At 34.0% G+C, this 72,089-nt stretch overlaps 1 protein-coding gene and 1 non-coding gene across 3 annotated transcripts; both read left to right on the top strand.

Annotated features, from left to right (window-relative positions):
- Nucleotides 1-35,607: 35,607 nt before the first annotated feature.
- LOC112696458 (protein ALUMINUM SENSITIVE 3) lies at nucleotides 35,608-38,964 on the top strand. Its single transcript, XM_025749240.3, has 3 exons — nucleotides 35,608-36,506; nucleotides 36,664-36,909; nucleotides 38,423-38,964. The coding sequence occupies exons 1-3, from the start codon at nucleotides 36,216-36,218 to the stop codon at nucleotides 38,732-38,734; spliced, it is 849 nt and encodes a 282-aa protein (XP_025605025.1). The 5' UTR covers nucleotides 35,608-36,215; the 3' UTR covers nucleotides 38,735-38,964.
- Nucleotides 38,965-50,217: 11,253 nt separating this feature from the next.
- LOC112696457 (uncharacterized) lies at nucleotides 50,218-53,201 on the top strand. 2 transcript variants are annotated; one of them, XR_003150719.3, is made up of 3 exons: nucleotides 50,218-50,625; nucleotides 51,251-51,511; nucleotides 52,960-53,201. It is a non-coding gene; the product is annotated as an uncharacterized protein (transcript). The 2 variants fall into 2 exon arrangements; XR_003150718.3 differs by having other exon boundaries at nucleotides 50,221-50,625; nucleotides 52,963-53,201.
- The last annotated feature ends 18,888 nt before the right edge of the window (nucleotides 53,202-72,089 follow it).

Below are 72,089 nucleotides of genomic sequence, written 5' to 3'. Positions count from 1 at the left end.
GCAAAATGAAGAGTTGCTTAAAGAGGTTAAAAGACTTAAGGAAGACTTAGCCAAGTTCACCCAAAGTTCTGAAAATTTGAATCAAATCTTGGCTAGTCAAAAACCTCTTTATGATAAAGCTGGGTTGGGTTTTTATAAATCTGAAAAATCACATTTTGAAAACATTGCTTCATCTTCGAATGATGTTAAGTATCAAGACCCAACTTCCTTTAACAAAATAGCAACTCCAAGATTTTGTAGACTATGTAACCGAAGTGGTCATTTTCCAGTTCAATGTTTCTTTGGAGAAAAAATGATAGGTGATAAAGTTTACAAAGTTGTTTTTGATTATAATGATCTGGGACACAAGAGATGGTTTAACGTGAAAGGATCCAAGAAAATTTGGATACCTAAGGTCACTTGAGTTTATTTTGTAGGTCTGCCTAGCATCCAAGAAAAAAGAAAATATGTGGTACATGGATAGCAGATGCTCTAGGCATATGACCGGAAAGACAACCTTCTTCATAACACTTAATGAATATGATGGAGGACTTGTTACCTTTGGTGATGATGCAAAAGGAAAAATAGTGGCTGTTGGGAAAGTTGGTAAAAACTTTTCTTCTTGTATAAATGATGTGCTTCTTGTAAATGGTTTGAAACATAACTTACTTAGTGTTAGTCAATTGTGTGATTTAGGTTTTGATGTTATCTTTAAGAAGTTTGTTTGTTTGGTTGTTTGTGAGAAAACTGGGGATATTTTATTTGAAGCTAAAAGATGCAATAATGTATATGGATTAACTCTTGAGGATTTAAAGGAACAAAATGTAACATGCTTTACCTCTCTTGAATCTGAAAAATGGCTTTGGCATAGAAAGTTGGGTCATGCTAGCATGTACCAAATTTCTAAGCTAGTCAAAAAGAATTTGGTTAGAGGAATTCCAAACATCAAGTTTGATAAGGATCTTACTTGTAATGCTTGCCAATTGGGCAAACAAGTAAAATCCTCTTTTAAATTAAAAGATGGAATCTCAACCAAAAGGCCATTGGAAATGTTACATATTGATCTTTTTGGTCCTACTAGAACTCAAAGTTTGGGAGGTAAATATTATGGTCTTGTTGTGGTAGATGATTACTCTAGATTCGGTTGGGTACTTTTTCTTGCTCATAAGAATGATGCGTTTTATGCTTTTTCCACCTTTTGCAAGAAAATTCAAAATGAAAAGGATTTGAAAATTGCCCATTTGAGAAGTGATCATGGAAGAGAATTTGAAAATCAAGACTTTGAAAAATTCTGTGATGACTTAGGGATTTCTCATAATTTTTCATGCCCTAGAACGCCCCAACAAAATGGGGTGGTTGAAAGAAGGAATCGAAGCCTTCAAGAAATGACTAGGGCCATGCTATGTGAGAATGAAATTCCTAAATTTTTATGGGCTGAAGCTGTGAACACAGCATGTTATATTTTGAATAGAACAATCATTAGAAAAGGATTAAAGAAAACTCCTTATGAGCTATGGAAAGGAACCCCTCCAAATCTTAAGTACTTTCATGTTTTTGGATGCAAATGCTTTGTACTTAATAATAAAGAAAATCTTGGAAAATTTGATCCAAAATCCTATGAAGGAATGTTTGTTGGATATTCCACCACAAGCAAGGCTTATAGAGTTTATCTCAAGGAACATAGGACAATAGAGGAATCCATACACGTTACTTTTTGTGATTCTAACTTGATTCCCAGTATTGTGAAGGATAATGATTCAGATTGTGAAGAGGCTGGAACAAGTAAAGAAAATCCCAAATCTGTGCTAAATGAAGAATCTGTCAGCCCGGTTTTGTCTCGTCAGATTGAAGGAAAAACTTCCATTTTATCTCCTGAGCAGACACGAGAAACTGAAACAGTGAGACCACCAGAAATTCATCAAAGCTCAACACCTGTTCGAAAGCCTAGAGAATGGAAGTCCATGAGGGGTTATCCTCATGACTTCATCATTGGTGATCCCTCTCAAGGAGTAACCACAAGATCATCCACCAAAAGGCAAACCGAACCTAGCAATCTTGCTCTCTTGTCACAAATAGAGCCCAACAATGTCAAACAAGCTCTTGAGGATCCATCATGGGTCAAAGCAATGCAAGAGGAGCTTGCTCAATTTGATAAGAATAAGGTTTGGACACTAGTACCTCATCCGGATGGTAAGAAGGTAACGGGTACTAAGTGGGTTTTTAAGAATAAACTTGGTGAGGATGGACAAGTTATTCGTAACAAGGCTAGATTAGTGGCCCAAGGTTACGATCAAGAAGAAGGTATTGATTTTGATGAGTCTTTTGCTCCGGTAGCTAGAATGGAAGCAATTAGGTTGCTTCTTGCCTATGCTGCCCATAAAGGTTTCAAAATGTTTCAAATGGATGTTAAATGTGCTTTCCTTAATGGCTTTATTGATAGGGAAGTGTATGTGGCTCAACCCCCCGGTTTTGAACATAAAGAGTTTCCAAATCATGTTTTTAAATTAACTAAGGCTCTTTATGGTCTTAGACAAGCTCCAAGAGCTTGGTATGAAAGGCTTAGTGCCTTCTTGTTGAAAAATCATTTTCAAAGGGGTACCACCGACACTACTTTATTTATTAAAGCATCTAATGATGATATCCTTCTTGTTCAAGTTTATGTTGATGACATTGTATTTGGTTCGGCCAATGTCTCCTTATGTGAAAAGTTTGGAAAACTCATGACTAGTGAGTTTGAGATGAGTTTAATGGGAGAGCTTACTTTCTTTCTTGGCCTCCAAATTAAACAAACTCCTAGTGAAACTTTTATTCACCAAGGAAAGTATGCAAAAGAACTTATCAAAAAGTTTGGTCTAGAAAATTCCAAATCAATGGGCACTCCTATGCATCCCAATACTAAACTTGAAAAGGATGATGATGGTCAAGATGTGGATGAAACAAGGTATAGAGGAATGATAGGTTCACTTATGTACCTTACTTCCTCTAGACCGGATATAGTCCAAAGTGTGGGTGTATGTTCAAGGTTTCAATCTCATCCAAAAGAATCCCACCTCACGGCTGTTAAGCGCATCATTAGATACATTAAGGGAACTTGTAATTATGGATTATGGTATCCTAAATCTGATAATTTTTGTGCAGTAGGGTTTTGTGATGCAGATTATGCGGGAGATAGAGTGGATAGGAGGAGCACCTTCGGCATGTGTTGCTTCCTTGGAAGCTCACTCAACATGTGGTCAAGCAAGAAACAAGCCACAGTGGCTCTATCCATAGCTGAAGCTGAATATGTTTCCGCATCTGCATGTTGCTCACAATTAATTTGGTTAAAAACACAGCTGGAAGATTACAAATTAAAAATCAATAGTATCCCTTTATTTTGTGACCATATGAGTGCCATAAACATTTCAAAGAATCCTGTTTTGCACTCAAGAACAAAGCACATTGAGATAAAATATCATTTCATTAGGGAACATGTGCAAAAGGGTACTATTGATATTCAATTTGTAAAATCTGAGGACCAAATTGCTGATATTTTCACAAAACCTCTCTGTGAAGACAGATTCTGCACCTTAAGAAAGAGTTTGGGAATGTTTGATTTAAGCTTCATTAAAAATTTGTGAATATGTGACTCTGTTCAGTTTTTGCTCGTAGGTTTGGACGAGATAAAAAATAATGGCATGTTGGAAGAGCTATGATTAAGGGGGAGGCAACGCAGAATTTAATTCCTATGGGCCCCACTGAATCTCTTTGACCCCACTCTGACCGTTTTGTTAGTTCATCATTTTTTTGAAAATCAAAATATTTTTGTGGTCTTATCACATCATATCTTAAGAGGGGAGGATAGTAGAAATAGGGAGTGACTGATCTAATGATACTCTGAATTTTTTGATGTTTATTGCCTGCCAATTTTATTTGATCTGATATGTTGGTTGAACTTTATGTTGCTGGATATTTTTGCTTGATTGAATTGTTTGGCAGGAAATATTTTTTGAACATGTTGAGTTTTGGTTACCTGTTGCTGCTGCTGAATGCTCTGTTATTTTGCTCTATGTGTATTTGACTCAAGGAAACTATTTTCATGACTGTACCAAACTTAACTCGATGCTGTTTTGTTTTATGCTTGAATTATTATGGATTGCATTGCTTTGCAGGGTCCCTCCTTGATGACAAAAGGGGGAGGAGAAGAGAAAAAAGACTGAATTGAAACTGTTATGTTTCATTGATTTGTTGCACTATTTTGCAGACCTGCTTCGCTCTGTTTTATGCTCTGATCTGGCTCTGTTTTGAGCACTTTATGGATTAATTTTGACTTGAGCTTTGATTATCATTGATAAATTTATTTGCTCAAATGCATGTGTGATATGGAATTTTATTAAGGTGTTTGAAAAACATTTTCTTATGAAAATATGATTCAGTCTTAAAGGATCCAAATCCTTGAAATTTTCATCTTTTAGGAATCATTTAGAGTTTGTACACAGTTTTTTCTGTCTTGTTTTAGGTATTGTACTTGGATACTCTGGACCATTGTGTTTTGGTGAAAAACAAATATTCTGCTGTTTGGTATGTTGTTTTCATTTATTTTGCAGTGCCCCTTGATGCCAAAAGGGGGAGAAAATAGCTGAAAATTGAAAATGGAAAATAGGAGATGAAACTCTTTTGAGAGTTCATGATCACTCTTGTTTATGCTTGCTTGATAATGCACTTGTTTTATCATTATTGCTGCTGATTGTGTAATGTTTATCTTGGTAAAATGCTTGGTTGATTGTTGATTGTAATTATGAAGCATTTGTTGTACCTTGATATAATGATTACTGTTTTGACTTTATTTTTGGCAGTTCCTTTAAAATTGTGCAAAGTATAAAAACTGCCTTGTTTTGATAATATGTACTTCAAATAATTTTCCATCATTTTGTTTTGCTCTGATATCCGAACAGGAAATGTTTGAAAAATACTTGGACAGTTTTTTTGATAGTTTGAGCAGTAAATCAGTTTATGATATCAAATGAGTTTTGATTATCAATTAAAAATGCTCATAAATCAAGCATTTAGCATCATGTATAAATATGCTAAATAACATTGTTACTTGAAGCTTGATTTAAATGTTACAGGTTAGTGCTTCCCTTGGTAAAATAGCATACATTAAGGGGGAGCCATGTGACATTTAGAAAGGGGGAGAAATTCAAATTCAAAGGGAGTATTCTTTACTCAATCTCTAAATTTCTTTCCATTTCAATTTTAATAATGTTTGTCATCAAGGGGGAGATTGATGAGTTTGGAAAACTCTTATTTAATTTTGATGATGAACAAACATTATTAAAATGTTTAATTACAAAATTATTAATTTGATCTTAATTTATATTTGCCTAATTAATAATTTCGTTGTGCAGATTTTGTGCTGGGCTGAAACAAATGAAAATTAACAAAGCCCAACTGTTGCATTATTGGTTCAGCTTTATGTTTGTAATTAAAGCTAGTTATAATTGGGCCAGAATAAATTGTTGCAAGCCCAAACAAATGCTTTCCATGCTTGATCCGAAATCAATTTTATCAGGAAAGCAAATGTTAACCAAATGGGCCAGCTTTGATCATAATGTCACAAGCCCAAATTATATTAAGAGAATAAGTTCCATTCTTGGTCCGAAACAAAGGAAAAATGAAAGCATAGTGCTTCCAACGGAACCAAGCCTCTAACAAAGTGATGGATTTCAAAATCTATTACATTGTTGAATAATGCATGGGGAACATGAGAGAGAAAATTCAGCTGAATTGATTGATGGCTATTATGTCAAACACGCCACTCTATGTTAGGGAAGTAAAAGCAAGCTATTCCCAATTAATTTGCTTAACCACTTTGCTTTGCTTTTCCTCAGATTCTTTTCATTCTCTCTCATCTCTTTCTTCTTCTTTCTTCGGTCCTTGTCCAGGAAACAATGGAAGAAATTTTCTTCAACACCGAAAGGAAGATGTTGCATGCGTCTAAGACCATCAAGCTAATGATGGCAAGAAAACACACTAAAATAAAAGTGAGCTGTGGCTAAGATATTCACCAAATGTGGTTAGATTTGGTGAGGCTATCTTGAGCCTTTCATGCTCAAAAATGGAAGAAGAAGATTTGGCCAGCTAGAGGAGATTCTTGAAGCATGGCTTGTCTTTGATTCTGCTCAACCACCACAGGGAGTAGCTAGAGTGGCGAAGTGATGGTTGAAGGCAGAGATTGAAGCAGATGAAGTCATTATCATCATGAGGCATCAAGGGCCAGAAATCCATCTTGGAGAGGAAGCCAAGGATGGAGAGCCCGGATTGATGAAGGGTGATGATCAAGAAAGGTCTAGAGGTAATTGCATGTTGGTTAATGCATGGTTATCTCTTCTCTCTCTATGTGGCCGAACCGGTTCTATGTTTGTTGAAGGAGGAAGAAGTTGGTTCGGTTTTGGCTTCAAGTGTGGAGGCTTTCCTCTTCTTTAAAAAGGGGGAACAACCACTGGTTGAAGTAAGGAGAAAATTTGAGAGTGCAAGGCACAGAGTTCTCAGAGCTACCTGAGCTAACAGTTTTCTCTTCTCCTTCAATGTATTCTGTTTTGTAGTTTTTCTGTTTAATTTTGTCATGTCTAGAGTCTCATGGAAAAAGGCAAACAGTGAGGTTTGTATGAAAAAGCCATAGAGCGGAAAAAGGCAGAGAGTGCAAAATTAAAAGAAAAAGCCATAGATGTCTTAGAGTTCCTTTGTTCATCTATGTTGTGTATCATGATTCTGTGGAAATCCCCTTGTAAGTTGGGTTAGCACTTTACAAGTTGTAATCAGATTGATTATAGTGAAATTCCATCATGTTTGTGATGGAGACTGGATGTAGGCTGCACTGCACTTAGCAGCCGAACCAGGATATATCTGGGTGCAATCTTCTTCTCTTTCTACTCCATTTCTGTTTTCTACTACACAGGAGCAAAAGCCAGAATTATCTCGTGCCAAGTGACGAGACAAAACAAAAAGTCTCGTGGCAAGGGACGAGACAAAACAAAGTTGCTCGTGTCCAGTGACGAGCAAAAACAGAAAAGTCTTCTCTGAAGGTCAGCAAGTGTTAGCATCAGAAAAAGGGGGCTAAGATTCAACCCCCCCTTCTCTTAGCCACTGAAACCATCAAACTTTTTTACCTCACGTGAATGTTTCCAAATTTTCTTTTCTTGGATGTTTATCTTAATCTTAATATAATTGTCACGGTAATAGTAAAATCTGGTAAACTAATAAATAATTATCTGATAAATTAATTATGAATAAAAGAAGTTAGAAAATTAAATTTTTAAATTTAAAGAAGTAAAAATATTTAAAATATGAATTAAAATACTAATTTTAAGGATTTTAACTCAAAATTGGACCAACAGGCCGAACCGAACCCGTATTGGTCCAAGGCACACACACATAAAAAAGTTCAGCCTTCTTCCCTTTCCTTTCATCAAACCACACTAAAGAGAATAAGCAAAACGCAAAACCCTAACTTCCATTCCAACTCAAACTTCAATTCCTTTTAACTTTCAATTCGGAGCCCCGATTGTCGCACTGTTTGCGGCTATGCGACCGCTTGCCGAGCTCTTTAAATCCATCCGAGTAAAGTGGTAAGAAACTCGAAATTTCTCACCCATCCTTTCTCCTCTTCAATTTCGTGATTTTTGGGTATTGAATATTGAGGAATTATGTAATTTTAATGGTTTAGGGGGACTTTAGCATGAGATATACCTGGGTTTCATCTAATTACTCAGTGGGTAAAAGTGAATAACTTTTATTTCCTTTGAATTCTTCAATTTTATAAAGTCTAGGTATTGAAATTGTGGTTATGTATGAAATAGTATGTAATTAGATTGAATCCATGAGAGTTGAAGTCAAACCGGTAAAGTGGAGTGCACAGAATAAAATTTTGGTGGCCGAAAACTTGATTGAGTTGGGTTGGAGGCTTGGGAGCTTGAGAAGAGGAGGATTTTTGAGGTGTTTGAGCTTAGGAGAAAATCGGTCAAGATATAGTTTCGATTTCCTTTAGTTAATATATGACGTTGTGTGAAACTTAGGCTAGTGGTCCTTAAAATAGTTAATATTGGTTCTTTGATACTCACTCTAAACTGTTTTTTACTGATAGATTGACTACTGAATATTTAACATCTTTTTGTACAGGTATTACTTATCCTCCTTGATAACAAAAGAGAGAGTAAGTGAAAGAAATAAATTGTTAATAAATTGTTAGGGAGAGTAAGTGTTTGATGTTATTGTTATTTTTTATGGTGCAAATTGATGATTGTAAAAAGTTTATTTTTGGATAATATCATTCATTGACACTGATTATTTGAGGATGATCGTTTTGATAATATTAAATTTTTTATAGCTTTGATTGTGAAACTTGATCATAGTTCTGATTAGTATTTGTTTTTATTTGAATAAAGACTGATTAATAATTTTGTTTAATAGCCACCTTGTAAATGTTGACTAGTGATAAGGCTAGATCTATTAAGTTTAAAACTGTTTGAAATGGTTTTTGGATGTTTGGCATTGCTTTTGTATAAATTTTGTTGATCACAGGTTGAATAATGCAAATATTCAAGAGGAGTCAAGTGAATAAAATAAAAGGAGAGATTCACATCAAAATGTACATCAAAGAAAAATTTCTAAAACTCTTCTTAAATTTTTTTCTAATTTATTTTTAATGTTTGTCATTAAGATGAAGATTATTGAGTTTAAAGAACTAACAAAAAATTAATTAATAATGATTAAACATTGTTAAAAGTTCAATTGTGTGTGATTAATTTGCTTAATTATGCAGGAAATTAATATAAAACAAACTGACCCAACAACAAGCTTCAGGCCTACATACACTCATGGCTCGAGAATATTTGTTACTTACACCAACAATTTTTTATCAAAAACAAAAACAAGCATAAGGCCTAAGCAAAGAAAAAGAAAAGAATCTCAGTTGACCCGACAACAAACAAATAAAGTCCAAAGTGATAAGAAATCTAGATAGCTAGTGTGAAAAAATGAATTTGGACCAAACAAAAACACAGGGCCTAATCGCTGATCCAAGTCCATTAACTTAACTTGATTTCTAATTAAGATCGACAACTTCATTTGAATCAAATCACCATACTACCAAACCAAACTCTCTATTCTCTCTCTTCTCTCTTTTCTCTTTTCTCTCACCCACGTAAAGTTCAGAAAAAAAGTAAGAGAGAAGAAATCTGATTAGGGCTCAAATTAGAAGTGAAAAAGTAGGTTATCATTTTCAATCAAAGAAAAAGAAAGTCAAAGAAGTTAGGATTTTAAGCAAAAATCACATCTTAAGGCTACAGCAAAGAAATGATTCCATTTGTGCTTCATCAAAGAAAGTTGAAGAAATCCTCCTTTGCATACCCTGAATGAAAAATCTTATTCAAATGGAGGTTATGAAACTTTGCAAGAAATCAATGGTCAGAAAAGAAACTTAGAGTCAAAGCACAAATGAAGGGCTCAGATTCAAAAAGTAATATGAAAAAGGATGAAAGAGAAGATGGAAGGTATGGATGTATATACTGTTAAATCACTGCTACTACTCCATCTATCTTCTACGCCGCTACTGCTGCTGATATTGAGGAAGAAGAAGTCAAAAAAGTTGTTGAAGACAAGTTTCAAGTTTTGGAAGCTTTACTCCTATATTAAAAGGGTAAACGGCCAAGGATTGGAGCAAAAAGTGAGAGCACAAAGTTTGGGTTCCCATAGCTTACAGAACTATACCTTCTTCTCCTTCATTGTTCTCAATTGAATATTTTGTTTTCTTAATTTAATCTTTCTTTATTTGAATGGTAAAGGGCGTTATAGTGAGAAATGTAAGAAAAAATCATTGAATGGTAAAAGACAGAGAGAGTTAGACTTGGAAAAAAGTCAAATGTTTATTTCAGACATTTTTTGTATGTATCTCTATTTTGTTATTATGATCCCGAGAGAATCTCCTTACTAAGTTGGGTGAGCACTTTGTAGTTGTAAATTTAGGGTGAGGTTGTAATCAAATCTGGCTTGGGGAGAAGTTGGGTTTGTCCCAGATAGGATTGGGTTGAATCTTAGGAAGATTGGTGAATGTAATCTTGGTTAAAAATAGTGAATTTTGTCATAGTTGTGATGGAGACTAGATGTAGGCTACATTTCACAAGATAGTTGAACCAGGATATATCGCTACTGTGTTAATTCTCTTTCTCTGTTCTGATTTTGGTATTCTTTCTCTGAGAGACAAAATAAAATTGTCTCTTGTTTTCATAATAAAAAATGCTTCACAGTATCTATCCTTTCTTACAATTCTGTTTTGACTCCTCCATTGACTAGAGACAAATTAAAAGTATCTCTTGCTTTACATCTCGAGGTGACTGATAAACCCCAAATTTGTGGTTTATCTTTTGTTGAATTTAGTAGATTTTATCAATTTTTGTTACATTTATTCAATAAAATAGCATGATTTTGTAATTCTCCATAATTGTGCTTGATGATTAAAAACATGCTTTTTAGGCCTTAAAATTGCTAAATTTAATTCACTTTAATTCTATTTGATGCCTTGATATGTTTGTTAAGTGATTCCATGTTTATAAGGCAAGGATTGAATTAAAGAAGTGAAGAAAAAGCATGCAAAGTGCAGAATTCATGAAGAAATAAAGATTTGTAAAAATCATAGCAACGCGCATGCGTGACCAAGAAATTTCGCCAAGTGATGCGCACGCATCACCCACGCGTACGCGTGGCACTGGTCACGTGACCTCATTAAAGAAAACGTGGCTGACGATTTCTAGACTTGCTGGAGTCCAATCCAACTCATTTTTGAAGCTATTAGAGGCCAAAATCAAGAAGGATAAGGGGAGAGGGAGCAATTAGAGTAATGTAGGAACATGCCTTAGGTTATTTCTAGAGAGAGAAGCTCCCTCTTCTCTCTAGAAATTAGGATTTTAAGTTTAATTTCCTCTTAAACTTAGGTTTCAATTTTTGTTTTCATCTAGTTTTTTTTTATCTTTCCTTGTTTTATTGCCTTAATTTTCTTAGTTCATCTTGTTAATTTCTCATTTGTGTCATTTTTGTTTCATGAACCTTTGTTACTTTTGATTTCATTTAATATGCAAGTTTGATATTTTTATGTTATTAATGTTTATTTGAGTTTTTATTATTTTCTTGCTTTTGGTAGATTTATATTTTATATTTCTTGCAATTTACTATGCTTTTATTTTTATACACACCAAGTGTTTGATAAAATGTTTGGCTTAGGTTTAAAGTATATTTTGAGCATTCTTGGCTTGGAAAGAGAAATTAGATTCTCTTGAGTCATTAATACCCAACTTATGTTGGTGATCTAGAGTTGTTAGTTAATATTGTTTCTATTGATGCAAATCTTTTACTAATTCAATTAGTAAGTTGATTAGGACTTATGAATTGAGATTAACTAGTCTTATTTGATTTTCTTATGATATTGGGGATTATCTTAATTATTATGTTATAATTAATGACTAGGATAGAAAACCTTGATTCTCAATCCTTGCCATGAATGTCTTTTTATTATTTGTTATCTTTAGTTGTTTGAATTACTTTATTATCATTTAAATTTTTTTCCATTTAATTTCTTGTCTTCTTATATGCAAAGTTTGGTTGCAAAAACTAGACCGGTCAATAAATCGATAATGTTATTGGTTCAATAATTTACTGGTTCAACCGAGATTTAACTGGGATTCAACCGGTTTACTTAAACATAAAATAAAATTATTAAAAAAATCTATATATAATTTTAAAGACATAAATTTAATAATTTCTAACTTAATAAAATTCAAAATTTCACAATTCTATATAATAAATTATTCATAATTTAATATGTGAAGTTGAAAAACAACTTCAAACATCTAAATTCTTAACTAAAAACAACCAAAATACACATAGTACCAAACACATAATGTTCTCTTTTCAAAAAAAATATTAACAAACAAGTTTTTAACTAATCAAAGACACAACTCATCAAATTTTCCTTATTACAGTAAAATATTGTCAAGCTGGATCAGATTTTCCTCGAGAAGAACCAGTTCGGGATTCTTAGACAACATTAACAGGATTGTCTTGTGGCGGTTGATCACTTTGTGATTATTCCAACTTTAACATAAAAAAAATCATGAACAAAATTAATTCAGCGAACAAATTTGATAGAATCCTGAACAAAATTAACTCAAGTAAACAAAATTAACTTAGCAAACAAAATGATTCTACGTCACATCAAACAAAATTCAAAATCCAGCTAATAAAAATCATGAACAAAATTAAGTAATTAACCAAACTAAATGATTCCTAGTCACAGAAGATAAGATATTCAGAACTAAAAATCATGAACAAATCAGAAATTTCAAAACCAGTAATCACAAGAATGAACAGCCAAAATTCAAGCTAGAATACACAAATAAATACTACAAAATGATTCCAAGTCACAACAAACAAAATTCAAAATTCAGCTAATAAAAATTATGAACAAATTAAGTAATTAACCAAACTAAATTATTCTTAGTCATAGAAAATAAGATATTCAGAACCAAAAATCATGAACAAATCGAAAATTGCAGAACCAGTATTCCAGTAATCACAAGAGTGAACAGCGCAAAACTCAGGCTAGACTACACAAATAAATAAATACTACAAAATGGAGAAAAGGAGAAGACCTACCTGAAGCATGAACAGAGCAAATAGAGATGTCAGCGGCGAGGGAAGATTCCAGCTAACGGATGAAGACAGAACGAACAAAGATGTCAGGAAGCAAGGGAAGCACGAAGAAGTGCTTGACAGGGAGGTGACGGTGACGGAGGCATGGTGAACACAGAGAGAGCGCTCTCGACCAGAGGAGACGACGTCAAGCTCTTGCAACGGCGCTGAGCTTCCACACGTGATGCCTGTATATGCGACGGGGCTGCGAGATTGCGGTGGCTGCGAGCGACGGGGCTGGGTCACTGGGTGGCTAGGGCTTCAGTTGTTGATTTTTTCTTCCTATTTCAGAGAGGAATGGGGGCTGGAGTGCGTTGGGGTAGTGGGTAGTTGATTTAGGGTTTTCTTCTTTTTTTCTAAATGTAAAACGGTGACGTTTTGTTTGTTGTCAAACCGAAAACTTTCTAAAAAACCGGTCGGTTTAACCGATTCACTGGTTAACCGTCAGTTTGACCAATTTTTTGACCGATTTTTTACAAACAAGTTTATATGGTCACTCGAATCGGTCTGGTGACCGGTTTTCAGTTAACCCAGTTGAACTGGCCAGTTCGGTTCGGTTCTCAGAACAATGATGCAAACCACCCCTTTGAACCTCATAATCGATAACATGCATACCTCACTGCAATTCTTTTGAGAGACGACCCGAGATCTAATACTCTCGGTATTTTTATTGGTTTGCATTTGTGACAAACAAATTAAACTTAGATTTAACCCCTTCTCTAAACCACTAATATCCATTGTACTCTAATAAAAATAACTAAATTTTTTTTTAAGTGATAAACAATTTTTATATGTGGCATCAATTTGGACATTTAATTTGACTTTTTGTGAGAAAACTTATAGTTATTTAGATGATGCATCAAATGCTTGGAGGGGTATTCTTGAGGGTTCAGGTTTGAAATCACGTTTATAACAATTTTATCCGTAGAATATGAAATGGACAATTAATGAATAAGAGATATTAGGAGATTATTAGAATTTATTATTTTTTATCATCATTTAGTCATCAATTTAATTTTTTTAGTTTAATTCTTTTAATTTAGTAAACATTTATAATTAACTGATGATAAAAATAATAAATTCTAATAGCCATTTATTATTCCTCTTAATTAATTTATAGACTAATCGTTGGTTGGTAGGCATCCATAATTTAAGGGATTTTGCTTTGGTGGACCGGGATGATGACATTCTAAATGAAAATTTATATATCCAGTGTACAAGGTGATTGGGACTGATCAAAATTTTACTCAATGCTTCCTGATGATTCTATAGAGCTGCTAAAACCAATACCTCCTCCAGAGAGTGATTTACAAGATGAGATTGCATGATTCTTAGACATAAGTAATTTGACTTGCAAGTCAGCATACGAAATCTGACATCAAGATGACAACCAGCAACAAACAGTTGTTCGGTTGATTTGGAAATTGAGTTGTCCACAAAGACTCCGTAATTTTGGTTGGTTAGTTGCAAATGATTCTATTAAAAAAATTCAGAATGTACTCGTAGACATGACTATAATGAGTTGTCCAATTTGTGGTAATTCTTCTGAACCGATACTCCATGTCCTTCATGACTGCTCTGTTTCAAAGAGAGTGTAGATATGTATTAGCCTTAGCCTTATGGAAAGTTCACTTTTCGATAACATCTTTCTACTTGGTTGGAACTGAACTTGAAAGAGATGCTCGAACTTGTTTTGTGGTGTTATGACCTTTCTTGTTTATCACAACTTGTGGAGAATTATGGCAGTGGAGGAACAAAGTAATATTTAAAAATATTAATTTAAAACCTAATTATTTTTCTAATTATATTCGCAAAAAATTATATTAAAGTTTAATCTCTAAAGTCTTTTTGAACAAATATATTTACTGTTTAATTATTTTTATCATATTTTAAATTTTTTTTATACTTATTTGTTATTTATATTTTCAGTTGGAAATATTAATTTTTGAAGATCATTTTAATAATTTATCTATTTTGAATATATAACGCAATTAATTTAGTATTAAGTTGAGTGAATAGACAACAAATATAAGTTTAGAAGATGCGTAAAATTTGCGTTACTCAAAATAATGTTATTTTTTAAAAATTTTTGCAAATTAATTAATTATAGGTTTAATAAACTTTGAAAAGGGCAATAATTTTGTTTGTTTCCGTCTCGGTATATATGTGCTTGTTAGGCCAAAAAAAAAAAATATTATTACTTAAAAAAAAGAGTTATTTTAAATAAATAAATATAAAATAATATTATTATCAATTTATGTTACTTTTAAGAAGTCAATTTTAATATATTAGAAAAACTTTTAATTGATACTAGAAATAAAATAATTTTAATTAAATTTTAACTAGATTTAAATTATGGGCTATGAAATCTCAAAGATATAACTGTCAACGATAAAGTAAAACGTGTAGGAACAGTTATCAACATCAGCAACAGAGCGTTAAAGGGTAACAAGTGCGAAAGCTAACGAAGATATATTATAAGAGTAACTATCAGTTGATATTAGATTAGTTTATAAATAAAATTTTGGGCACACATTATAATCAGTTCAGTTATTTTTGAAAAACACTTGAAAATCCAAAAATATTCTCAGCCTCCCTCACATCAAAGAATAAAATTAAAAATTTTAAGTAATTCTTTTAAAGTCTGAATTTAAATTTGTATTCAACTTTTTATTTTTAATTAAAGTTTTTTACTTTTTTTTTAATTTTTTTCATCTTCTTCTTTTCTCTTTTAATTTCTGCATTTTACTTTATCTTTGGTACCTTGCATGTTTTTTTTTTCTTTAATTTTATTTTCGAAACTACAATTGAAACCTTGAAACATCCACAATTAGTGACAGACCCAAAAAAATTTAAGAGTAAGAACAAAAATATATACACTAAAATAAATTTTATTGAACATTATTATGGAAATATAAAAATTAAAAAGAGTTGGTAAATATTTTTATTCTTAAAATACTATTCATTATATATAATTTATAAAAAAATATTTTTTATTTTTAAAACTTGAACTTAAAATATTTTAATTAAATTATAGATAACTTATTAATCTAACTAATTTTTTAGACATATTTAATAATAAAAAATTAAATCAATTGACACATTAATACCTAATAATACACTAGTATTTATAATTTAAAATTAGAATTATATATAAATATTAAAAAAATTAAATATGTATATAAAAAATATGTTTATATAAAATAATAGAAACTTAATTTATAATTTTTTTCTATTTTTTTAAACAATTAAATTTAGTATATATTTTTTAATTTAATTTTAATATAATATTAGATGAAAAATTTTATACATCTGTTTAATTATGTATTATAATTAAAATATTTTATTATTATTTTTAAAAATAAAAAATATATTTTAAATTAGTAAATTAATCAATTTATTTTAAAATTTATATACAACATAGGTACATATATATAATAAAATAAAAGATAAAAAAACAAGTAATAAGAATGAATAAATTGAGAATAAAATAAAATATATAAAATTATGAAGAGAATAAAATATTATATTAATACTTAAACAATAATTGTTTGAATTAAAATTTATAATTAAAAATATTAAAAAATAATAAATTTAGAAGATATATAGAGTCATAGAGAATTATATAAAAAAAACATGAAAATTTTAAAATTTACCTTTTGATGAAGAGGATGTGACCACTAAATAAGAAATAGAAAAAGAAGGTTAAAAATAAAAAAAATAAGAAGAGGGGTTTAAGGGAATAAAGGAGTGACGGTACAAAAACTAAATTTGGTTAGGTTAAATAATAGTCAAAATAATAGAGAAAAAAAAGTGAATTTGGGACTTTAGCCAATTAGATTTAGTTTATTTGTACTGGGGTCATTTAAAACTTGAAGTAGAAACACATTATATATAACTATTTTTTTTAAAAAAAATTAAAAACACAGTGGGGGCTGAGAATAACTTATTTTTTTCCTCTCTTAATCCCTTCTGGATTACCAAACTATCAACATCACATCTTAAACAGTTTAGGGCATGAGATTTTTTTCATGGTGCAGTGTTAGTGTGTGGTGTGGTAATGGGTGCAATGGTGTGTGAGAAAATTACTGAGTGCATTGAACTTGAGAAATGTTCATTTGAATCTGTGTGGTATGTGTGGGTGATTGTAAATGATGTGTGGATGGTGTATCATATTAAAAAAGATCAATGAATTGTGGAGTACGAGTGGGTTCCACAGAAATAAAGTGAAATGTAAAAATAGAAAATGAGTTTCATAAAAAGTTACATTTCTGGATATGAAAATTTTCTTTCATTTTAAATCAATAAGTCAAAAGCCCTTTGTTCCTAATTTAAAACCAAGAAAAGCTATTTTTCTGGCTCTTGGGTCTAATTTTGTTCTTGAATTTGTTAATGTGGAGGCATATGCAAGAGAATCAAATACTCTTAAATATGAAAGGTCGGGTAAGTTACTATACAAAAGCTTGTAAGGACTAGCATTATCCAAGTTAGTGCTGGGCAGCCTACTAATTAGGTGAATGGCGTGAGCAACTGTATATTGCCAAAAACAATTTAAAATTCCTGATTGAAATAGCAGTGCTCTAACAACACCTAAAATATGCTGGTGTTTTCTCTCTACAATCCCATTTTGTTCTGGTGTTTCTACATAAGAAGTTTGGTGTAAAATTTCTACAAAAAAGAATTTTAGAGTGAACTCTGTCCCATTATCAGTCCTTATACACTTGTTTTTCAAATTATATTCTGACAAAATTCACAAAATTAATAACCAATTGTGATGCTTCAGATTTGGTTTTCATAAAAAAATTCAAGTGAATCTGCTCTTGCCATTCACTACAGTCAACAAAAACCTATGTCCTTCATTGGAAGGGACAGAAATAGGACCTCAGATATCCATATGAACTAAGTCAAAACAATTTTTTATTTCAGTTGTACTAAAATTAAAAGATAATTTCTTTTGTTTTGCAAAATGATACGAATCACAAGGAAGTTTTGAAGCAATACAATTTATAAAAGGATAATACTTCTTCAGAAAAATCAATTTATGCATGGGTATCTATCCTAATCTAAGATGCCAAATGTTGTTGTGCTCACTGCGTGAAGGTGTAATAGGATGAGTAGTAGTCGTAGTTGCCGCCAATGAAACTTGCTTTGTTGGAAGAGGGGAAAAGTGAGAGAATTCTGGTTCTCTACTGATAGCACGAAATTGTGATCAATACTTTTCACAACTCAAATAATCCCCGGTAATGAATCCAAAAACTTGGTGTTCAATACCATGGCATAAACACAACTTCGCACAACTAACCAGCAAGTGTACTGGGTCATCCAAGTAATAAACCTTACGCGAGTAAGGGTCGATCCCACAGAGATTGTTGGTATGAAGCAAGCTATGGTCACCTTGTAAATCTTAGTCAGGCAAACTCAAATGGGTATGGTGATATACGAATAAAACATAAAGATAAAGATAGAGATACTTATGTAATTCATTGGTAGGAATTTCAGATAAGAGTATGAAGATGCTGGTCCCTTCCGTCTCTCTGCTTTCCTACTGTCTTCATCCAATCCTTCTTACTCCTTTCCATGGCAAGCTTAAGCAAGGGTTTCACCGTTGTCAGTGGCTACCTCCCATCCTCTCAGTGGAAATGTTCAACGCACCCTGTCACGGCACGGCTATCCATCTGTCGATTCTCGATCAGGCCGGAATAGAATCCAGTGATTCTTTTGCGTCTGTCACTAACGCCCCACCCTCAAGAGTTTGAAGCACGTCACAGTCATTCAGTCATTAAATCCTACTCAGAATACCACAGACAAGGTTAGACCTTCCAGATTCTCTTGAATGCCGCCATCAGTTCTAGCCTATACCACGAAGACTCTGATCTCACGGAATGGCTGGCTCGGTTGTCAGGCGAGCACTCGGTTGTCAGGCGATCAACCATGCATCGTGTATCAGGAATCCAAGAGATATTCACCCAATCGAAGGTAAAACGGAGGTGGTTGTCAGTCACACGTTCATAGGTGAGAATGATGATGAGTGTCACGGATCATCACATTCATCAAGTTGAAGAACAAGTGATATCTTAGAACAAGAACAAGCGGAATTGAATAGAAGAACAATAGTAATTGCATTAATACTCGAGGTACAGCAGAGCTCCACACCTATGGTGTGTAGAAACTCCACCGTTGAAAATACATAAGAACAAGGTCTAGGCATGGCCGAATGGCCAGCCTCCCAATGATCTAAGATAGCATCAGAACAAAGATAACTACCCAGATATCTCAATACAATAGTAAAAGGCCCTACTTATAGAGAACTAGTAGCCTAAGGTTTACAGAGATGAGTAAATGACATAAAAATCCACTTCCGGGCCCACTTGGTGTGTGCTTGGGCTGAGCAATGAAGCATTTTCGTGTAGAGACTCCTCTTGGAGTTAAACGCCAGCTTTGGTGCCAGTTTGGGCGTTTAACTCCCATTCTTGTGCCAGTTCCGGCGTTTAACGCTGGGAATTCTGAGGGTGACTTTGAACGCCGGTTTGGGCCATCAAATCTTGGGCAAAGTATGGACTATCATATATTGCTGGAAAGCCCAGGATGTCTACTTTCCAATGCCATTCAGAGCGCGCCAATTGGGCTTCTGTAGCTCCAGAAAATCTACTTCGAGTGCAGGGAGGTCAGAATCCAACAGCATCTGCAGTCCTTTTTAGTCTCTAAATCAGATTTTTGCTCAGGTCCCTCAATTTCAGCCAGAAAATACCTGAAATCACAGAAAAACACACAAACTCATAGTAAAGTCCAGAAAAGTGAATTTTAACTAAAAACTAATAAAAATATACTAAAAACTAACTAGATCATACTAAAAACATACTAAAAACAATGCCAAAAAGCGTACAAATTATCCGCTCATCACAACACCAAACTTAAATTGTTGCTTGTCCCCAAGCAACTGAAAATCAAATAAGATAAAAAAAGAAGAGAATATGCAATGAATTCCAAAAACATCTATGAAGATCAGTATTAATTAGATGAGCGGGGCTTTTAGCTTTTTGCCTCTGAACAGTTTTGGCATCTCACTCTATCCTTTGAAATTCAGAATGATTGGCTTCTTTAGGAACTCAGAATCCAGATAGTGTCACTGATTCTCCTAGTTAAGTATGATGATTCTTGAACACAGCTACTTATTGAGTCTTGGCCGTGGCCCAAAGCACTCTGTCTTCCAGTATTACCACCGGATACATACATGCCACAGACACATAATTGGGTGAACCTTTTCAGATTGTGACTCAGCTTTGCTAGAGTCCCCAACTAGAGGTGTCCAGGGTTCTTAAGCACACTCTTTTTGCCTTGGATCACAACTTTATTTCTTTCTTTTTCTTTCTTTTTTCTCTTTCTTTTTCTTTTTTCTCTTTTTTTCGAAATTTTTTTTTTGTATTCACTGCTTTTTTTTTTTGCTTCAAGAATCATTTTTGTGATTTTTCAGACACTCAGTAACATGTCTCCTTTTTCATCATTCTTTCAAGAGCCAATATTCATGAACCACAAATTCAAAAGACATATGCACTGTTTAAACATACATTCAGAAAACAAAAGTATTGCCACCATATCAAAATAATTAAACTGTTATAAAATTCAGAATTCATGCAATTCTACTCTTTTTCAATTAAGAACATTTTTTATTTAAGAGAGGTGATGGATTCATAGGACATTCATAACTTTAAGGCATAGACACTAAGACACTAATGATCACAAGACACAAACATAGACAAACATAAGCACTAAAATTCGAAAAACAGGAAAATAAAGAACAAGGAAATTAAGGAACGGGTCCACCTTAGTGATGGCGGCTCTTTCTTCCTCTTGAAGATCCTATGGAGTGCTTGAGCTCCTCAATGTCTCTTCCTTGTCTTTGTTGCTCCTCTCTCATGATTCTTTGATCTTCTCTAATTTCATGGAGGATGATGGAGTGTTCTTGATGCTCCACCCTTAGTTGTCCCATGTTGGAACTCAATTCTCCTAGGGAGGTGTTTAGTTGCTCCCAATAGTTTTGTGGAGGAAAGTGCATCCCTTGAGGTATCTCAGGGATCTCATGATGAGTGGGGTCTCTTGTGTGCTCCATCCTTTTCTTAGTGATGGGCTTGTCCTCATCAATGGGGATGTCTCCCTCTATGTCAACTCCAACTGAATAACAGAGGTGACAAATGAGATGAGGAAAGGCTAACCTTGCCAAGGTAGAGGACTTGTCCGCCACCTTATAAAGTTCTTGGGATATCACCTCATGAACTTCTATTTCTTCTCCAATCATGATGCTATGAATCATGATAGCCCGGTCTATAGTAACTTCGGACCGGTTGCTAGTGGGAATGATTGAGCGTTGGATAAACTCCAACCATCCTCTAGCCATGGGTTTGAGGTCATGCCTTCTCAATTGAACCGGCTTCCCTCTTGAATCTCTCTTCCATTGGGCGCCCTCTTCACATATGACTGTGAGGACTTGGTCCAACCTTTGATCAAAGTTGACCCTTCTAGTGTAAGGATGTTCATCTCCTTGCATCATGGGCAAGTTGAATGCCAACCTTACATTTTCCGGACTAAAATCCAAGTATTTCCCCCGAACCATAGTAAGATAATTCTTTGGATCCGGGTTCACACTTTGATCATGGTTCTTGGTGATCCATGCATTGGCATAGAACTCTTGAACCATTAAGATTCTGACTTGTTGAATGGGGTTGGTAAGAACTTCCCAACCTCTTCTTCGGATCTCATGTCGGATCTCCGGATATTCACTCTTTTTGAGTGAAAAAGGGACCTCGGGGATCACCTTCTTCAAGGCCACAACTTCATAGAAGTGGTCTTGATGCACCCTTGAGATGAATCTCTCCATCTCCCATGACTCGGAGATAGAAGCTTTTGCCTTTCCTTTCCTCTTTCTAGAGGTTTCTCCGGCCTTGGATGCCATAAATGGTTATGGAAAAACAAAAAGCAATACTTTTACCACACCAAACTTAAAGGATTTGCTCGTCCTCGAGCAAAATAATAAAGAAGAGAGTAGAAGAAGAAGAAATGAGAAAGAAGGGAATGGCTTTGTGTTCGGCCAAAAAGGGGGAGAAGTAGTGTTTAGGTTGTGTGAAAATGAAGGAGTGAAGATGGGTTTATATAGGAGAGGGGGAGGGTTGATGTTCGGCTATGTATGGGTGGGTTGGGTGGGAAAGTGGTTTGAATTTGAATGGTGAGGTAGGTGAGGTTTTATGAAGGATGGATGTGAGTGGTGAAGAGAAAGATGAGATTTGATAGGTGAAGGGTTTTTTTGGGGAAGAGGTGTTGAGGTGATTGGTGAATGGGTGAAGAAGAGAGAGAGTGGTGGGGTAGGTGGGGATCCTGTGGGGTCCACAGATCCTGAGGTGTCAAGGAAAAGTCATCCCTGCACCAAATGGCATGCAAAAATGCGTTTTTAGCCATTTCTGGCGTTAAACGCCGGGCTGATGCCCATTTCTGGCGTTTAACGCCAAGTGCTTGCCCTTTTCTGGCGTTTAACGCGAATCTGGTGCCCCTTTCTGGCATTAAATGCCCAGAATGGTGCCAGACTGGGCGTTAAACGCCCATCTGCTAGCCTTACTGGCGTTTAAACGCCAGTAGGTTCTTCCTCCAGGGTGTGCTGTTTTTCTTTCTGTTTTTCATTCTGTTTTTGCTTTTTTCATTGATTTTGTGACTTCTCATGATCATCAACCTACAAAAAAATATAAAATAACAAAGAGAATAGATAAAATATAACATTGGGTTACCTCCCAACAAGCGCTTCTTTAATGTCATTAGCTTGACAGAGGACTCTCATGGAGCCTCACAGATGCTCAGAGCTATGTTGGAACCTCCCAACACCAAACTTAGAGTTTGAATGTGGGGGTTCAACACCAAACTTAGAAGTTGGTTGTGGCTTCCCAACACCAAACTTAGAGTTTGACTGTGGGGGCTCTGTTTGGCTCTGTTTTGAGAGAAGCTCTTCATGCTTCCTCTCCATGATGACAGAGGGATATCCTTGAGCCTTAAACACAAAGGATTCTTCATTCACTTGAATGATCAATTCTCCTCTATCAACATCAATCACAGCCTTTGCTGTGGCTAGGAAGGGTCTGCCAAGGATGATGGATTCATCCATGCACTTCCCAGTCTCTAGGACTATGAAATCAGCAGGGATGTAATGGTCTTCGACCTTTACCAGAACATCCTCCACAAGTCCATAAGCTTGTTTTCTTGAGTTGTCTGCCATCTCTAGTGAGATTTTTGCAGCTTGCACCTCAAAGATCCCTAGCTTCTCCATTACAGAGAGAGACATGAGGTTTACACTTGACCCTAGGTCACACAAGGCCTTCTTGAAGGTCATGGTGCCTATGGTACAAGGTATTGCAAACTTCCCAGGATCCTGTCTCTTTTGAGGCAGTTTCTGCCTAGATAAGTCATCCAGTTCTTTGGTGAGCAAAGGGGGTTCATCCTCCCAAGTCTCATTTCCAAATAACTTGTCATTTAGCTTCATGATTGCTCCAAGGTATTTAGCAACTTGCTCTTCAGTGATATACTCATCCTCTTCAGAGGAAGAATACTCATCAAAGCTCATGAATGGCAGAAGTAAGTCCAATGGAATCTCTATGGTCTCATTTTGAGCTTCAGATTCCCATGGTTCCTCATTGGGGAACTCATTGGAGGCCAGTGGACGTCCATTGAGGTCTTCCTCAGTGGCGTTCACTGCCTCTTCCCCCTCTCCAAATTTGGCCATGTTGATGGCCTTGCACTCTCCTTTTGGATTTTCTTCTGTATTGCTTGGGAGAGTACTAGGAGGGAGTTCAGTAATTTTCTTGCTCAGCTGACCCACTTATGCCTCCAAGTTTCTAATGGAAGACCTTGTTTCAGTCATGAAACTTTGAGTGGTTTTGATTAGATCAGAGACCATGGTTGCTAAGTCAGAGGTATTCTGCTTAGAATTCTCTGTCTGTTGCTGAGAAGATGATGGAAAAGGCTTGCTATTGCTAAACCTGTTTCTTCCACCATTATTATTGTTGAAACCTTGTTGAGGTCTCTGTTGATCCTTCCATGAGAAATTTGGATGATTTCTCTTCCCATAGGGTTCTCCCATGTAATTCACCTCTTCCATTGAAGGGTTCTCAGGATCATAAGCTTCTTCCTCAGATGAAGCTTCTTTAGTACTGCTTGGTGCATTTTGCATTCCAGACAGACTTTGAGAAATCATATTGACTTGTTGAGTCAATATTTTGTTCTGAGCCAATATGGCATTCAGAGTGTCAATCTCAAGAACTCCTTTCTTCTGACTAGTCCCATTGTTCACAGGATTCCTTTCAGAAGTGTACATGAATTGGTTATTTGCAACCATTTCAATAAGCTCTTGAGCTTCTGTAGGCATCTTCTTCAGATGAAGAGATCCTCCAGCAGAGCTATCCAAAGACATCTTGGACAGTTCAGAGAGACCATCATAGAAAATACCTATGATGCTCCATTCAGAAAGCATGTCAGAGGGACACTTTCTGATTAATTGTTTGTATCTTTCCCAAGCTTCATAGAGGGATTCTCCTTCCTTCTGTCTGAAGGTTTGGACTTCCACTCTAAGCTTACTCAATTTTTGAGGTGGAAAGAACTTTGCCAAGAAGGCATTGACTAGCTTTTCCCAAGAGTCCAGGCTTTCTTTGGGTTGAGAGTCCAACCATGTCCTAGCTCTGTCTCTTACAGCAAAAGGGAATAGCATAAGTCTGTAGACCTCAGGGTCAACCCTATTAGCCTTGACAGTGTCATAGATTTGCAAGAATTCAGCTAAGAACTGATGAGGATCTTCCAATGGAAGTCCATGGAACTTGCAATTCTGTTGCATTAGAGAAACTAATTGAGGCTTAAGCTCAAAGTTGTTTGCTCCAATGGCAGGGATAGAGATGCTTCTCCCATAGAAGTCGGGAGTAGGTGCAGTAAAGTCACCCAGCACCTTCCTTGCATTGTTGGCATTGTTGTTGTTTTCGGCTGCCATGGGTTCTTCTTCTTTGAAGATTTCTGTTAGGTCCTCTACAGAGAATTGTGCCTTGGCTTCTCTTAGCTTTCGCTTCAAGGTCCTTTCAAGTTCAGGATCAGCCTCAACAAGAATGCTTTTGTCCTTGCTCCTGCTCATAAGAAAGAGAAGAGAACAAGAAAATATGGAATCCTCTATGTCACAGTATAGAGATTCCTTGAGGTGTCAGAGGAAAAGAAAAATGGAAGGCAGAAGTAGAAAATTTGAACTTATCAAAGAAGATGGAGTTCGAATTTTGCATTAAGGAATAGTGTTAGTCCATAAATAGAAGGATGTGAGAAGAGGGGAAGTAATTTTCAAAAATCAAGTAAAAGATTTTGAAAACATTTTGAAAAACACTAATTGATTTTCGAAAATAAAAGTGGGAAAGAAATCAAGTGATTTTTGAAAAAGAATTTGAAATTAGAAATCAAAAAGATTTGATTGAAAGTTATTTTGAAAAAGATGTGGTTAAGAAGATATGATTGGTTTTAAAAAGATGTGATTGAGAAGATATGATTTGAAAAACATTTTTAAAAAAATTTGATTTTGAAAATTAATGACTTGGCTATCAAGAAAAGATATGATTCAAACATTAAACCTTTCTCAACAGAAAAGGCAACATACTTGAAATGTTGAATCAAATCATTAATTGATAGCAAGTATCTTTGAAAATGGAAAGAAATTGATTTTGAAAAAGATTTGATTGAAAAGATATGATTTGAAAAAGATTTGATTTTGAAAAGATTTTGAAACTTGAAAAAAATTTGCATTGAAAACAAAATCTTCCCTCTTGTGCCATCCTGGCGTTAAACGCCCAGAATGGTGCACATTCTGGCGTTTAACGCCCAAAACTCTACCCTTTTGGGCGTTAAACGCCCAACCAGGCACCCTGGCTGGCGTTTAAACGCCAGTCTGTCCTTCTTCACTGGGCGTTTTGAACGCCCAGCTTTTTCTGTGTAATTCCTCTGCTGTATATTCTGAATCTTCAATTCTCTGTATTATTGACTTGAAAAGACACAAATTAAAAATATTTTTGGATTTTTAATAATCAAAATGCAACTAAAATCAAATAACAATGCATGAAAGACACCAAACTTAGCAGTTTGTATACTACTGACACTAACAAAATGAGAATGCATATGAGACACATAAACACTCAAGTCAAGAGAATTCAAAGATCAGAGTAATGAAATCATCAAGAACATCTTGAAGATCACTAAGACACATGAATGAATGCAAGAAAAACAGAAACATGCAATTGACACCAAACTTAAAATGAGAATAGAGTCTCAACAGGAAAAAATATTTTTGGTTTTTATGATTTTGTAAATTTTTTTTGTGCTTTTTCGAAAATTAAGTGGAAAAAGAAAATAAAGGTATCAAAATTCTTAATGAGAATTCCAGGAATCATGCAATGTTTAGTCTAAGGCTCCGGTCCAGGAATTAGACATGGCTTCACAGCCAGCCAAGCTTTCAAAGAAAGCTTCGGTCCAAAACACTAGACATGGCCAAAGGCCAGCCAAGCCTTAGCAGATCACTGCTCCAATAGCAAGATTGATAGAAATCAACAAGCTCTTGTGATGATAAGTTGAAACCTCGGTCCAATGAAATTAGACATGGCTTCACAGCCAGCCAGATTTCAACAGATCATCATAAAACTCTAGAATTCATTCTTAAGAACTCTGAAGAAAAAATACCTAATCTAAGCAACAAGATGAACCGTCAGTTGTCCATACTCGAACAATCCCCGGCAACGGCGCCAAAAACTTGATAGCACGAAATTGTGATCAATACTTTTCACAACTCAAATAATCCCCGGTAATGAATCCAAAAACTTGGTGTTCAATACCATGGCATAAACACAACTTCGCACAACTAACCAGCAAGTGTACTGGGTCGTCCAAGTAATAAACCTTATGCGAGTAAGGGTCGATCCCACAGAGATTGTTGGTATGAAGCAAGCTATGGTCACCTTGTAAATCTTAGTCAGGCAAACTCAAATGGGTATGGTGATATACGAATAAAACATAAAGATAAAGATAGAGATACTTATGTAATTCATTGGTAGGAATTTCAGATAAGAGTATGAAGATGCTGGTCCCTTCCGTCTCTCTGCTTTCCTACTGTCTTCATCCAATCCTTCTTACTCCTTTCCATGGCAAGCTTAAGCAAGGGTTTCACCGTTGTCAGTGGCTACCTCCCATCCTCTCAGTGGAAATGTTCAACGCACCCTGTCACAGCACGGCTATCCATCTGTCGGTTCTCGATCAGGCCGGAATAGAATCCAGTGATTCTTTTGCGTCTGTCACTAACGCCCCGCCCTCAGGAGTTTGAAGCACGTCACAGTCATTCAGTCATTGAATCCTACTCAGAATACCACAGACAAGGTTAGACCTTCCAGATTCTCTTGAATGCCGCCATCAGTTCTAGCCTATACCACGAAGACTCTGATCTCACGGAATGGCTGGCTCGGTTGTCAGGCGAGCACTCGGTTGTCAGGCGATCAACCATGCATCGTGTATCAGGAATCCAAGAGATATTCACCCAATCGAAGGTAGAACGGAGGTGGTTGTCAGTCACACGTTCATAGGTGAGAATGATGACGAGTGTCACGGATCATCACATTCATCAAGTTGAAGAACAAGTGATATCTTAGAACAAGAACAAGCGGAATTGAATAGAAGAACAATAGTAATTGCATTAATACTCGAGGTACAGCAGAGCTCCACACCTTAATCTATGGTGTGTAGAAACTCCACCGTTGAAAATACATAAGAACAAGGTCTAGGCATGGCCGAATGGCCAGCCTCCCAATGATCTAAGATAGCTTCAGAACAAAGATAACTACCCAGATATCTCAATACAATAGTAAAAGGTCCTACTTATAGAGAACTAGTAGCCTAAGGTTTACAGAGATGAGTAAATGACATAAAAATCCACTTCCGGGCCCACTTGGTGTGTGCTTGGGCTGAGCAATGAAGCATTTTCGTGTAGAGACTCCTCTTGGAGTTAAACGCCAGCTTTGGTGCCAGTTTGGGCGTTTAACTCCCATTCTTGTGCCAGTTCCAGCGTTTAACGCTGGGAATTCTGAGGGTGACTTTGAACGCCGGTTTGGGCCATCAAATCTTGGGCAAAGTATGAACTATCATATATTGTTGGAAAGCCCAGGATGTCTACTTTCCAACGCCGTTGAGAGCGCGCCAATTGGGCTTCTGTAGCTCCAGAAAATCCACTTTGAGTGCAGGGAGGTCAGAATCCAACAGCATCTGCAGTCCTTTTTAGTCTCTAAATCAGATTTTTGCTCAGGTCCCTCAATTTCAGCCAGAAAATACCTGAAATCACAGAAAAACACACAAACTCAAAGTAAAGTCCAGAAAAGTAAATTTTAACTAAAAACTAATAAAAATATACTAAAAACTAACTAGATCATACTAAAAACATACTAAAAACAATGCCAAAAAGCGTACAAATTATCCGCTCATCATCTACTCATTGTATATAACCCTTCTATACACTCAGCATTGCCAATCATCTTTGATGTGAATCGATCTTGTATCTCACAACACTATACTTATCATTGATTAATAGTTGACAATGTAAGTTTGAGGTTAACTTTTACACAGAGATCAGTTTAAAATCAAAAGAAGGAATGTATAAAACATTTTTGAGATGAAGAAAATCTCATGTCCTAAACTGTTAAAGCTGTGATGTTGATGGTTTGATGAACCAGAAGGGATTAAGAGAGGAAAAACATTTTTGAGAAGAACTTTTTTTTTCCTCTCTTAATCCCTTCTAGTTCATCAAACCATCAATATCACAGCTTGAACAGCTTAGGACTTGAGTAGGGTGATTTTCTTCAGGGGCAAGTGCCCCCTCATTATTATTAGGTCCGTGCCTGCCCACAATAAGAGTCGTTTTCGCTTTTTGAATTAAGATCGTGAACAAAACTCAAAAATTGTTAATTTATTGTTATTAAAAATATATAGAACAAAAAATTGAGTAAAACAAATTGACACTCCCGTTAAAACATTGTCATAGATAGTAGTTCTGTCAAAAAAAAAAAAACTCAAATTTGCAAAAAGTTACGTTGTGAAAATTTGTTTTTGGATACTAAAAAATTAGTGTTAATGAACATGTCAAGTTCATCCACAATATTTTCTACTTCCAATAATGAAAGAGGAAAGAAAATTGAAAATATTTTTATACTTCAAACCACAAAGGCTACCTTATTGTCGGTGAGATTTGATGGCGTTGGCCATATCCATCATGGGTTAAGTGCATCTCATACAAACACTATGCGATACCAGAATTTGTTCCATCCGTAGTAACACAAGGTCTGATTAATCATGTTTACTCACTAATTTAAAACTATGTCTATCAAAATCCATACGTCAATGCTAGCATGAAAAATTTTTCAACTTTAAGATCACAAACTTTACTTGATATATTGCCTATTCTTTTAAATGCAAACACAATAAAATATAATTATTTTTCTATTTTTCAAAGCACAAATTCAATTCTTTTTAATATATCAAAAAGATTACCATCAGAAAGTTCTGTGGTTATTGTTGATACGTTGGTCAATTTTTATCAACAGATAAATAAGAATAATTATAATTTGGCTAATATATTGACCCATCATATGATAAAAATACTTAATTTTATTGAGTCGACAAATATTAAGTATGAGCAATTAATCTATAAAATAGATTAAATTACTCAAATAGTTAGTATAAAAAAATTAAAATGATTTTATTGAAGTATAAGATAAATACAAAACAAAATATGCTGAATATGAAATGCATTTAGATAGACAAGATCAAAATGATGGTAATATTATAAAAGATAATACCGGACTACAACAAAATATTAACCACATTGTTGAATAAAATGAAATTTGGGCCAAGATGTCAATCAAGTAATTAAACAAATTCTAAAAGGATTGAGATTTAACATTAGATTTGTAAATTAACCTCAGTTTATATATTCTTTTCTTGAATTTATCCAACAAAATGAATTATCTGAAGAATGAAAGTTTTCTAAGTCATTAATTATATTCTCAGAAAAAGATAAAGAATCATCAGTAGAGAATATTGTTCGTTATACTGTCGAAATTAATGAGGTGGCATCAAATAAGTATTTAAAGATAAAATTGTTTCTCTCCTCATTGACAAGAAATGCCTTTACATGATTTTCTAATCTAAAGCCAAATTTAATTCGTTCTTGGATGCCAGTTAGAAAAAGATTTTGATAAAAAAAAATTTTCATAATGAATTAAGAATAAGTTAAGTGATTTATTCTCCATTAAGCACAATATAAGAAAATCAATTGATAAGTATTTGGCTAGATTCACAAACATGAGAAATAGATGTTTTATTCAAAGTCTAGAATCTAAAGTTGTCAAAATGATCATAAATAGATTAGAACTTGGAATTAGGAAAAAGTTTATAAATCAACAATATTATGTATGATATGACTCAATTTACTGAAAATATTAGACAAATTAAAGAGTTGAAAGCTAAGAAAGAAGCAAAGTATAAAGAGATGATAAAAGAAATATTGAATAATAAGACATGTAGAGGATAATCAAAAATTTTTTTCAGAAGTACAAAATAAATGGCTTCTCTACAAATAAGGAATAATTTTGATTATAAAAACAATAAAAAAATGATTTCATTCTTCTTTATTTTTCTATCGTCTTTCATCTTTTCTTTATTTTTATTTTTATTTTTTTCTCTCTTTGTTTTATTTCTCTATTTTTTTCTCTTTCTTATTCATTGTAATCTTCTTTTTTTGTTTTTTTTTTCTTCTCTTATTTCTCGGTTTCTCTATCTCTTTTTTCTTTCTTATTCATCCTAATATTCTTTACTTTCTCTTTCTCATTTTTATTGTCTTTTAAATTCTTTTTTTCTCTTTTATTTACATTGTTATGTCTTATTTTTTTCTAAACAAAAAAAAAAAAAGAATTATGCTTCAAATTTAAATTCATGAGCAAAAAACAATCTTTCATTGACAATTGGATATGTTATTCCTAACTACAGAAGTCACGTTGACTTAAAAATTTTATTGAGTTTATTGGTGCTTGAACTTAAAACTATTAAAATGTTAATGTAAAAATTTTATAAGTATAAAAATTTTATCAAATTTTATTAACACTTAAAATTTAACATTTGAAAAAAATGACTTTACGAAATTAAAATTCTATTACTCTTAAAATTAAAAAAATTGTGTCAATTAATAATGTTAATTAAAACAATAAAAGATTGTCAAAAACTCTCAACTAAAATATCAAAGATTAAGACAAAAATTAATTAACATACATTTAATATGTCAAAAATTACCATAGATATCGTTTGACATGCTTAGAAGTTTCATACAAAAAAATAAATTCTATTAATAGTTAGGTATTCAATTATCAATATAAAAAATTTATAGACTTAGGAATTTTGTTAAGTTTATTACTAATAATAGATATTTAATTTATTAAACATATATGTGTTCAAAGTGTCAACTTAAAAGTATTTGACACTTAGTTTTCAATATCAATTCATATTCACTCCTCAACTTATCAAAGATAAGATAAATATTAATAAATAACTAAATTTTTTCACTTTCACTCATTGCAGGTTTTCAATGAAAAATTTTGGAGGAGATCTTGTTAGGCAAAAGATTATTATTATTTGAAAAAAAAGTTATTTTAAGTAAATAAATATAAAATAATATTATTGTCAATTTATATTATTTTTAAGAAGTCAATTTTAATACATTAAAAAAGTTTTCAACTGACACAAAAAAAAGCAATTTTAATTAAAATTTGAACTAGACTCCAATTAAGGCTATGATATCTCAAAGATATAGCTGTCAGTAAAAATAATAGAGCGTGTGTAAACCCTGTTAAAATCGATAAATAATTAGTTAATAAATTGAATTTTAATTAAAAAAATTAAAAATGCAAATCTAATATCAAAATAGGACAGAGCTCTTCAAAACGAAAATTTCGATACCAATTTCGAAAAATTTGGCCCAAAGTTAGAACGGATGGACCAAACCGGCTGAACTGGGCCCAAACTGGGCCCGTGAATTCAACCGGACCCATAACTTAAAAGAAGCAGCAGCTCCTTCTTCCCCATTTCACACAACAACGATGCCAACCAGATTGGGGAGAAAGAGAACTCCATAACCCTCATCAACCCTTTGATCCACCATAACTTTTTCGTTTGAGCTCCGATCGCCACATCGTTCGTGGCCATGCGTCTAGCGCGTCGAGCTCTACACTTCTGTTGGATCAATTTCACTAGTAAGCTTCAATTCTATCTCAGATTTTCTACCCCCTTTCCTATTCTTGAAATTGAAACCCTACAGTGAGATTTTGCCAATTTGGTGTTCTAGGTTCGATTTAGCTTGCGGAGCTTATTGGGTTTGAGTTGCTATGCATGTGAATATGGTAAGGACAACCTAAACCCTAACCAAATCTTGCATTTATATGAGAAATTTGAATTTGGAACATATATGTGTATTAGGTGTGAATTAAGTTTATATATAAGTATTGGAATTGAAAAGCAAGACTTTGAAAGCTTGGTGGTGATTGAATCTAAGCTTGTGGCTGGTTTTTCTAGGCTTGAAGGGCTGTGTTGTGACCTTGAGAGGCTGCCTTGGACTAAATAAAGTGATCGTCCAAGGTATGGTTTAGGTTTTGCACGTTTAACATATAAGGTTTTATGAAAACTTAGGCTAGAGCATTATAGGATAAATTGAAATGGTCAAATGCATTGAATGTTTAGCTTTGTGATGATATTGTATGAATTGATGAGTGGGCTTGTGTTGGAATTAATAAGCATGAATTGTTGGTGTCATTTAATATGTGTTCTTGGAGTTATTAATGATAAGTTGATGATGTTGTGGTATGTGTTGATGAGATTTTAGTAATTATGGCTTGCTGATTAGTCAATGATAATTTATGGATTGTATTAATGAATTAAAGGAGTAAGTTAAAGAATGTTTAAAGACTATAGCTTGTGGTTGAAATGGTGAATATTGGGATTATTGTATGGATTTTATGAAATGGTATGAGCATTGATGTGTTAGTGGTTGGTGATAATAAAATGGAGCTTGATTTGCTATAAATGTGCAGGTTTTGTGGGTAGGAAATGTGAATTTGGTAAAAAAATGGGGTTTGGTATGTTTTGGTAAAAAGTGGTTTGATGAACTTTGGAAGTTTATAACTTGCTCTCAAATTTTGAATGAAAATGAGATTTGTTTTAAAATTAAAAAGTGTTTAATAAGCTTGAGATTGATATAAAGTTTGCAGAAAACTGAATTTTGTAGAGGAAGTTATTGACATCGGAAATTTGGTGCGAAAAATTGAATTTTTGTATGCTGCAGCAAAACCAGGTTTTCTGATGTGTCTCCACGGACACAGTTGTGCGCACGCACCCAACAATAGCAAAAATTTACCTGTGTGTACGCACGCCCTTGTGCGCACGCACACACCAGGATAGGCCTTTTGTTGGTGGCGCTAGCACAGGTGAAGCACATGCACACCAAGTGATGTGTGCGCTCACACGCATTCGTGTGTACGCACACATTCTATTTTCTTCTTAAGCTGTGTGCACGTACAGGTGTGTGCGTACACACACCCTGTTTTCCAGCACCTGAGTTTTTAAGATTTAAACTTGGTTTTGAACCCCTAAACTCCTATTTTTGCCTTGTTAAACTTAGCTTTTACTAGTGAGCTTAGTAATTAGTGGAAGGTAGGATTTTGGCGTAACTTGAGGATGAAGTAAGAGGTAAAATGATGAGATATATGAAGGAGATGAGAATGTTAAGTGAAGTGTAATGCAATGGCTTTGATAAATGATTATATAATGACTATGAAAATGAAATGGCTTATGAATGATGACATCTGAGATACGAGTTTTCCTGTGTAAGAACTGTGGCTTGCCACCACGTGTTTCAAGTTGAATCTCAATACTCTGTGGACCCTACGTCGTAAGGGTGATCAGGCACGTATAAATTCCCGGATATGGATAGCCCCCATTGAGTGAGTAAATGATAAATGAATGTGAAATCTATGCATAGACTCATGGGGATGCGCGACGGGGGACAGTCTAAGGTTTTCGGACTTGTCGGGTTGGCTGGATAACCGACAGATGAGCCTCATCAGCCATAGGACAGGCATGCATCATGTGCATTTGTTTGTTTTGGTTGCCATGTATTATCTGAAATTGCCTAACTGAATATATATCCTGCTATCTGCTATACTTGCTACTTGCACTATCTGCTTCTTACTTGTGCTTGAATATGTTTTGTTGCTTGTCTCTGCATAAATTATGGATGATGGAGGAACGGAGGAAGGGCGGAACTGTTTGGTGTTTATGTTAGGTTTGAAAATGAGTAAGTTTAGGACTGGTTAGAATATCTACCCCTCTTATGGTTTCTGCTTAGAAAATTAAGTTTTGCAATTGTATGACGGAGTTCTAGGATTACCTCTGGCATTCCCATGACCTTATTTATTATACATGTGACACCTTTACCATGCTGAGAACCTCTGGTTCTCATCCCATACTGTGTTGTTATTTTCAAATGCAGGTCAAGAGGCTCCTCGCTAGGCGTCTGGATCCTTGAAGCGGAATAGTCCATGAGTTATTTTGGGATTTTCTGTTTATATGTATATATGTACCTAAACTTGTTTATTTTGTTCCTCATAGAGGTTGAGGGAGAGCTAGGATCTTATTTTGTATTTTGAGTATTTTGGGATATATATATATATATTCTCCGGCCAGCCTTGGCTTCGCAAACAGAGTCAGGAGTTAGTTATGCTGTATTTTTGGCCTTCCATTACCTTCTCGCTTATTTCCATCCTTAACTTTAGGTTTCTTAGCACGCAAGTAACTCTATTCCTTGAGCGTTACATTTTTTATTTTGTGAATTTTGTTTACCCGTTTTTCAAGGCTCCTAACATACTATCTCTTTCACTACTATAAGTACATATTTTCTGTTTAGAGGTCTATAACACTACACTACCTCTGTTCTACAACTTAAGCGTAAAACTCTGTATAATAGGGTGTTACAGCGTGAAATAAAAAGTGTGAGGGCAATTATCAATATCAGCAATAAAGTGTCAAAGGACAACAAGTGTGGAACGGTTATTCAAGTTTGAAAACCGACAAAGATATATTATAGGAGTAACTGTCAGTTGACATCAGATTAGTTTATAAATAGAGTAATTTATTTATTTTTATTTTTATCAAAAATTAAACTATCATTGATCTGATGTATTCTTAAATGTATTGTATTTGTCTTTATATTTGTATTAGAATTAAAATTTATTTGACGACACTATATTGAGTACAAGATATACGTGGTTGGCAACATTTAAAAATAAATTTCTTTTTTAAAAAATGTGAAATTAGGTGAAGAAGAAGATTGTAATTATATTTTTGAGAAGAATATTATATTTTTAACCATCTCTTTTTCATTTTATCGGGGATAAGTCGTCGAAAAATATCGACAGAAAATTTAGCCGTCGATAATTACAATATTTTTTGTAGTGTGTATTGTATATGATTTTTTTATTTTTTATAATTGAAAAAAATATAAAATAAAAGTATACAAAATATATAGTTATAAAAAATTTAATTATAATTTTTTTATCTAATTTTATTTTTTTAAAATTCTAAAAATATTGAAGATAAAACAGAAATATTTGGTAACTAAAAAAAATCAACAAAAAACAATCATAACTTGTCTTATTTATCATTTATTAATTGTTGTGACAATTAATAAATGTTAAATAAGACAAGTTCTGACTTTTTTTTTTGTCTCTCTATTATTGGAGGATAAAATTGAATGATAAAAATCAGAAATAAACAAATACTTTGGCTGATTTTATTTCTTTCAATTTTTTTATATGAATAAGTACTGTCCACTCTCTCCTAAGGCTAAGAGATCCTCTTAAGATTCCAGTATATACAAATTCATATATATAAATATATTTAATTTGATTTGTTGATTGATTTTTAAGCTAACTAGAACATGGAAAAAAACATAGGGTGATGTGAACTGGGTGTAAAATTTGTTTTGTCATAGTATGAGTGGAGCATTTTTAGAAATAGGACAATTGAGCATACGGTGCCTTCCCTAGATAGAAGTTGAACATGATAGGCCCCAACCGTCCAAATAACCCACTCCACTTTGATATTACCTTTACTGTCCTTGCTCGTACGTACGTCCCGATCTGGAAATACAATTCATTCAATAGGAATCTATCCACTTATTTTCTAACAAGTCATTATTAATTGACTTAAATAAATAATATTAATAATGATAATAAAAAAATGTTGTTTGCCACGCTAGTATAATAAGTAGTGACTTCACGAGATAGCGCATATTGAAGGGAAGGCTGTTTCTTTGATCTTTATTTTATTTTATATATTCTATTTCCCTTATAATCTCAACCAATAATATCTCAATAACCACCACCATAGCCATGGAATCTTTCTTTGTTAGGAACAACACATTTTTTCAGTGGGAGGAGGATACGGGCATGGACTTGGCATGGATGATTGAGTTCCTGAAGGGCATGGTGAAGCCGGTGGCGGCAACCGCAGTGGTGGGCCTAGCAGTGGGCTTGTCTTTCTGGCAGAAGCTGGGCCTAGAGTCTGAGATGTTTGTTGCCATTGTGAGGGCGTTTATTCAGCTCTCTATCATTGGCTTTGTTTTGCAGTTCATATTCAATCAGGGTAATGCTGGATGGATCATTCTAGCATACCTTTTCATGGTACTTTTTTTTATTAGTATTTTATTTTTTAATTATAAAGAAGTTTTGAATTCATTAAGTTAATTAAAATCTCTTTTTCCTTTTAGGCAATTGATATAATATGTGGTGTTTTCATTTGAAATGAAATTCAATTGAATTTAATTTGGATCCTCTGCAGGTATCAGTGGCTGGTTATACAGCGGGGCAGCGAGCGAAACACGTGCCTAGCGGAAAGTATGTGGCGGGTGCTTCCATACTGACCGGAACATCGGTGACCATGTTTTTGCTGGTTATATTGAATGTGTTCCCTTTCACTCCCAGATACATCATACCTGTCGCCGGCATGTTGGTCGGAAACTCTATGACTGTAACCGGAGTTACCATGAAGAGACTTCGTGATGACATTAAGACTCAAATCAACTTGGTTTGTATATCTTGCTTTTTACAAACTCATATTAATATCCGTCTCTCTTCAGATGATTAGAGTGATTGAGAGACTAGTTCATAATTTTTTTTTAAAATATAAATATCTTATTTATATTTAGTAAATTAAATATATATATATATATATATATATATATATATATATATATATATATATATATATATAACAATGAGTTATAGTTTAAATGACATAGTCTTTCTATATTTGCCTAAGAAGTGGCGGATTCAAGTCTCATTCCTAACTTTGGAAAATATATATGATTTTTATGAAAGTACTTCTTAAAACTAATTTATATATGTTTTTTTAAATTAAAAAATGTTGATATAACATCACATACTAATAAATAGTTTACTTTCTTACCATTTCCTATATTTATGTTATTGAAATTATATTAAATATTAAAACTAATTTTATCAAATACAAATAAATTATATTTATTGAAAATTATTGTTTAATCAAACTTTAATATTATCATTTTAAAAAAATCAAATACTTTATCACATAAAACCTAACTAAACCATATATAAAACTACTCTTGTACTCACTATGGAATTGTTATTGAATACTCTCTGTTCTGGATTTTTGTTGTTTCAAGACTCTATTAAAATTGAGTATAGAATTATAAATATGTTCATTATTTAGTTAAACTAATACAAGTAGTACCTTCTTTGCTTTCAATGATATCATTGACAGTTTCATCTAAATTAAATAAATAAATAATTAGAATCATCTAACTTGTCATAGTTGACCGTTTAGGTGTTTACCATGTATTAGTATTGTTGATTTCATCACACCTTAATGCATTATTATTTTACTATTAACAAGGACAGAAGTTTGTTTAATCCTCCAACTACTGCAATTTAATTTTTCAGATTAAGCAAAGTCATGTGTATTGAAACTCTGATAACATGTGCAGCTAGATCATTTATAAAGTAGATCTAAGTTTTTCTTCTTAAAAAAAAAGCTGGCATAAGCACTAATACAAAATGACTACTTCATTGTTGTATAATACTCATCCTTTCGAAAATTTAATATACTGATGACCATTCGTGTTATTACTTAATATTATCATTTTAAAATAATATTTGGCTAACAATAATTTGTATTTATATTTATAAAATTTACATTTATAAAAAAATATATAATTTATACATGTATTATTAAAATTTATATATGAGTTAACACAATTTGTATTTATATTTATTAGAAATTAATAAAATTTATTTATTAAAAATAATTTAATATTTATAATGGTTAAATATTAGTCAAAATTATAGTAGAAACTCAGGTGCAGTCAATTTTAGGTAAAATTAATAATTAAGAGTCGATAGATAAAAATTTAGTCAAATTATTTAAATTATTTAACGGCTCTTAACTATTAACCTCACGTAAAGTTGACTCCGTCTGAATTTTCACTCAAAATTATTAAAAACTTATGGCCCCAAAATTTGATGTATTCGTAACAATGTATCTGATATGAATGTGTATCTAGGTTGAGACGGCTTTGGCGCTTGGCGCGACCCCACGACAAGCTTCTCACCAGCAACTGAAGAGGACTCTGATCATAGCACTATCTCCGGTGATAGACAACACAAAAACAGTGGGTTTAATATCTCTTCCCGGAGCAATGACTGGTCTAATCATGGGAGGTGCGTCGCCATTGGAAGCGATTCAGCTGCAGATTGTAGTGATGAACATGATGATTGGTGCATCCACTATGAGCAGCATAATGGCCACTTACCTTTGTTGGCCATCATTCTTCACCAAGGCCTATCAATTGGAGACCAAAGTCTTCACAGATTGATTCCGTTACTCCAAACCACAAAATTTTAAATGATTAATTCTTCATCCCCATGATTCAGTGTGACAATAATTCTTTCTGTTCAAGTCACCTCTAACTGTATAGGATTGGGTTGTTTTGTTAGTCAATTTTGGTTTTTTATGGAACAAGCTAAGGTCATTGTGTTTTGATTCTCAACATTACTTTGTGTGTAAAAATGCGATCAAATCAAAGTGTTACTCTGTTGAATATTATTCTTTTTACTATAATTCTTTAGGGAGTATTTTTAAGATATTAGTTAGATAGATCTATCATGTCAAAATTGAATGTTGGAAGTTATTAATCGGATAAAAATGAATTTAATGCATGACAAAGGATACATAAAATGAAAATATGAAACACTGACAAGTGGCAAAACAGCAATTAGCGACAAGTAGTTAGCATTTAGCAAGGTATATGTATTAATGTATGCACCTAATGAAATTGGGGGAGAGGGAATACTTGCTCAAACTACCCATCTAGATTTAATTTGAGATCAGGGGATATAATATATATGGTTGTGATTTGCAAGGTGACATGTGCGCCGGGAAAATATTCTCATTGTAGTAATCAAAGTTTATTAGGGTGTCATAATGGGAAATGCATGGAGTTCTATAATTATTATGGAAGAATAATGCTATTGTTGTTCAATATATGCTATATTGGATATCCGTTACCAATACCATACATGTGATGCGAATTATGTGAGGACAAGGTAACAGCTAAGACCACGCCTAGTTGACAACAAACACCATTTGATAATTTGGTCCGTAAATTGATATATCATATCATATCTTTTAGTTTTCCTTTTGACGTGGATTATGATATTGACTAAATTGTATGGATTCTTTTGTCTAAGGTGCTTTATTTCGCAAAGATAAGGGATATAACACAACAATAGAGGAAATATAGTTACTTTATATATATATATATATATATATATATATATATATATATATATATATATATATATATATATATATATATGAATTTTAGTTATTGTCTCACAATAAAAGAGAACCATCAACATAACAAGGTCCATTCTTCTTACGCATTTGACATTTTCATCGGTGGTTACAGTTTTAATTTTGTGATTACTCACCACATAATAATAATTAAAAGATATTAAATAATTTAATATATTTAATTAAATTATTTAATATAACATAAAACAATATTTAACTCAAGATAAAGTACTAAATTGGTTTTTTACGTTTGGGTTTAATTTTCTTTTGGTCTCTAAAATTTAAAATATCTTATTTGAATCTAAAAAAGTCTCAATTAGTTTTAATGTAGTCTTACCGTGAAGTTAAATTAAAGTTAAATAATTAACGAAACTCAGTTTTTAAATCTGAAAAACTCATAACCAACCTCTTCAAGTGCCGAGGAGAGTTCCCGCAGTGAAGGTGATGATGACCTTGTCCTCATTGTCGCTAGCGAACTTTTTTGTGGAAAGCGAGTTCCCAACTATGTTCTTCATATGCTTGAACCAACAAGGTTAGCAGCTTGTGTAGATGCATCCGCTGTTAATTCTGTACCTCTCGAGCTTGTACATCTTTTCCAAATTATTGACCTCGTTTTTGCAATCCTGGCAAGTAGGATATTCCGTTAATTATTTAATCTTGAACTCATAGTAAAACTAAATTGAAGTAAAAAAAAATTGAATTTAAATAAGACAATTTAAATTTTACCGACTAAAACAAGATTAGATCCAAATGTAAAGACTAATTTAATACTTTACCTTTTAACTTATTATTTTTGTCGATCTAAAAAAAATAGAGAAATGTTAGGTTTTTTTATTGTTGGTAGAATTTTTGACCCCCAGGCAATAGGGATGGCAATACCATCCGAACCCGCGGGTACCCATCCCACCCCTACTCGCTCGGGGCGGGTAATTACCCGTCCCGCACCGGGACGGGTTTTTAGCGGGACGGGTTCTTGGGAGGGGTGGGGCGGGATCGGGTTTAGGTAATACCCGCCCCTACCCGCCCCGCTATATATATAATATAATATGTATAATATATGTAAAACAATTAGTAAATGATTAATAATGTTGTATCATATTTAAATTTTTATTTTAATTTATGTTATATATGTGATGATGGTTATATAAATTTTGAAATTTAATTTTATTTATTGGAATTTAATAATTATAGGGGCGGGTAGGGACCGGACGGGTACCCGCATGGGCGGGTTAGGGTTCAGCGTTTTACTACCGGCGAGTAGAAGCGGGGCGGGTTCTATGCGGGTTGGTGTACGGCGGAGCGGGATCAGGTAGAGCAAAAACCCGCCCCTACCCGCCTCGTTGCCACCCCTACGCAGGCAAAGTGGCGAAAGACGTTACAAAATTTTAAAATTTTGAGACATTGCAAACCAGAAGTACAAGACATCCACAACAAAAGAAAAGCAGCATAAGCCAACTTGACCACACTCCTATAATATTGGCAGTAAGGAGCAGCTGACTTGGACAGTAACGAGCAAAACCAAAGCCAAAAAAGAGAGAAAGAAACTAACACCATAGCACCCTATTAAAATTCATCTCTGATTCATAGTTCCTTCACTTATCCAGATAGCAAAACTCCTTTTGTGTGATAAGTTGCATCTTTAAAGTGCCAACTTCTTGTAGTAAATTCTTCGGCTTATTCCTTTGAAAATTTAATCTCCGCAAATTATTATTCATCCCCTTATACCAATTAATTGAACATACTTTATCAATTTTAATTATTAGCTGATCAATAAATGCCAATGATTTCTCAAGCATAAATCGGATGATCATCTCCAAACCAATGACTACTTGACTAGAGCTTCTACTGTTGAACCTGTACCATAAAATTCACATAATAAAACCAGCATTTTCTCTTCAGAAATTAAAAAATAACTCCCAATAGCCATACACCGTTTATGAGCAACAAAATTAACACAGCCAAGCCCCTATCAAATTATTTTGATTCTAATCCACATTGCTGGCCGCGGCAACACCAAGCATCCGTGGATGTTTCCTCATCAATCCTTTATTGTTAAGGATGTCCCATTCTTTTCAATGAGATAAGATTTTTTCCCCAGCTTCATTCACTAGGATTTCTCTACTTTAAAACACTTGTTGATTCCTAAGCCTCTGAGAGACCCAAAAGACAGCATACTATAAATTCAACCATTTTCTTTTACCACATTTGACACCATCTTATTCACACCATGACTCAAAGAAATCCTTTACTCCCCTCGCTTTCACCCACAAAATTTCTCCTATCAACATATATAGCTTTTGACCATAGCATTGGTACATAGTTATTGGGTACAAATAAGTGATCTATATCCTCATCATCAAGGCCACACAGCATACAAGAAATTTGACTTTCAACAATAACATTTATACTTTTTGACCTCTTCATAGTGTTAATTTTTTCAAGGATCACTAACCAACCCATCAACTCCACCCATATAGCACTTCTCCAAATGTTATCGAATGTGTCTTAATTTAGCCCATCCAAGATTTTTTTGCGATTATTTTGTTGGTGAAAGATCTTACTGAGAAGCAACCATCTTCTTAGAAACTCCAAAAAACTCTATCTTGCGACGTACATTTAAAATAATAATTTGCAATAATGTATGTAAATCCACACAGCGTTTACACTGCTACTCAAAGAATTGTCATCTCCACCTCAAGTTCCAGTTCCAATAAAAACCATTTCAGAAGCTACAGTTGGCAATGCACTCCAATTATTGAGACGATATGCCATATAATTTAAGGAATTTGTCTTTAAGCTTAGACTCACCTAGCCATATGTCTTCACAGAATTAGTTTTCTTTCTATTTCCTACACACATTATCAATTCCACCAAACAAATATCTTTACAGATCGGATTCTCAGAAGCACCAAAAATAATATCTGATACATGCTTAAATGAGCATTTTTTATATTCTAGAACTAAGATATAGAATGATAAACTTGTAATAATCAAGGATCTAAATATTAAAAGAATTACTTTATCCCGATCTTAGACGTCAAGAAGACAAAAAGTTCCTCTCAAAAATAATTATGCTGAAATGGTGCCACTCATCATCATAAGTCTTATTGGGTTATGTGAGGTCAGTAAGAGGTCTAAGAATTTCTTTCAAAGTTTATTAGGAAAAGAAATTAAATTTATTTAATCATAATAAAATTTAACTTGTAGATAGAATTTGTCAAAAGATTTGATTTGATTTTGATTTATTTAGTATTATTTTTGTGTTTAAAATTTAAACCAAATCTAATCTAAGTCTATTACAATCAAATCTGATTTAAATTAATTATCATATCTTTAGATGTTTAATATTTAAATTAGATCTGATCTAATCAAATAAGATCATATATGATTTAAATTTGTTAGAGTTAATTTTGGAATCATCTCTTTTATTTAATTTCAAATTTTATTATTCTATCCGAAAAAGATTTGGCCTATTTTTAGACTAATTTGTTAGGGGTTTATTTAAATTCTTTTGTGAGATAATTTTATCACTTTTTTAAGAATAAAAATTCTGAGTTGCTTTATGCATATTTTACCATGTGTGATAAAGTGATGAAAGTGATTTGCTTTATTTATTATATGAAAAAAGTTGAAGGATTCACTCTAAGGTAATTCTTAGTGTTAGTTCTTTTAATTTTAGCTCTTTGATCTAGGTTGTTAATAATAGGTTCTTTGAAGGTCTAGTAAAAAAAAATCTTTCCGGTGACTAAGGTTGTTAAGAACAAATTTTTTAGAGCTCTAATAAGAAAATCATGTATCTATTTGTTTTTCCGTGATACATGCTCAAGAGAAAAATTTTGGCATTTTAGAGCTAAGATGTAAAATGATAAACTTGTAAAGGTAAAGGATCTGAATATTAAAAGAATTACACTATCCCAGTCTTAGACATAAAGGAGACGAAGAATTTATTTCAAAAACAGTGGTGTTAAAATGGTGACACTCATAAGACTCATTAGGTTGGTGAGGACAGCAAAAAGTTCAAGAATTCCTTTCATGTTTATTAGGAAAAAAATTCGAATTTATTTCATCATATTAAATTTAGTTTGTTGTTAAGGTTTGTTAAAAGTTTTGATTTGGTTTTGATTTGTTTAGTAGTATGTTTGTGCATATGCACGAAACGTTCGTACACATGACTTGCAAAATTCCATTTACCCGAGTTAGGTTTTGTGCGTACACACGAGGCGTGGTATACATAACTGTTCTATTTTGGCCAAATTGTTGTTTTTGATCTACTTAACCTTCCCAACCTATTTATAACCCCCTGTTTAACTCCATCTGAAGTTGAATAACTAATCATTAAGCATTAAATACATCGAAAAAAATTATAATGAATTGAGTTAGACTATTCCCGGAATTAACGCTTGGTTAACAGGATGAAATATTGTGAGAATGGTGGTTTTATCCCATCCGCGGTGAGGACAGAGATTTCACCTTACTCACGTATTAATGAAATTGACAAATTGATAAATAATCGTGGGTTAATGTATTCAAATTGATAAAATAGATAAGGGAAATTGGGGCTAATGAGTTTAATCACTTATGAAATGACTAAAAGATTTTGATATTGATTAATTGTGTCCTGAATGGCTGGAATAGCAAGGTCTTAATGTTATCCCGCTTGTGTGGTAATTTAATTATTGTTTTGGCACCTGCACCGGGTAAAGACGGTGGTTCAATCCTGCTTGTTCCGTGGTTGCAGTGTAATGTGGGGGCGACAATACGTAACACCCACGTTCTCTTGGATGAAAGGTGAGACAGCACATTCCGTTGATGTGATACGGCACTCTCCGTTGTTTGTCACGTTTATATCTCCAGGAATAGGTGAGACGGCACTCTCCGTTAATATAATAGTACCAAGAATTGTTTATTCCTCCTGGGGATGGGTAGCGAGAGATCGATCCAAGGTGTCAAGCGGATCTTGTGTCGAATTTGGCAATATAACTGACACGTGAACTCATGGTCAGTAGAACAGGCATGCATCATCTGCAACTATGTGACATTATTTGAGTGTGTAAATTATATTTGGTTTGCCTATATGATTATCTCTGTTTAACGGTTATTTGCCCTACTTGATTTAATTGCCTTTGATTGTGCTTGAATCTTTCACTTGTGCTTGTTACTACTATTAAACAAATTACTGCTGAATTATTGAATTTGAACCATTGTAATATTGAGAGGATGGTGACCCTTATTGAGAAGCTTTGAGAATTTGAGATCACTAATATAGCTGAGATTAGTCTGATTACCCTGTTAGAATTAGTGGAATCCTAGACTTGAACCTTGTGTTGTTTGGAGTTTAGAATTGCCTAGTGGATTCATTTTTTTTACATAGTATCTATTTGGAATTGTTACCCTACTGAAAACCTTCAGATTCTCACCCTGTTGTGAAATTATTTAATTTTTCAGATACAGGACGTGACGCACCTCGCTGAACGTGCAGGATTTCTTCTGGAAAGCGAAGACTCTTTTGGAATTCTATTTTATACTTAGTGTATTTATATTCTCCACTTTTTAATATGTATTTTTATATCCCTCTTACAGTTTGAGTCCATAATGACTAGGATGGATATCTCGTATCCGAAAACTAGCAGTTCGCCCCGTCATCCCTCCGGGGCCCAAATAACTCAATTTTCTACCATGACAAAGAAATATAAGCTTTACCTTGTAAAAAAGGACCTTTTGTGAGAATTTATTATAATTCCAATATTCCATTTCTTTTTTAAAGAATGGAATTTGTGTTCAAATCAGCAAAAGTATCATGGTTTTCGAAATTTAGCTATCGCATATAGGCTTATCTAATAAGGACAAATATTGGACTTATTGGATCTCTAGCTATTCATGAGAGAATTAGTCGTTGGGGGTCTATAGAAAGTCCATTTTATGAAATTGATAAGAGATAAAAAAGAATACGGATGCTTTTTTTACCATCAAGTAAAGATTATGGAGAAATAGGCTGTATTTTGTGTACTTTTGGATTGTTTTATACTTTCTAGCCGGCCTTTTCTTCACAGGTCGAAACCAGTACTTGCTATGTGTCTTTATATATATATATATATATATATATCTTACTTTTCTATACACTACCGCTTGTTGTCTTTAACGTTTCGAGTGAGATGTGCTTGTCGTTTTTGTTATATCCTTCCTTCACAGGCTCCTGGTATATTAATATTTTTTTATATATCTTTTATTTTTAGGCGTCATAATGCCTGACCACCTCTAATTTATGACTATTTCTTCATATATCTTTTACACAATAGTTCTTTATCAGGTTGGACTATGGTTTTTTCATGCATATACCAAGAAGTATATTTTTTCTTTTGGAAAGAACTCCGCTAGGGAGACAATGAAGAATCTAAACAATGTGAACAATGGGCTGTAGATTTAGCCCAATACATGTAAAAAATAAAAAATACTTCATAAATTATCTAAATAAAAAAAGTCCACTTAGTTATTCTAAAAAAATAACCATCCCAAATCCTAATTTACCAAAGCATTTTACTCCAATAACCTCTTCTTTTCTAACTGGCTGTCACCCCACCTTCATCAGTAATCATCCCACTTCACTGTCACTACTTAGTTTGTCACATGCCACCGCCGGCGTCACTCACTCTTAGTAAAAATAACCATCCACTTAGGGATAAAAATAATGATCCACATACCTAATGAAATGAACATCCAACATATTTTAATTATATATAATTAAACTCAATCCAATTAAAATAACCATTCACATACGAATTAAAATAAACATCCGCATACTTACTAAAATAACCATCATAAATTGGACATTGAATTAATATTAAATTGTTAAGAAATATTAAATGCACAATATCTCTCATATGGAGCCGATGCCTCAGGAACAATGGGTAGGTAACATATATAATCAAGATTATTCAAACTATTTGATAGCAACCGCCGCATGCCTTGCCATCGTTAAACAGAGCGGTATTTAGAGCCATCGTCTTTGTACCGTCGTCTATGTACAGATTCCCATAACCACATGCACCACTTACAACAAGAACTCACGAGTTAATGAATCTGAATAAAAAATATATGAAGTTGAATAATCTTGATTTTATATGTTACATACCATAATTTGGCGGGAGGCTGCGACGATGTTGGTATGGCCGGCGGGAAGTGCAGCGGTGCGAGGTGAAGACCGGAGAAAATGACGGTGAGTTTTGGACGTGTATTGAAGGTTATAGTGAGATTAGGAATAACCGTACATAATGTGAATGAGTTTAAATACTAATTCTAATTTTTTAAATTTTAAAATTTGAAATTAAATAATTAATTAATGATCTGATTTTTAATTTTAATTACCTTCTTTTTTTATTCAATTATTTATATTATTTAGTATTCTCATGGCCTCTCTATACTTTCTTTTTTGAAAATTCTTTTTGGAGTAAATGAGTTAATACTTCAATTCTAGTCTCCAAATTTTTAAAACCATGTCACTTCAACATTTTGGGTCTATGGCTACAATTTTTTTGGTCACGGTAAAAAATCGTGACCATAGACCCTCTATGGTCACGGTTTTAGGGTGACAAAAAAAAGTTATGGTCACGGTTTTTTTTAAAAGCGTTACCATAGAGTACCTATGGTCACGATTTCTTAAAAAATGGTGGCCTAAAAGGGTCTATGGTCACGGTTTTGAGGGGTGATCTAAAGGGGTCTATGGTCACGATTTTTTAAAAAAGGTGACCAAAAAGGGTCTGTAGTCACAGTTTTTCAAAAAATGGTGACCTAAAAGGGGTCTATGGTCACGGTTTTAGAGGGTGACCTAAAGGGGTCTATGGTCACGGTTTTGGGGTGTGGCCTAAAAGGGTCTATGGTCACAATTTTTTACAGTGACCAAAAAGGGACTATGGTCACGATTTTTCAAAAAAGGGTGACCTAAAAGGGTCTATGGTCACGATTTTGGGGGTGACTGATAAACCCCATTTGTAGGGTTTATCTTGTATTGATTTTAGGGGATTTTATAACCTTTTACCCACATTTATTCAATGAAATAGCATGGTTTTATAACTTCTCCTTTAATTGTGCTTAAGAGTGAAAACATGCTTTTTAGGTCTTAAAATAACTAAATCTAATTCTCCTTGATTCCATTAGATGCCTTGATATGTTTGTTAAGTGGTTTAAGGTTTAGGAGGCAAAGATTGGATCAAGGGAATGAAGAAAGAAGCATGAAAAGTTGGAGAACTCATGAAGAAATGAAAGAACCGGAAAGCTGTCAAGCCGACCTCTTCGCACTTAAACGACCATAACTTGAGCTACAGAAGTCCAAATGATGCGGTTCTAGTTGGATTAGAAAGCTAACATCCGGGGCTTCGAAACGATATAAGATTTGCTATAGTTGCTACACGTATGGTGGCGCGCATGCGCATAGTACGCGCACGCGCCGTTGCTGCCACCTGGTTCACTTAAAGCAAAACGTGGCCAGCGATTTTTGAAGCCTTGTGGGCCCAATCCAACTCATTTCTGATGCTATTTAAGTCAAGGATTGAAGGGGGAATGAACATACTTTTCATACTTTTCATACTTTAGATGTTAGTTACCATTAGTTTAGTTTAGTTCTAGAAGTAGTTTCTAGAGAGAGAAGCTCTCACTTCTCTCTAGGATTAGGATTAGGATTAGGTTTAGTTCTTAGATCTAGATTTTAATTCATCTTCTTCTACTTCTATCTTCTCAATTCCTTGTTGTTACATTCACTTTTCTTCCATTCTTTTATTGTAATTTCCTTTATGTTGTTCTTATACTTTGTTGTAGATCTACTATTGTTCCTTCCATTTTCTTTCAATTCAATAAGAGGTAATTCATAATAATTGTTCTTCTTTGCTTTTCTATTGTTGATCTCTTGCCTTTGTAGTTAGATCTCTCTTTAATACTTGCAAATTATGTTGTTTACTTTTATTGTACTTTATGTGTTTGTTGAAATGTCTCTTTTAGTTTTAGTGTAGATTTTGTTCCTCTTGGCCTATGTAGAGTAATTAGTGACACTTGAGTTATCTAATTCCTTTGTTGATTGATAATTAGAGAGATTGCTAATTGGTTTGGAGTGCACTAAAGCTAGTCCTTCCTTGGGAGTTGGCTAGAACTTGTGGCTCAAGTCAATTCATCCACTTGACTTTCCTTTATTTAGTAAGGGTTAACTAAGTGGTAGCAATGAACAATTCTCATCACAATTGAGAAGGATAACTAGGATAGGACTTCTAATTTTCATACCTTGCCAAGAGCCTTTTATAGTTGTTAGTTTATTTTCTTTGCCATTTACTTTCATGCCTCTTATCAAAACCCTAAAACAACTCAAACCAATAACAAGACACTTTATTGTAATTCCTAGGGAGAACGACCCGAGGTTTAAATACTTCGGTTATTAATTTTAGGGGTTTGTTACTTGTGACAAACAATCTTTTGTATGGAAGGATTATTGTTGGTTTAGAAACTATACTTGCAACGAGAATTCATTAGTGAAATTCTAAGCCGTCAAAAATCCATTCATCAGTGACCTAAAAGGGTCTATGGTCACGGTTTTTTATAGTGACCAAAAAGGGTCTATGGTCACGGTTTTTTGGAAGAGTGACCTAAAAGGGTGTATGGTCACGGTTTTGGGGGGTGATCTAAAGGGGTCTATGGTCACGGTTTAAGGGGTGACTTAAAGGGGTCTATGGTCATAGTTTTTTATAGTGACCAAAAATAGTCTATGGTCACGGTTTTTCAAAAGGGTGACCTAAAAGGGTTTATGGTCACGGTTTTGGGGGGTGACCTAAAGGAATCTATAGTCACAGTTTTGGGGGGTGACCTAAAGGGGTCTATGGTTACAGTTTTAATCATTTGAGTTTTAATTAATTAAGATTTTTATGTATTTTTTATAATTTTAAATATTTTATCTTTTTAAAATTTAAAAATTTTAATAATTAAAAACTAATAATAATTTTATATAATTTACTTTAAATATTAAAATTTTAAATATAATTTTATAAATAAAAAATTAAATTGAATACTATTAATTTTAAATTAAAAAAATAATTTAGAACTTAATAATATAAAAGATGATTTAATAACTTAATAACAGATGAAAAACTAACCCATCATTAATGACCACTTATAATGCCAAATTCATTTTAATTATAGTTTAAGTTTTAGCCATGGTACAGTATAAGATAATTGGAATAATATAAAAATTAATTTTGTACACTAAACGGCGCCATCTCATTCACTAAGGTAACCCAGTAACCCTAATCTCATAGTTATTAAACCCGACTCGATCCGGCCAGTTCGATCGAAAATCCGGTCATTCGGTCACCTGGTCAGGCCGAGCCACCAGTTGAACTGTTCATGCAATAGACCCGGTCAAACCCGGTTCGACCCGACCGATTTTGTGCAAACCCGATGACCCGACCGGTTAATCCAACCCGGTCCGGGTCATGTTTATTTTTTTATATATTTTTCCCTTGAAATGACGTCGTTTCAGCCCCACCCCCACTCCCTCTTTGAACCCTAAGCCTCGCATCTGAAATTGAATGAAAACCACCCCCCAAGCCAGCTTCGTGCCCTCGTCTCTCTGTCTCTGCTCTCTCGAGCTCGGCGTCGGCAGTGGGAAGCACCTCACCCTCACCTCGTCACTCTCTCAAACTCAGCGCTGGCAGTTCATCACTCTCTCAACATCAGTTCGTCACTCCCTCGACTTCGTCGGTTCATCAATCCCTCGATGTCGTCGGTTCGTCAATCCCTTGGTGTCACTCTGGGTCTCTCACTTCTTCGCTCTCTCGGTCTGCCACTGGGAGTCCGTTACCTTGCGTTCGCTTTGTTGGAACCAGTGAAGCAGCATCTGCTCCCTCGGGTGGTGGTGGTGGTTGTCTTCTCAACTAGGTGAGCTCTAGTTTTCAACCTTGTTTTTTCTCTAGTTCAATGTTGATTTTGGTGAATTTGGTGGTTGTTGAATGTGGTTATTGCTGTTTCATTTAGTTTTTGGAGTTGTTGTTGGCTTGTTGCTGTTATTTCTCTGCTTTGATGCAAATTTTGGTGAACCTGAGAAAATTTTAGAGTTGTTGCTGTTCTTTCTGTTTGTTTGTTGAATGTTGATTTTTAGAGTTATTGCTGTTGATTTCTCTGGATCGATGTTAATTTCGGTGAATTTGAGCAAATTTTAGAGTTGTTGCTATTCTTTCTGTTTATTGAATGTTGATTCTTAGAGTTGTTGTTGCTGTTCTTTCTGTTCTTTCTTTGGTTTGATGCAAATTTTAATTATCCAGCAATAACTTGTTTGGAAAATACTGAACAAACTAAGTGATTACACTGAAGGAATATTTATCAGTTTAGAAGGGATTTTTTTTGTGATGTTTAAAAGGAGATTGTACACATCATTTTCATTACTTGATTGTTTCATCATTTGTAATTTTCATTACCTTAATGACTATAACCATAACCATTAATGATTCACACTTTCTTTTAATAGGAAGGTTTGTATTTTACTGATGTGAATTTCTTTTGGCAGGAAGGACTGATTTAGTTGCACTGATTGCATTCATGCCAACCAACCCAAATAATGATTTGGGCTCATTAGACTACAAGAAAGAAGAGAGGCGCACATTGGCAATTAAATTCCGTTATGCAGCTCTAAGGTTTGGGACTCTTGAGCGGCAAAAACTGATAGATGAGGTAGAACAATTCTTATTGTTTTCTCTCTAGTGCAGTGTTCTGTAATATTAGGCATATTTTGGAGATTAAGGAGAGACTTTACATCTATCACAAAGAGGTTAGTGATTATAAATTATTGTACTGAGATTAATAAAAATTGTTATTGGATTATTATTGCATCGTTATTGTAAGGTGATAATCTTAACGAAGCAAATCTGCAGCAAGTTTTGGTGGATTTTGATGATTATTGGTATTTTATAGCAAAATGTCTTATACTCTTATTAACCCTCTACCACAACTAATTTTATTTTTGAATGTATAGGTGCGATGTCTTATACTCTTATTAAGCCTCTACCACATGTACATTGGTTGTTAGTGGTTACATATTGTGTGTAGTTAACTTATCTCATTCATAAGTTGTAAGCATGATTGAAATAATTTTTTTGGTGCTATAATTTCAATTGTTTTAAATAGAAATAATTTTTTTCAAGTACATATGATTGAAAAAGTAACTACTAAATCAGCAGCAAATTTTTTTCTGTTGATTTTTAGTCTTATATCATTTTTGGTCATATAAATTTTAGTTTTGTAGAATTAATTTTATATTAAATAAAGAGAATAAGTAAAAAAAAGTACATTAAACTAATAAGAGTTAACTTAATATGAGAAATTTAGTATAATAAGAGTTAACTTAATAAAAGTCAACTTCATCTATACGTTGACTTGTTTTGTTTATGTATTCCAATTACAGTAAAACAGGACTTTTTTTGTAGTAAATGGCGCTGGCTTTCTTTCACAATTGCTTCAGTGCCATATGTTCCTAATTTGCAATAAACAAGCTTTCCCTTCACAAGTTAGCTTAACTTCTCTGCTTTCTTTTGATTTTTCTTTTTATTTTTATGTTATCATAAAACCAAGGTTGGGTTTGGAATCGTTTGTGTGTTATTATGAATGGCTTTTGGCTTTCTTCTGCACTTTTTTGTGTTAAAGGGAAAGAAAGAGCCTTGTGCTTTGAATATAGTTATTCTAGTTTGGGTTTTATATTTGCTTTACCTTTTTGTCACTTCCACCATCCTTCAACTGTTGATATGGTAATTCATTTCAAACTCTCTTTGTTTTTCTTCTTTGTTTTCTTTTATATTAGATCTTATTCTTGTGATACTTCATCTAGAGTTTAAAATGTGTTGTGAATCTGCATCAGAATACAAGACAAAAAAGAATACATAAGTATTATTACTTTATATATTATGACCATGAAAGAAAAGAAAGTTGTACTTGAGTTTACGGTTTAATAACGAATTTTGTGTTTTGAGTTTTTATTTTTTCAAATACTAATTTAGAGTAATTCTTAACTTAAAGGATATCTAAACTTTCAAAAGAATTATAAAATTTTACAAGAAAAATATTTTTAATTTTTAAATACTTGTCTAAACTTTCAAAAGTTTTTCATTTTTAGTATATATGTAATGTATATATGTATGGATGATATGTTTTTTTTCCTAAGTTGAAGAAAAATAAATGTAAGTATTTATGTCTAATGTGACTTTACTTTGCATGTTAATGAAGCAGGTGCTGAGCTTCCATATGGTAAAGTGGTTGAAATAAAGTTTTCGAGCGTTGAGAATGAAGAATAGCAATACCAAAAACAATCTATCCTGCAGAGTCTGAATTATATTGCTCTCAGTCTGTGAAACAATTCTGTTAATAGTTTCTACTTAGTGTTAGTGTGTATATCAATGTATAAAACTAAGATTGAGACAAGTGTATTCACTCAACTATATTGATATGTTAGTTGGTTACTTTAATCACAACTTATCTTAATTGTTGATTATCATTTTTCATTTTTAGATTTATTTTGTAATTATCATTATTTTGGGATGTGATTATGCTTTAAAAAAAATTTAAATCTCATAAAACAAAATAGGCTATGTGACCATAGATAAAGCTATGATCACGGTTTTAAGAGAGTGACCATAGAGGCTATGGTCACTTTTTTTACCGTGACCATAGATAAGGCTATGGTCACGGTTTTAAAGAGGGGTGACCATAGAGGCTATGGCCATGGTAAAAACCGTGACCATAGATAAGGCTATGGTCACGGTTTTAAGGAGGGGTGACCATAGAGATTATGGTCACGGCGAAAATCGTGACCATAGATAAAGCTTTGGTTACGGTTTAAGGAGGGGTGACCATAGAGCTATGGCCACGGTGAAAACCGTGACCAAAGATAAGGCTATGGTCACGACTTTAAAGAGGGGTGACCATAGAGGCTATGGTCACGGTGAAGGCTATGGTCACAGTTTTAAGGAGGGGTGACCATAGAGGCTATGGTCACGGGTTTAAGGAGGGGTGACCATAGAGGTTATGGTCATGGTGAAAACCGTGACTATAGATAAAGCTATGGTTACGGTTGAAGGACGGGTAACCATAGAGTTATGGCCACGATGAAAACCGTGACCATAGATAAGGTTATGGTCACGGTTTTAAAAGGGAGTGACCATAGAGGCTATGGTCACGGTTTTCAGGAGATGTGACCATAGAAGCAAAACCGTGACCATAGCTTATCTATGGTCACGGTTTTTACGCGTGACCATAGATTAACCTATGGTCATGGTGAAAAAATGTGGCCTAAAGTGTCAGAATTTAAAAATTGTAACCGTGATCATAAATAAAAAAACTGTAACCATAATCTATGATAACAAAAGAATAAGCCACAGTAAAAAATCGTTACAATAAGTCTAAAATCGTAACTATAAATTTATGATCACCCTTTTAACTTATTGTTACCATGGACTTTTTTTTAGTGCGTTTAATGCATGAACATATAATTTTTTCTTTTATAGCAGTCCTAGAAAAGGTAAAATCCAAGAAGCCATAAACCTGGCATTTATAATCTCTTGATGTAATTGATTTATCAATCTAACTTTTATCAATCATAATTGAATGATTCTATTTAAATAATAATATTGCAAAACATAAGTGTATGAAAAACATAACAATGAACAGTACAACAAATGATTCATATGATGTGTTAGTTAAAAGTTAACGCACACAACAAATTATGAAAGTGTAGTAACATAAAGTAGTAAAAGAGTAGAAGTGAACCAACCTAAATTAATATTGTCCAATGAGCTGTCAAATGAGTATAATTGTATAATAAAATCTCAATCTCCATCGCAAAAACAAATGATCACTAATAGTCAATCATGGATAATAAATTAAAAAATTATTAAGATAACAAATCATAAAACAAATAAGTTTTTATAATGTTCAAATAAAAATATATAAAGGAACCCTATACAAAAGGAATAAAGTGATGGTAAATATTATGATACTTTTATCCTTATGCCTAATTTACTAAAAAAACAAATATATATTATTTAATAAATTTTAATTATATTTTATTTTTTATAAAAAATAAATTAGACAATTTAAACATTACATTAAACGCACCATAGAATTCACATAAAGTGAAAAGTTGATTCATTTAGAAGCAAATCAAATAGTTTTGATTACAAATTAATGCTTTATAAGAGGATTTGAGGCTAAGAAAAAATCTAACAAATACTTGTATGTAATGAGTACGCAGGAGCGAAACTTTAGTTTGACAATGAAAGGTCATGGTCTTTCAAATTTAAAAAAAAAAATAGTAGTATTTTTGTAAATTAAAAAACTAAGATAAGTTGATTTAATTATTTCACTCTCATATAAAGTCATCGTGTTCATTAAAGGCCTATATTAGCTTCTTTAAACATATTAAATCTTATATTCTATAATAAAAAAATAAATAACAAAAAAATTAAATATAGAAAGATTATGTACTTCTTTAAAGATAAGAATCATAAGATTCAATTGGAAAACACTCTCCTTCAAAAAAGAAAAGCATTTATTTAGTGGTGCAATTAGTTACAATAAAATTATATATTTTTATTTATCAATAATACTAGGAAATTAAGATGGTTCCAACAAAAAATCAGCCAAATACTTCTGGGTGAATCCAAAATCTCTACGTAGATGGTACTTATGCTAGGCATTCTTTTCTTTGTAAATTGGATGGTTCTGAATCTATTTTCTGATTTATCATGTTTTAGACACTTGGAAAGAGAAGGAGGGTGAAAAGACGGAAGCTAATTGAATCAGTTTCCGTGATTCACGTTACAATGATACTGAACGTATCTCCTCCTAATTTGAATGTGATGAAACATTTAATAACCAATATTTTAAATCATAAATAAATAAAACTAATTATTATATTTATAATTAATAAGTTGTTTCATTTTTGACTGATTTGGAGTTGATTCCATATACTTTGTCTTTATTTATTTAATTTAGCATTAGCAAATTATTTTATGAGAATAAATTTTTATACAAAAATGTGAGATTGCATTTATAACTATTTTATTTGTAGTTATTTTTTAATTTTTATTAAAATATATCTAATAAATTAAAATAATTAGATTTCTTTAACCAAATAAAATTAAAAGTATTTTTGATAATTTAATGAATGTTTTAAAAATTTATACAAATATGAAAATAAAACTTCATAAGAATTATATCTTCTAAAAATAAAAAATAACTATTGTTTACAAGTAATCCAAACTAACCTTATATTACGTTGTTGACAATTCTTAAAACAATTTAGAAATCTAAGATTTATTAGGAGGAATAAAGTTCTTTCTTAATAATTTTTTAAGAAATCTTTTAATATAAAAAAAAGTTAGAGTAATTACCTAACATTTTTCTCCGTCGTGAAACATAACAGTCCCCGTCTAAAATTATTATTATTATTATTATTATTATTATTATTATTATTATTATTATTATTATTATTATTATTATTATTATTATTAATTGCACAATAATATTATACCATAGTTTTTTTATATTTTTTAGACAAAAATAATAATAAATTTATTCATTAAATTTTTATGTATGTATTTCTAATATATATATATATATATATTTACACACACATACATAGTCACTCAATAATAATAATAATAATAATAATAATAATAATAATAATAATGTCCTGCTAATTTTAAAATTTAAATTAAAATATTTTCTTTTAATATAAATATATATTTTTTTAAAGTAGGACATCTTTTGATTATATTAAATACAAAAATATCAAATAGTTTCAACATTAAATTTTTTGTAAATAATCTCTAATACTTTTATTATTATTATTATTATTATTATTATTATTATTATTATTATTATTATTATTATTATTATTATTATTATTATTATTATTATTATTATTGAGTGACTATATATATATATATATATACTTTTTATATTAAAAATACATACATAAGAATCTAATGAATAAATTTATTATTATTTTTATCCAAAAAATATAAAATAAAATATGATATAGTATTATTGTGCAAATAATAATAATAATAATAATAATAATAATAATAATAATAATAATAATAATAATAATAATAATAATAATAATAATAATTTTGTTTTATTTTTTGATGGAGGACTGTTATGTCTGATAGAGAAAAACGTTGGGGATTGATTTGTATATTAATTTTTTTAGGGACTAAAATATCCGTCTTTAAAATTCTTGGGAACTGATTTGGGTAATTACTTTGCCAGAAAATGAACTGGGGACTGATTTGTCTGCCAGAGTAAAATCTTGGAAATTTATCTGTGTATTAATTTTTGTTTGGAGACTAAAATATTCGCTTTTAAAATCTTTAGGAACTGATTTGGGTAATTACTCAAAAAAATTACAGTGCTATATGAGAATTAGTTTCTAATATAATATTAAAAAAATAAATTTTAGATTTTAGTATATAAATGAAATAATTTTTCTTATAACTATAAAAGAAGTTAAAAAATATTAAATCATTTAAAATTTAATATAAAATATTATATAAAAAATCATACCAAGAATAAACAAACTAATACAATGAAAGCAAATATCATGTCAAACATGATGAAATATATAGACAATTTTGTTTTATTTTATACTATCTATTGATAGCATGATATATATGTTCATTGTTGTTATTGTAGAGAATAATTTTTACTTTTAAGGGTTAACTTGTCTGAAGATAAAATCTTTGAGATCAGTTTGTTCGTTAAATTATAAAGGAATAAGTATGATTTTACTCTCTAAGGTTTAACTCGAAAATCGAATTCATCCTTAACTTTTTTTTTTGCATCTGAATTCGTCGTTAAGATCTGTTTTGGTTTTAAAATTCTCCGTCGGACATTTATACCTACCTCACCCTATCATCATCTCACTCCCTCTGTGCCACATCTCCTCCTACTTCTTCTCTTCTCCTTTTCTGCAATCTCTCTCTCTCTCTCTCTCTCTCTCTCTCTCTCTCTCTCTCTCTCTCAAATTGTTGTGTTTTTGTTATTGTTGAAAGTGTTGAAATGGAAAAACAACCTTGGTAAAAATGGTGGACAAAGATGCTAAAAGACGCACATGAGCAGAGGCTGCTATAGCGCGCAGGTGGCAGAGACACAACAGCAATGCAGGAACAAAAAGTAGCAATGTAGGAGAGGAGAGGTCACGAAAGGAGCAACAATGTCGACGACGGCGGAACTTTCTTCAATTACAAAGAAAGAGAAGGAAGGAGAGGTAAGTGATGGAACGATGTCAATTACAGAGAAGGAACGCTGTTAGCAACGGTGGACGAGGCCATTAATGCGAGCGAGGTGAGCGGCTAAGATAGCGCCAGTGACAGTCACCTTCCAAAGTCGTTGCAGCAGTACCAACGATAGTATTGGCAAAGCAATGGTAACACCCACAATTGAAGGCAACAACTCTCTCTTTGTTTGCATCCTTCATCTCTCTCTTTCTGATGAACCAGCGATAGCAGTGACGACTTTTCTCATCATGGCACCTTCTTTCTTCTTCTCTTTTCAATTTCGCTCCTCTCTCTTAGCATCTTTCTTCTTTGTTCTATTCTTTCCACTTTTGTTATTGTTGCCATTAGGGGTGTTTAAATCAAAACTGATCCAAATAAAAAATAAATTAAAACCGCACTAATTTGGATTTGATTAGATTCTATTTTTTGTAAACTGCTAGATCGGATCGGATTTCGGATTTACTTTTCATAACCGATCCAATCCAATCCAAACCGCACAATGTGTTATAATATTATTATTTTATTATTATATTCACAATTATACTTATAACATGTTCAATTTGTTATATATTTTTATATTATTCATGTGTTATTATTATTATTTAATAAATATTTTATGTTCAAAATGTTATTTATTTATTTATTTTAACTAACCTATAATTTTATTTCTATTGTTATGTTATTGTTGATTTTTTAAGATATTGTTGAGACTTGTTATATCATTGTTGATTATTTAAAATTTGATGTTGAAACTTGTTATATGTATTTAATTTTTTAATTTACAAAATCACAAATTCAATATAATCCAAACCGCTTGAAATTGGATCAGATCGGATCAGATTTTTGTTTCTAAATTATTCAATCTAAACCACACTGCAAGTAAAATTAGTATTTAGATCGGATAAATTTTTAACTTAGAAGTTGGAACCTATCCAAACCACACCGTCAATATCCTTAGTTGCCATTATTATTTCTGTGAGAAGAGAGAAGAAAAGAAACAAATGATAATAGAAAAAGCCAGAATAAGGAATAGAAAAGGGATAATGGTAAGGATATTTTTATTATTTAAAAATTTATTATTTTTAAAAGGATAAGTTTAATATTAAATAAAACGTTGATGACCATTTTAAATAAAATAAAGAGTAAACACCCAACCCGGTCTTCATAGTTGTAAAAACCAAACCAGATCGGCCGATTTGGCCAAAAAACCGATGAATCAGATTATCAACTGGTTCAGTTCGTCTTTTGGACTGTTTAAGGATAAAAATCGAGATGAACTGATAAGAACTGGCAAAAATCGGTCAAATTCGGTAAGAACCAGAGAAAACCAATCCAATCAGTTCGGTTTGATAACTTACCAATCGATAAGAATTAGCAAAAGCCGGTCAAATTTGGTAAGAAGCAGAGAAAACCGATCCAACCAGTTCGGTTTGTCACTCTATGGTGCTCCATAGCAGCGCACTTCCACCCATAATCCAATGCGACCTACGGTCTTCAGCGTGCCACTTGTCAACCTGTTAGGGTGTTTTATTTTGGAAAAGTCTAAAATGGTAGAGCCAAGGTTCGATCATAGGTCCTCTTGTTTATAATGTCTCCTAATTACCACTCTACCACTGTATTTTCTAATATTATATATGACAAAGACTAATTATATAGTAAAACCTTGAATTAAATAATTTTATAAATATTTAATTTAATTTAAATTTTATATTCTCTATTTTTTGAATTAATTATATTTTTAATTATTTACTGATAAACCCCATTTGTAGGGCTTTTGCTGAATCTAGAGTATTTCGTCAACCTTTTCTCACATTTACTCAATGAAATGGCATGGTTTTGTGATTTTCCCCTAATTTGTGCTTAAGTGTGAAAACATGCTTTTAGACTCTTAAATTGATAATTTTAATCTCCCTTTGATTCTACTAGATGCCTTGATGTATTTGTTAATGGTTTCAGATTGAAAATGGCTAGAAATTGATCGAAGGAGTAAAGAGAAAGCATGCAAAGTAGAGAAATCATGAAAAGCCAAGGATTTGGGAAGCACCTATGGACTCGCGTGCACAGCATGCGTGCGCGTGGATCGCGCACTACCCCACGGACGCGTGCGTGCACAAGACGTTCCCGCGTGGATCATGCACTGCGCCAGGAACGCGTACGCGCGTACACGCGCTGTACGCGTACGCGTCGATGCCCACGCTGACACCCTTAATGAAATCGCACTCAGCAATTTCAGGGAGGCTTCTGGCCCAGTTTTTAAGCCCATCCTTGGCATAAAAGCCTAAAAAGACCAAGGACTAAAGGGGAAAGGATCCATCCATCATTCATAGAATCATTCACAAAAATTAGTAGGTTTAGATGTAGTTTTCTAGAGAGAGAGGCTCTCTCCTCTCTCTAGGTTCTTAGGTTTCTAGGTTTATTTCTTCCTAATTCCAGGATCAATGTTCTTTTAATTTAGTGCTCTTATACTTTTATTTATTCTAGTACTTTAGTTTATTCATTCCTCTTGTTGATTCTCTATTTGTCCAATTTAGTTTATGAATTCTCCTGTTAGATTATGCTTTCTATTTAATGAAATTCGAGATATTTCATATTTATTGCTTCTTCTATTATTTGTTTCCATTGATATTTGCAATTGGTTGCTTAAATTTAATATTCTCTCGTTAATTTTCTATGTTTTCATTTTATGCCTACCAAGTGTTTGATGAAATGCTTGAGAGGGTTTTAGCTTAGACCTTTATGTTCTTAGCTTGGAACGGTAACTTAGGAACTCTTGAGTTACTAATGTCCAAGTAATTGATGATTGGAGCCATTAACTCTAGTTCTCACTAAGTAGATTAGTGGAGAGCTAGGACTTATGGAGTAGCATTGATATAGCTCACTTAACTTTTCTTTACTGAGTTAGAGGATGATTTAATGGGATTGATCATTGCCAATTCTCATGTTGTGGTTAGTAATAAGGATAGAGATCCTTGACCACCAAATCTTGCCAAGACCATTTTATCATTTGAATTTCTTCGCAATTCACTTTTCTTGTTCTTAATCCAAAACCCCAAAATAGAAAATGGTGCACGAAATTGCAATCACACTTTTGCAATCTGCGCAACTAACCAGCAAGTGCACTGGGTCGTCCAAGTAATACCTTACGTGAGTAAGGGTCGATCCCACGGAGATTATTGGTTTGAAGCAAGCTATGTTTATTTTATTATTCTTAGTCAGGATTTCAATTAAAATTATCAGTTTGAATTATTAGAAAAATAAAAGAGCGTGAATTATTTACTTGTAATGCAGTAATGGAGAATATGTTGGAGTTTTGGAGATACTTTGTCCTCTGAATTTGTGTAACATAATGCTTCCTCACTTTCAAAAGTGCAAAGTTCCTTCCATGGCAAGCTGTGTGTAGGGGGATCACCGTTGTCAATGGCTACCGTCCATCCTCTCAGTGAAAACGTTCCAAATGCTCTGTCACAGCACGGCTAATCATCTGTCGGTTCTCAATCAGGTTGGAATAGAATCCAGTGATTCTTTTGCGTCTGTCACTAACGCCCAGCCTTCAGGAGTTTGAAGCTCGTCACAGTCATTCAATCCTCGAATCCTACTCGAAATACCACAGACAAGGTTTAGACTTTCCGGATTCTCTTGAATGCCGCCATCAGTCTAGCTTATACCACGAAGATTCTGATTAAGGAATCTAAGAGATACTCATTCCATCTAATGTAGAACGGAGGTGGTTGTCAGGCACACGTTCATGGATTGAGGAAGGTGATGAGTGTCACGGATCATCACCTTCTCCATAATTAAGCGCGAATGAACATCTTAGATAGGAACACGCATGTTTGAAGGGAAAACAGAAATAATTGCATTAATTCATCGAGACGCTGCAGAGCTCCTCACCCCCAACAATGGAGTTTAGAGACTCATGCCGTCAAAGAGTATATATTTCAGATCTGAAAATGTCATGATGTCCAAAATAAGTCTCTAAAAGTTGTTTAAATAGTAAACTAGTAACCTAGGTTTACAGAAAATGAGTAAACTAAGATAATTGGTGCAGAAATCCACTTATGGGGCCCACTTGGTGTGTGCTGGGGCTGAGACTTAAGCCTCTCACGTGCTTGGACTGTTTCTGGAGTTGAACGCCAGGTTGTAACGTGTTTTGGGCGTTGAACTCCAACTTGTAACCTATTTCTGGCGCTGGACACCAGACTGCAACATGGAACTGGCGTTGAATGCCAATTTACGTCGTCTATCTTTGCGCAAAGTATGGACTATTATATATTGCTGGAAATCCCTGGATGTCTACTTTCCAACCCAATTAAGAGCGTGTCAATTGGACTCCTGTAGCTCCAAAAAATCCATTCCGAGTGCAGGGAGGTCAGGATCCAACAGCATCAGCAGTCTTTTTTCAGCCTAACTCAGATTTTTGCTCAGCTCCCTCAATTTCAGCCAGAAAATATCTGAAATCACAGAAAAATACACAAACTCATAGTAAAGTCCAGAAATATAATTTTTGCCTAAAAACTAATAAAATTCTATTAAAAACTAATTAAAACATACTAAAATTTACATGAAATTACCCCCAAAAAGCGTATAAAATATCCGCTCATCACAACACCAAACTTAAACTGTTGCTTGTCCCCAAGCAACTAGAAGAATAAAATAGGATAAAAAGAAGTTAAGAAGCAATAATATCTCAGAGTTTCAAGTGAGGCTCAAGTTTTAGTTAGATGAGCGGGGCTAGTAGCTTTTTGTTTCTGAACAGTTTTGGCATCTCACTTTATCCTTTGAAATTCAGAATGATTGGCATCCGTAGGAACTCAGGAGTCCGATAGTATTATTGATTTTCCTAGTGTAGTATGTTGATTCTTGAACACAGTTACTTTATGAGTCTTGGCCGTGGCCCTAAGCACTTTGTTTTCCAGTATTACCACCGGATACATAAATGCCACAGACACATAATTGGGTGAACCTGTTCAGATTGTGACTTAGCTTTGCTAAAGTCCCCAATTGGAGGTGTCTAGAGCTCTTAAGCACACTCTTTTGCCTTGGATCACGACTTTAACCACTCAGTCTCAAGCTTTTCACTTGGACCTGCATGCCACAAGCACATGGTTAGGGACAACTTGATTTAGCCCCTTAGGCCTGGATTTATTTCCTTGGGCCCTCCTATCCATTAATGCTCAAAGCCTTTCTGCTTGCTTTTTCTTTCTCTCTTTTTTTTTTTGGAAAAATATTTTTTTTCACTGCTTTTTCTTGCTTCAAGAATCAATTTCATGATTTTTCAGATCATCAATAATATTTCTCTTGTTCATCATTCTTTCAGGAGCCAATAATTTTAACATTCATAAAATTCAATATAAAAAATATGCACTGTTCAGGCATTCATTCAAAAGACAAAAAGTATTGCCACCACATATAAATAATTAAAATTTTCCTTATTAAGAACTCAAAAAAATTAAATTGCCTCTTTATTCTAAAAATCTACTATTTTATTCATGTTTGATGATGAGGAGAGAATTGAATTATAACTTAATTGGAAATAAAACCAAAATAGACATGCTAATTACTACTACTCCTATATAACTTCTAAGGTAAATTTCTATAATAATACTATCACAGAGTTAAAGCTAAAGTTAGAACTTAACAACCTGTATTTTGGGAAGTGGATGTTCCTCTAGTCTGTGGGGTGCTTGGTCCTTCAAGAGATAAGTTTTGACGCTTCAGTTCCTTTAAGTTACGCCCTTGCTCTTCCTGTTCCCTTAGGTGCCATGATCTTGATGAGTTTTAGCTCGGTGATCATGGCAAATCACACCAAACTTAGAGGTTTGCTTGTCCTCAAGCAAAAGAAAGAAAAAGAGAGGAATAGAAGGAGAGGGAATCTCGAAATTCAAAAGATATGGTGAATTGAAAAAGATATGAGAAGAAATTAAAAAGATTTAAAAGAATTCAAAAAGATAGATGAATTTTGAAAAATATTTGAAAAGAAATTAAGGAAAAATCAAGAAATATGTTTAGGAAAAATTTTTTTTTTTTGAAATTGAAGTTGAAAGATGAGAGTTTGTAACATGTTTATGCAAGAAATCATGAATTGAAACATGAAAATTGGAAAAAATTTGAGTTGAAAACGAAATTACCTCCTTCCCACCATCCTGGCGTTAAACGCCCAAATGCTGCATGTTTTGGGCGTTTAACGCCCAATTGCTGCTTCTCCTGGGTGTTCAACGCCCAGCTGTTGCTTCTTTTTGGCGTTGAACGCCAGGAAGTCCTTTGTCACTGGGCGTTTTTTTGAACGCCCAGGACGCTGTAATTCTGGCGTTAAATGCCCAGAAGGAGCTTCTTTCTGGCGTTCAACGCTCAGAAGATGCTCCTTTCTGGCGTTCAACGCCCAGATGGCTATCCTTACTGGCGTTGAACGCCCAGTGGATGCTTCTTTTGGGCGTTCAACGCCCAAAACATTTCTTACTGGCTTTTTCACGCCAGTGAGCTTCCAAATTCCCCTGTAACTCTGTGAATTCAAGCAATTGCTATTTTACCTGTTGAAGATACTTTGACATATACCTGTAAAAATCAATTAATTTAACAAAAACAAATAAAATTAAATTTTGTAAATGGCTGGGTTGCCTCCCAACAAGCGCTTCTTTATTGTCTTTAGCTGGACTTATTACTGAGTTTTAATCAAGTCTCAATTTTGAGCATTCTTGCTCAAAATTGCTTTCAAGATAATGTTTAACTCTTTATCCATTAACAATGAATTTTTTGTTAGAGTCATTATCCTGAAGCTCTACGTATCCATATGGTGATACACTTGTAATCACATATGGACCTCTCCACCGGGATTTTAATTTCCCGGAGAATAATTTGAGCCTAGAATTAAATAGCAGAACTTTCTTCCCTGACTCAAAGACTCTGGATGACAATTTCTTATCATGTCATCTTTTCGCTTTCTCTTTGTATATTTTTGCATTCTCGAAAGCATTGAGTCTAAATTCCTCTAGCTCATTTAACTGGAGCAATCGTTTTTCTCCAGCTAACTTGGCATCAAGGTTTAGGAATCTGGTTGCCCAGTAGGCCTTATGTTCCAGTTCCACTGGCAAGTGACATGCCTTTCCATACACAAGCTGGTATGGAGAGGTCCCTATAGGGGTCTTGAATGCTGTTTTGTATGCCCACAGAGCATCATCCAAGCTTCTTGCCCAATCCCTTCTACGGTTAATTACAGTCCGTTCCAGGATTCTTTTGAGTTCTCTATTTGAGACTTCAGCTTGCCCATTAGTCTGTGAGTGATATGGAGTGGCCATCCTGTGGCTAACTCCATAACGAACCAAAGCAGAATAGAGCTGTTTATTGCAGAAATGAGTGCCCCCATCACTGATTAGTACTCTAGGGGTGCCAAATCTTCTAAAGATGTGTTTGTGGAGGAATTTTAACACTGTCTTAGTGTCATTAGTGGGTGTAGCAATAGCTTCTACCCATTTGGATACATAATCCACCGCCACCAGAATATAAGTGTTTGAGTATGATGGTGGAAAAGGTCCAATGAAGTCAATACCCCATACATCAAACAACTCAATCTCCAAGATCCCTTGTTGAGGCATGGCATAACTATGAGGTAGATTGCCAGATCTTTGGCAACTGTTGCAATTAAGCACAAACACTCGGGAATCTTTATAGAGAGTAGGCCAGTAGAAGCCACATTGGAGGACTCTTGTGGTTGTTCGCTCACTTCCAAAATGTCCTCCATACTGTGATCCATGGCAGTGCCATAGGATCCTCTGCGCTTCTTCTTTAGGCACACATCTACGGATTACTCTGTCTGCACATCTCTTGAAGAGATATGGTTCATCCCAAAGATAGTACTTTGCATCCGTGATCAACTTCTTTGATTGCTGCCTACTGTACTCTTTGGGTATGAACCTTACTGCCTTGTAGTTTGCAATGTCTGCAAACCATGGCACTTCCTGGATGCCACATAGTTGCTCATCCAAAAAGGTTTCAGAGATCTCAGTAAGAGGGAGGGACGCCCCTTCTACTGGTTCTATTCGGGACAGGTGATCTACTACTTGGTTTTCTGTCCCTTTTCTGTCTCTTATTTCTATATCAAACTCTTACAGAAGCAACACCCATCTGATAAGTCTGGGTTTTGAATCCTGCTTTGTGAGTAGATATTTAAGAGCAGCATGATCAGTGTACACAATCACTTTTGATCCTACTAAATAGGATCTAAACTTGTCAATAGCGTAAACCACTGCAAGCAGCTCTTTTTCTGTGGTTGTGTAATTCTTCTGTGCGTCATTTAAAATATGACTGGCATAGTAAATGACGTGTAGAAGCTTGTCATGTCCCTGTCCCAACGCTGCACCAATGGCATGGTCACTGGCATCACACATTAATTCAAATGGTAATGTCCAGTCTGGTGCAGAGATGACTGGTGCTGTGACCAGCTTAGCTTTCAGAGTCTCAAACGCCCGCAGACACTCCTTATCAAAGATAAATGGCGTGTCAGCAGCTAGCAGATTACTTAGAGGTTTGGCGATTTTTGAAAAATCCTTTATAAACCTCCTATAGAATCCTGCATGCCCCAGAAAGCTTCTTATTGCCTTAACATTGGCTGGTGATGGTAATTTTTCAATTACCTCTATCTTAGCTTGATCCACCTCTATTCCTTTGTTCGAGATTTTTTGCCCAAGGACAATTCCTTCAGTCACCATAAAGTGACATTTCTCCCAGTTTAAAACTAGGTTGGTCTCTTGGCATCTCTTTAGAACAAGTGCTAGATGGTCAAGACAGGAGCTAAATGAGTCTCCAAATACTGAAAAGTCATCCATGAAGACTTCCAGAAATTTTTCCACCATATCAGAGAAAATTGAGAGCATGCACCTTTGAAAGGTTGCAGGTGCATTGCACAAGCCAAATGGCATCTTTCTGTATACAAATACTCCGGATGGACATGTGAATGCCGTTTTCTCTTGATCTTTTGGATCTACTGCAATTTGATTATAACCTGAATATCCATCCAGGAAGCAGTAGTATTCATGACCTGCTAGTCTTTCTAGCATCTGGTCTATGAATGGTAAAGGAAAATGATCCTTTCTGGTAGCTGTATTGAGCCTTCTATAATCAATACACATACGACACCCTGTAATTGTTCTTGTAGGAACCAATTCATTTTTTTCATTATGAACCACTGTCATGCCACCTTTCTTAGGGACGACTTGGACAGGGCTTACCTAGGGGCTATCAGAAATAGGATAAATAATCCCAGCCTCTACTAATTTAGTGACCTCTTTCTGCACCACCTCCTTCATGACTGGATTCAGCTGCCTTTGTGGTTGAACCACTGGCTTGGCGTCACCCTCCAGTAAGATCTTGTGCATGCATCTGGCTGGGCTAATGCCCTTGAAATCACTGATGGACCACCCAAGAGCTGTCTTGTGTGTCCTTAGCACTTGAATTAGTGCTTCCTCTTCCTATGGCTCTAAGGTAGAGCTCATGATTACAGGAAAGGTATCACCTTCTCCCAGAAATGCATATTTCAGGGATGGTGGTAATGGTTTGAGCTCGGGTTGGGAGGTTTCTCCTCTTCCTGAGGGATTTTCAGAGGTTCTATTATTTTCTCTGGTTCCTCCAAATCAGGCTGAACATCTTTAAAGATATCCTCTAGCTCTGATTTGAGACTCTCAGCCATATTGACTTCTTTTACCAGAGAGTCAATAATATCAACGCTCATGCAGTCATTTTGGGTGTCTGGATGCTGCATGGCTTTGACAACATTCAACTTGAACTCATCCTCATTGACTCTCAGGGTTACTTCCCCTTTTTGAACATCAATGAGGGTTCGGCCAGTTGCTAGGAAAGGTCTTCCCAGGACGAGAGTTGCACTCTTGTGCTCCTCCATTTCCAGCACCACAAAGTCTGTAGGAAAGGCAAATGGCCCAACCTTGACAATCATGTCTTCAATCACGCCTGATGGGTATTTAATGGAGCCATCAGCAAGTTGAAGACATATCCGGGTTGGTTTGATTTCTTCAGTCAAACCAAGCTTTGTGATAATAGATGCAGGTATTAGGTTGATACTTGTCCCAAGATCACATAGAGCTTGCTTGGTACAAGTACCCTCTAATGTGCATGGTATCATAAAGCTCCCGGGATCTTTAAGCTTCTCAGGTAAGCTTTTCAGAATGACTGCACTGCATTCTTCAGTGAGGTAAACTTTTTCAGTTTCCCTCCAATCCTTCTTATGACTTAAGATCTCTTTCATGAACTTAGCATAAGAGGGTATTTGCTCAAGTGCGTGTGCAAACGGAATCTTTATTTCAAGAGTCTTGAGATAGTCTGCAAAGCGGGCAAATTGCTTATCCTGTTCCGCTTGGCGGAGTTTTTGAGGATAAGGCATTTTGGCTTTGTATTCCTCAACCTTAGTTGCTGCAGGTTTATTACCCACAGAAGTGAGTTGGGAAGCCTTTTTAGAAGGGTTGTTATCAGCACTTATATGTGTCTGATCCCCCACTGGCATTTGAATACTAGGGGTGGAAGCTGGAGTGGCATTAGACGATAGCTCCTTGCCTATTTCTGGCGTCTGAACGCCAGAACTGTGCTCCCTTTGGGCGTTCAACGCCAAATCCTTGCTTGTTTCTGGCGTTGAACGCCAGGAATGAACATGGTTTGGGCGTTCAGCGCCAGTATTATTCCTCTCTGGGCTCTGATTGTCCTCAGAGAGATTTTGGGTAGCCATTTGTTCATTTCTTGGCTTCCTGCTGCCTTGAAGTGAGGTATTTAGTGTTTTCCCACTTCTTAATTGAACCGCTTGGCATTCTTCTGTTATTTGTTTTGATAGTTGCTTTTCTGTTTGCTTCAACTGTACTTCCATATTCATATTAGCCATTCTTGTTTCTTGTAATATCTCCTTGAACTCGGCTAGCTGTTTTGTTAGAAAGTCTAATTGCTGATTGAATTCATTAGCCTGATCTACAGGACTGAGTTCAGCAGTTACTGTTTTAGCTTCTTCTTTCATGGAAGATTCACTGCTTAGGTACAGATGCTGATTTCTGGCAACTGTATCAATAAGCTCTTGAGCTTCTTCAATTGTTTTTCTCATATGTATAGATCCACCAGCTGAGTGATCTAGAGAGATCTGAGCTTTTTCTGAAGCCTATAGTAGAAAATGTCTAATTGCACCCACTCTGAAAACATTTCAGAGGGGCATTTTCTTAGCATCTCTCTGTATCTCTCCCAAGCATCATAAAGAGATTTATTGTCTCCTTGTTTGAAGCCTTGGATGCTCAGCCTTAGCTGTGTCATCCGTTTTGGAGGAAAATAGTGATTCAGGAATTTTTCTAACAGCTGTTTCCATGTCCTTATGCTGTTCTTAGGTTGGTTATTTAACCACCTCTTAGCTTGATATTTTACAGCAAATGGAAACAGTAATAATCTGTAGACATCCTGATCTACTTCATGTACTGTGTCAGCAATTTGTAAAAATTGTGCCAGAAACTCTGTAGGTTCTTCATGTGGAAAACCGGAATACTGGCAACTTTGCTGCACCATGATAATGAACTGAGGATTCAACTCAAAGCTACTAACTCCAATGGAGGGTATACAGATACTACTCCCATATGAAGCAGTAGTGGGGTTAGCATATGACCCCAGAGTCCTCCTGGACTGTTCATTTCCACTTAGTTCCATGATGGAGCAAGGGAGATGGTATGGATGTTGATATTGTTTATTTTATTTAATTTATTATATAAAGAAAATTGATTTTCGAAATAATAAAATAAAATAAAATAAAAACCGAAATAAAAATAAAATAAATAAAGAAAGAAAATTAACAATTAAAATTAATAAATATTTGAAAAAAATTTATGAAGATTTTCGAAAAAGTAAGGAGGGAGAAAGTGGTTAGGATATTTTTGAAAAAGATATAAATTTTTTTTAATTCTTAAAAGGGATAAGATTTGAAAAATTTTGAAATTGAAATTTGAATTTTTATAAAAAAATTTCGAAAAAATTAGTTTAAAATTAGTTAGAAAAGATTTTTTTTTGAATTTTGAATTTTATGATGAAAGAGAAAAACACATAAAAGACACAAGACTTAAAATTTTTTAGATCTAATGCTCCTTATTTTCGAAAATTTTGGAGGAAAAACACCAAGGAACACCAAACTTAAAAATTTTAAGATCAAAACACAAGAAAGACTCAAGAACACCTTGAAGATTCACAAGAACACCAAGAACAAAAGAAAGAACACCAAACTTAAAATTTTTAGAAAACTTTAATAAAATTTTTGAAAATTATGAAAAGATTAACAAGAAAACACCAAACTTAAAGTTTGGCACAAGATTAAATAAAAAAATTATTCTTGAAAAAGATTTTTAAAAAAAGATACCCAATTACCAAGAACATAGACCAACGTTCTAGCCAATTGGGCAGTAAATGTAACACTTGTTCTGAATAGGTATATTCCTTTTGGAAGATTAATGCTTTAAAAAGAGAACACAAGTGAAACAAGAAAAGACACAGAACAAGAAAAATTAAAGATCAAACAAGAAAAATAAGCAAGAACAACTTGAAGATCAAGGAAGAACAAAGAACACTAATACGAAAATTTTAAAGGAAAATATAAAATATGCAATTAACACCAAACTTATAACAAGACACTAGACTCAAAGAAAAATTAAAAATCAATAAAGAATAATAATATTTTTGAAGAGAAAATAAAAGACTCTGACCCAATTGCCAAAATCTTCATAATCTAAGAAATAAAATAAACCTTTAGTTGTTCAAACTCGAACAATCCCCGGCAACGGCGCCAAAAACTTGGTGCACAAAATTGCAATCACACTTTTGCAATCTGTGCAACTAACCAGCAAGTGCACTGGGTCGTCCAAGTAATACCTTACGTAAGTAAGGGGTCGATCCCACGGAGATTATTGGTTTGAAGCAAGCTATGTTTATTTTATTATTCTTAGTCAGGATTTCAATTAAAATTATCAGTTTGAATTATTAGAAAAATAAAAGAGCGTGAATTAATTACTTGTAATGCAGTAATGGAGAATATGTTGGAGTTTTGGAGATGCTTTATCCTCTGAATTTGTGTAAGATAATGCTTCCTCACTTTCAAAAGTGCAAAGTTCCTTCCATGGCAAGCTGTGTGTAGGGGGATCACCGTTGTCAATGGCTACCGTCCATCCTCTCAGTGAAAACGTTCCAAATGCTCTGTCACAGCACGACTAATCATCTGTCGGTTCTCAATCAGGTTGGAATAGAATCCAGTGATTCTTTTGCGTCTGTCACTAACGCCCAGCCTTCAGGAGTTTGAAGCTCGTCACAGTCATTCAATCCTCGAATCCTACTCAGAATACCACAGACAATGTTTAGACTTTCCGGATTCTCTTGAATGCCGCCATCAGTCTAGCTTATACCACGAAGATTCTGATTAAGGAATCTAAGAGATACTCATTCAATCTAATGTAGAACGGAGGTGGTTGTCAGGCACACGTTCATGGATTGAGGAAGGTGATGAGTGTCACGGATCATCACCTTCTCCATAATTAAGCGCGAATGAACATCTTAGATAAGAACACGCATGTTTGAAGGGAAAACAGAAATAATTGCATTAATTCATCGAGACGCTGCAGAGCTCCTCACCCCCAACAATGGAGTTTAGAGACTCATGCCGTCAAAGAGTATATATTTCAGATCTGAAAATGTCATGATGTCCAAAATAAGTCTCTAAAAGTTGTTTAAATAGTAAACTAGTAACCTAGGTTTACAGAAAATGAGTAAACTAAGATAATTGGTGCAGAAATCCACTTATGGGGCCCACTTGGTGTGTGCTGGGGCTGAGACTTAAGCCTCTCACGTGCTTGGGCTGTTTTTGGAGTTGAACGCCAGGTTGTAACATGTTTTGGGCGTTGAACTCCAACTTGTAACCTGTTTCTGGCGCTGGACGCCAGACTGCAACATGGAACTGGCGTTGAATGCCAGTTTACGTCGTCTATCTTTGCGCAAAGTATGGACTATTATATATTGCTGGAAATCCCTGGATGTCTACTTTCCAACCAAATTGAGACCGTGTCAATTGAA

This window comes from Arachis hypogaea, chromosome 6 (genome assembly GCF_003086295.3).
Source record: "Arachis hypogaea cultivar Tifrunner chromosome 6, arahy.Tifrunner.gnm2.J5K5, whole genome shotgun sequence".
NCBI classification, from domain to species: Eukaryota; Viridiplantae; Streptophyta; class Magnoliopsida; order Fabales; family Fabaceae; genus Arachis; species Arachis hypogaea.
This window is presented reverse-complemented; position numbering and strand designations above follow the sequence as displayed.

Excerpts from the sequence above, each read along its gene's own strand:
- LOC112696458 (XM_025749240.3), top strand. The coding sequence starts at position 36,216 with ATGGAATCTTTCTTTGTTAGGAACAACACATTTTTTCAGTGGGAGGAG. Across the intron at positions 36,507-36,663 it reads TTCTAGCATACCTTTTCATG|GTATCAGTGGCTGGTTATAC; the intron begins GTACTTTTTTTT and ends GATCCTCTGCAG. Across the intron at positions 36,910-38,422 it reads TTAAGACTCAAATCAACTTG|GTTGAGACGGCTTTGGCGCT; the intron begins GTTTGTATATCT and ends ATGTGTATCTAG.